We start from the raw sequence: 70,425 nt of genomic DNA, 5'->3' as shown, positions 1-70,425 counted from the left end.
CGAGGCGTAGGGGTCATTTCTCCCCGCAACCTGCTGCTAGTCACAGCTGATTGGACCAGGGCTGGCACCTGAGCTGAGGCAGCTAACAGCAGGGCTCTGTCTGGGCCAATCAGATCCCCTCTTCCAAATGTGAACGGGGTTGGGGGGTGGTGCCTGGCCTGGTGACATAGTGGTTGGGTTCATGCCCTCCGTTTTGGCGGTCTGGGGTTCATGGGTTTGGATTCTGGGTGCAGACCTAGCACTACTGGGCAAGTCACGCTGTGGTGGCATCCCACATAAGAAATAGAGGAGAATTGAAACACATGTTAGCTCAGGGCCAATCTTCCTCACCAAAAAAAAAGTGAACAGGGACATTTGGTGAGAATTGGCCAGCTAGTAGAAATGTAGAGTCAAAGAGAGTCCATATCAAGGTCAGCACTGGGTAAGCAGCCCAAACTGAGAGCTCCCCAGTGCCACCTTGGGTCTAGAATGCCCTCCGTTCTGATTTTGGTAAAGCCCGCCCCAATTACCGTTCAAGGATGACCCTTACCTGCCGCTTCCCTTATGACCTCTTGTGCATCCTTTCAGTGTGTCCTGTTTATTGAATCGGCTGACTCCTAATGACCACAAGGGGCAGAGGCCCACAGGGGGCCCCTTCCTGACAGTGGGCTCCAGGAGTCATGGACGAGGCTCCACGTTAACCCAGTAAGCTGGGCCGCTCAGCCTCGGAGCCCATCCAGCTTTAACGGTGGAGCCTGCGTAGCTAAAAATGCCATAACGATTTCCAGGGGGCTATCATTCCTTCCCTCCTTCCTTCATTCAACAGCCCGGTACTGAGGGTCGGCTCTGTGCCAGGCCCAGGGTCACAGGGAGAGGCAACTCACGGCCTCAGCAGCTTCTGCCCCTGCTTCTGGTCACTGGCTGGAGGGCAAGCCCAGCGGTGTGGGTGGGAGGGCGGAAGGAGATGGGGGTAGCAGTCGGCTGCCCCAGGCCGGGCCCGGCCCCTGGACACATCGCCGCTACCCCCGGAAACATCAGCACCAGTAGGTCCTGCTTTATGTCCACAGCGCTGGCAACGCGGTTTTCCAACGCTCTCCTGCCTGTGCCTCCTGGGACCCTCAGACCAACCTGAGGGGCCGCAGGGCGGGGCTGCTTTTTACTCCTCTGGGCTGTAAGGAAACGAAGACTTGGAGAGGTCACACCCCCGCCACCCAGGGCTGGTAATTGGCAGAGCTGGAACCCAAACCCGCATCCCCAGCTCTTCTCCTGTCTCCAGGCTCCCAAGTTGTTGGACACAGCCTGAGTGTTTAAAACCTCATCAGCTCATTCCTGATGCGAAAGTGTTTAATATGAAGCTGTCGCCCTTGGCAGGTGCCCCATTAACAGGCAGGCTCGTGGAGACCTGTGGCTTTGAAGTTGATGAAACTTTTAAGTTTTACCATTTAAGCTAATGGGAGGAAACTGCCGTCTGTTTGTACTTACACATCTCTACAACAGAGCTGGTGGTACCCAACCGTTGCCATGGCTACCTGGAGTCACCAGCTCTGTTTGGGGGCTATAATTATCCCTGTGACAGCCTTCAAATGGCCGGCACGGGGAAGCTGGGGATGCACGAAATAGGAAAACCAGGTTGCCTTTGCGTGCTGACCGTCTGCAGCCTTGCACTCTCGTGTCACATACATGCGCACACACGCACACCCATAGCTGTGGGCTAGTTTGACACCCAATGGGCAGAACTGCATCCCACCAAGTGGGACATGCCCCCTCCTCTTTTCCCTCTCACATCACAGAATCCTGTGAAGGCGAGAACCTGAGACTCGTAGAACCGTCCTCAAGTCCTAAGATTCTGGAGTCTTGAGATCCCAGAATTCCAACCCTCGGTGCCGGAGTCTCTGACTTTCAGCCCTCTGGGAACTTGGGTTCTGGGTTCCAGAATGATAGAAAGCTAGAGATAGAGAAGACTAGAATGATGGGGCCCCAGTGTCTCAAAGCTAGAGGAGGCCTTCAGGGGTACGATGCCCACGTTCCCACTCAAGGCAGAAATTCTCCCTACAGGTCATCATCTAGCATCTGCTTGAATGCTCCTAGGAGCAGTGAGCTCACTACCCAAAGCCTTAAAGAGTCTCCTCTAAACTGAACCCAAACAGCCCTTCTTGTCGTGCTCCCTCCTTTGTCCTGGCTCGGTGGCTCCTTCGGGACACAGAGGACCAGCTGAATCTTGGTCATGAGGGAAGCTGCAGGCTCACCTAAGACTTTTCTCATCCAGAGCAAACATCCCCAGGACTTTCACGGAGCACTCTCCCCATGCGAGGCAAGCCAGGAGCCTGTCCAGCGGGAAAAGACCAGTTCTGCCATCTTCAGTGTCCCGTGACTCACCCCTCGCGACACACGTACACAAAGAGAACTCTCTAGCAAGGGGCTTCCAGCACTCCCCACGCCCCACACTGGTTTAGTTCCGCAGCGGGCTGTGCACCCAGCCCCTCTCTTTCAAAGGCCACGAGTTCAGTCTCGGTGACCTGGGAATTTGCTGGCTCCTGGGCAGCCCACGACGCCCTCCAGTGAATCTGGGGCATTACGCTTTCAGGGGGCCAGAGACAGAAAGAGACACTCATTCTTTGGCTCCTCAAAGCCAGGAGTCCCCTCGACCTTGGTCCCCTCTCTTCCTCCTCTGCCCCTTCGGAGGCCAGCCCAGGCAGGGCCCCGCCTCGCCCCAGCTCAGCTCAGTCCTTCCTGGCAGAGTCTGCCCCTGGGCCGGCGCCAGGCCAGACTCAGAGCAGGGCTGGGGCCTGGAGCTTGCAGGACCTGCCGCAACCCGGCAGCGGGCCCCCAAGCTCACCCAGACCCCACTGGGCCCACCACCCTCTCCTCCCCAGCCCCCTAGCAGCACCGTACTGACCACGTCTCCCCTTCTCCCCAGCTGTCCTCCTGGAGCCTTCTGCCAAGCGCGGGGCTGGGGGTGGGGAGAGGTGTCCAGAGCAGCTGGGACCAGACACAGGGAACTAAAAATACTGCTCCCAGGGCACGGCTCCTCGTCACCCTGGAGGCCCAGAGGGGCTCAGTGCCTCCAACGAGGGCTGACAGGGACACGGGATCCCGATATCCAAGTCAACAGGTGTGGCCAGGGGACACCAGCCTTCCTCCCCTCCTCTCCCTCCCCAGCCTCGGAGTGGCTCCTGCAGCCCCACCTTCCACCTGTCACCTGTCACCTGGACGGAGCCCAGCCCCACCTCCACAGCCGTCCTCCCTCCCTTCCTGGCTCATCTCACAAACAGCTCCCCCTCCAGGAATCTCTCCCTCCCCAACTCTCCCGGCTTCCCAGCAGGTATGCCCTCTTCCTGGTCTGGGCTCCAACATGGGTGCGTCCTCCCATCTCTCTCCGCTTTGGAGTGCTGCCCTCCATTTCTACCTTGAGAGCTCCTCAGAGGCAGGAACAGAAAAGGCACAGACCTGGGCACTGTGCCCCAGGGGCACTGCCTCTCCCAGAGGTCCTTTTCGATAGACACTTTTATAAGCCCCACTTTACCTATGAGGTGACTGAGGCACAGAGAGGTTAAGTAACTTGCCCAAGGTCACACAACTAGGAAATGCCAAGCATAACACTTGAACCCAGGCAGTCTGGTTTCAGAGTCTATGCTTCACAGCTAGGAACCGGTCTAACTTTTGGATCCTTCCCTCTCCCCTTTCCGACAGCTCCTAGCAAAGGACCGGGTCAAGAAGCTCTCCCAAGGTTTATCTTATTGAACTGAGCGGTCCCGCCTCAGCTTGCAGGAGGTAAAGGCAGTGGGTAGCCTTCCGGGAAGGCTGACCATCGGGAGGCCCTGCTGCCATCTGGTGGCGGCAAGGAGAAGAGCCCTCAGCTCTGGCGGGGCCCCTTCATCCACGGTCCCTTGTGCCCCGGTCCACACTCGAGACAGCCAGGACGGGGTCGTCCTCATCCATAGGGACTGTTTTCCAAATTATCAAAAAACGTGAATGAGCCATGGTTCCTGCTCTCAAGGACTCGAAGTCGAGTGCAGGAAACACCCCCGGGCGATTTGGGATCAACAGAGATTTGAGCCCGGGGCCGGGAGGGTGAGAAGGCAGCTGAGGTCCACGAGGAGAAGACCTGCGGGGGAGGCGGCCGTGGGCTGGGTCTTGACGGATGAGGGAGCCGCTGCAGGCTCTCGTCTGCCGAGGTCACGAACTGCGTGTGCAAGCCCCAGGGATGCAGGGACACGGGGAGAGGGAGCCGTGGGAGGTGAGACCCTGGGAAAAGCCTCCTGTGCCAGGACCCGGACGAGGAACTCAGCACTAACAGCCAGTCCACAACGCTCCTGCTCGTCAGGCGGCGGAGGCCCTGGGAGACCAACCTGAACCCGCCTGGCCCCAGGGGAACAGGGAGGGAGGGCAGGGGAGACGGGAGGGAGGGCGTGTAAACCGGTGATGGCAGCACTTGGTGGTGAGGCTGAAAACAGAGGAGGGTCAGTTTGGGGTTAAAGGCTGTGGAATGAGACACCTGGATTCACACCTGGCCCCATCACGTGTTACTTTTGTGATCCAGGGAAAGTACCATCACTTTTCAGGGCTTTTTTTCATCTGTAAAATGGGTACTTTGAAGATAATTATCTATCTCAGATCTCATCATGAGGATTAAAAGAGGGAGTGCGTGCACAGGACTCAGCATGGTGCCTGGTACACAGTAAGTGCTCAATAACTGCTCACCAAGGACATTTTACTAACCTAGCTTTATCTCGTATCTATTCATGAATCCTATTTTTGTGGCATTTCACAGTAAACGGCAGACATCCATCCCCTTCCCCCTGAATAATTCAGCATGCATGTTATTAACTAGAGTTCAATATTTGTTTGCATTTTTTTTCTTTTTTCTTTTTTGAGGAAGATTAGTCCTGAGCTAACATCTACCAATCCTCCTGTTTTTGCTGAGGGAGACTGGCCCTGAGCTAACATCCGTGCCCATCTTCCTTTACTTTATATGTGGGACGCCTGCCACAGCATGGCTTGCCAAGCGGTGCCATGTCCGCACCCGGGATCCGAACCGGCGAACCCCGGGCCGCCAAAGCAGAACGTGTGAACTTAACCACTGCACCACCAGGCCGGCCCCGGGTTTTTTCTTTTGATATAAAATTTCTATCTGGTGAAATGCACGTGCGAAGCGTCCACTCGCTGAGTTTGGACGAATGCACACACCTGTGTAACCCGAGCTCCCATCAAAACACAGAACGTTAGCGCCTCAGAAAGTTCCCGAGTGCCCCTTCCTGCTCAGTCCCCACCCCGACCGCCTCCCAGAGGCAACCACTGCCCTAAGGTGTCGGTGTTTTTCAGCCACGACTGGTTTAGGGCAGGGAGACCCTGAAGAGCCAGGGTTGGGGTGGGGGTGGAGCTGAGGGAGGGGCAGGGCGGAGGGATGCAGAGGAGAGGGGACAGGCTCTGCCTGGGAGGCTGGGGAGAGTGAGTCAAGCCCAGCGCCTAGTGCCCGTGGCGGGAGTGGAGTTTCCGGCTGAGTGACTAGGCAGATGGTGGCGCCCTTTGCTCAGGGGGGCAGCATACTCGGGAGGGGCGTGGAGGCAGGAAGACAAGTCTCCCTGGGGACAGTAGCATCTGGAGCGTCTGTGGGACAGCCGTCTAGCAGGCGTAGGGGTATGCCTGCACCCCTGAGACCTGTGCTGTCTTCTGGCCAGGTGGCCTCGGAGAAGGGACGTGTCTCCAGCATCTGCATCCTCCCCCAGCCCAGCCCCAGCGTCGCCAGTCTCCCGCCACCAGGAAAGGCAGTGGGGCCTCTCCTGCACTTGCCCCTCAGGCGGCCCATCAGGTTTCCCCAAGGTGTGGAGATGGCAGGGGGTTGGCAGGACACAGAGAGGAGCCCTCGCTCGCTCATCTGGGGCAGTCCCCCCTCCCCCTTCCTCTCTGGATAGCGTCCTCCAGCTCTGTACCCTTCTCTCTCCTGACACACTGCCCACCCCTTTCCTAATTCCTCCTCCCTTCCCTTTAAAGACGATCAAACCCTGGTCCCCTCCAGGGACGAGGGCCGCAGTCTGCTGGGGGAGAGGGTGGGGGAAGCAGAGGGACAAAGCGGGACACGACCCGCCGGCCCAGGCCGCCCTTGGGTGTTCTCCAATCTGTCTCAAATCCAACACGACTCACCATGGCAGAGAGTATGTCCTGCTTAAAAACCCATGAGTCCACGGGAGACATTGCTCCTCTTCCTGTTAGCGTGACTTTGATTTATTCCTGGGGAACTTGGGCCCCAACCTGATTCTGCTAAGAGAGGAGTTGCCCCCTGCCCCTGCCCGGAGTTGCAGCACAGAACACCCTGAATTCATCTGGCCACTTGGAGAAGCCTCAGTTTACCCCATCAGACACAGGGCTGGAGCATGAGTGAGTTGTCACGTAGAGGAAGTGGCCGAGGTCACCCCAGGGAAAGGATGTGGAGGGTGGAAGAGAGGGACCCTGGGGAGCACTCTGACATTTAAGAATTGGGAGGAGAAAGGGTTGGCCCGGTGGCACAGTGGTTAAGTTCACATGTTCCACTTCAGCGGCCCAGGGTTCGCCAGTTTGGATCCCGGGTGCGGACATGGCACCGCTTGGCAAGCCATGCTGTGGTAGGCATCCCACATATAAAGTAGAGGAAGACGGGCACGGATGTTAGCTCAGGCCCAGTCTTCTTCAGCAAAAAGGAGGAGGAATGGCAGCAGATATTAGCTCAGGGCTAATCTTCCTCAAAAAAAAAAGAAAGAATTGGGAGGAGGAAGAGGAGATGGAGAAAGAAACTTCCAAGGAGAATGGGGAGCCTTGAAGCTTCTAAGGAGGAGAGGAAGCCATGCCGGAACAGAGGAGAAACACTGAGGCCTTCGTATGGACTCTGCTGGGTGAGGGCTGGAATACGCATAGGCAAGTCAGTGTATAAGTTAGAACATCGCTGCTGTAACAAACAACCCCCAAATCTCAGTGGCTTTAGTTCTTAGCAGTGGCTTCCTGGGTTTAGTTTGTCTACCCCACAATCCAGTGCAAGCTGGGGGGAGGGCTCCACCCCACACAGTGATTCAGGGACCCAGGCTCCGTCCCCAAGGACGTCCAAGACCTCTGGTCCCCCCGTATCCAGCAGGCAAACCATGAGAGAAACGAGAGCGAGAGGTTTCGGAGGCCACGCTGGAGAGCGAAGCTCGTCATTTCCCGCCCTATTCCATTGGCCGGTGGCAGCCACGTGGCAGCGCAAATTCCCGGGGAGGCTGGGAATGAAATTTCTGTGCACCCAGGAGGGAGCGACACGGGGCTGGGGGAGCACACGGCACGGCGTCTGCCGCACTCGTGGCCTGAGGTGATAAAACGTCTTCTAATCTACTAGGAAGACGAGAAAGAGGAGCTGGAAATAAACGCTCATGGAAGTGATGTCTTAATACCCCCAGAGCAGACGGAGGAGGCGGGGTGCTTGCGAAGGCTATTGGGACCCTCCTCCAGGTGAGCTCTGTCACCCCGACAGACCCCTTGGCGGGTGGCGAGAGGGCAGCGATGATGAGAAACGATCCTCAAAAGGGGACATTTGAATGGGGACTTGAAAGACGGTCAGAGGGAGTTAGGAATGCAGGAATGTACACGGAAGATTCAGGAACCCTGAGAAGACCAGTTTGGCTGGGTCAGAAGCTCTGGGAAGCCGATTGGTCGCGGTTGGGGTTGGAATGCGGGCGGGCTGGGGGCGACGAGGAATGACTTTGAACTTGGAGAAGGCTGGCGGCTCCTGAGCCGGCCCTGAGGCATGGCTGTGGTCCGAGCGTGTCTCCCAGGGATCAGCAGGTCAGTTAACATCAGTCACAGGGCCCAGCAGAGAGAAGCCCAAAGGTAGAGAGTCGTGCTGGCTCACGTGGCGACCAGGGGCTGCTTCCTGGGGAATCTGTGGCCTTCCTGCTCGGGACTGGGGGGAGCTCGGAGTTGGAGCCCGTGCTCCGGCCTGTCCCGGGAACCCTGCTTTGGGGCAGCACCCCCAGGTTTCTGACCTTGGAAGCAGAGGGTGGGCGGGGGGCCCTCTCTCGGACCACCTTGGCCTGGAATGGTCTCCCCCTTCACCGTGCCGATCCCTCCTTCTGGGGGGACTTCCTCACCAAGAAGACCAGACATCCATGTAGCGATATTCACAATGGTAAACTGGATAATGGCTGTCAAATTGTAAAATCAGTGTGATTCAGCAGGCCCTGTCCAGGGGCCCCCCTCCCCTCTCCTCCCCTATACCCCACGGACGAATCGGAGGAGGAGAAAGTGTGGTGGGGGTTAGGGCAGAGGGGAGGAAGCTGACATACTGAGCGCTTGCCAGGAAACACTGAGGTCCCGTTGATTGGCTCATCTAAGTTGCCCCCCCCAACCCCCATGGCAGTGAGGGGTGCTTATGAGCAAGAGGCAATGCAGTAAAGGGGTTGAGGGTGTGGATTCTGGAGCCAGACTTGTGGGTTTGAGTTTGATTTCACTGCTTGCTAGCTGTGTGACGTCAGGCAAGTGACTTAACCTCTCTGTGCCTGTTTCTTCATCTGCCAAATGGCAATCATGACAGCACCTGCCCCCGGGGGGTTGTGAAATTTAAACTAGGTAAAATACCTAAAACTCTGCCTGGCACGGAGTAAGCACCCAGTACACTTGTGGGGTATTGGTCTCAGTTATAGCTAAGAAAGAAACCACATTTTTAAAGAAACCACCTTTTTTTAAGCATCTGAATTGAAATGGTTAGGATTTTGACACTATTACATTAGATTAGAGAATGGGGTCCCTCTCTCCCTCTCCCTGGTGGACCGTGAGGCCCAAGAGAGCAGGTGCCATATCCGTCTTGTATTTCCATTTTCTGGTGCAAGGCCGGAGCTGAGGGTGACAGCTATACCACCCCGCACGGCTCCACACCGCAAGCTCTGAGTCTTTTCCGTGCAGACGCTCAGCTAGTCCTCACGACCACCTCAAGCGGGGTGCTTGGTAAACAGTGTTGAACAGGAAATGCCTACCCCCCAGGACCAGGTAGATGATGGATGGAAAAATGCTTTGTAAACTGCAAAGTGTGCAACTTGTGAGGACCTCTTCCCCGAGGGTCTGGGGTCCCATTCTATTTTTGGCTTAGCTGGGGTGCTTTGGGGTACATACCCTGTGCTCCAGAACTTTCCCTCCACCTACCCCTCTATCAAAATGTAGCTGTCTTGGCAAAAAATAACAAATGTTGGAGAGGATGTGGAGAAAAAGGAACCCTCATACACTGCTGGTGGGAACGCAAACTGGTGCAGCCACTATGGAAAACAGTATGGAGATTCCTCAAAAAATTAAAAATAGAAATACCACATGACCCATATATCCCACTACTGGGTATTTATCCAAACAACTTGAAATCAGCAATTCAAAGAGATTCATGCAGCCTTATGCTCATTGCTGTACTATTCACAACAGCCAGGATGTGGAAGCAACGCAAGTGCTCACTGACTGACGAATGGATAAAGAAGATGTGGTATATACACACAATGGAATAGTACTCAGCCATGAAAAGGACAAAATTGTCCCATTTGCAACCACATGGATGGACCGTGAGGGTATGATATTAAGTAAAATAAGCCAGACAGAGAAAGACAAACCCCACATGCTTTCATTCACATGTGGGAGATAAACTAACACACGGACAAAGGGAACAGTGAGTGGTTACCAGGGGGGAAGGGGGTGGGGGGTGGGCATAAGGGGTAAAGGGGCATGTATATATGGTGACGGATAAAAGTTAGACTATTGGGGATGAGTAAGATGTACCCTATACAGAAACTGATATATAATAATGTACCCCTGAAATTACGCCATGTTATAAACCTATATGACCTCAATAATTAAAAAAAAAAAGAATTAAGCAACAACAATTTTTAAAAAGTCAAAAAAAATGTAGTTGTCTTGGGTACCATTTTCCCTCACGACCTGTCTGAAAGGTCACTGGTGGAATTCGACCCCTAGCCCCCACCTGAGGGCTTGATTTCAACGAAGTCCAGTGCAAGCTTGATATCTGACCCCAAAAAAGGCTCTTTACTCCCTTCCTACCCTAGACTGGACTCCGTGACGTTCTCGTATCGTGTTCCGTGGACTCATCGGCCTCCACCCATCCCCGGCTGTGCTGAGCCCACCCTTCTCCAGTGGCACCTCCTTCAGGAAGCCCTCCCTGCAGAGCCCCATGCAGACACTCCCTCCAGGCCCGTCCCGTTCTTCCAAACAGAATACTAAGTCTGGCCCTTGTAGCTCCGTGGGAGGAAAGAGTTGATCCACTGATTGATTGGCTGATGGGTTAATTCGTTCGTTAATTCACTCAGCAGTGTTTGTTGAGTGCCTCTCCCGTACCAGTCACGGTAGCTTTCTCTTATCCTCCCCGCAGTGAGGTGGCCGGCACATTGTACGGGAAGAAACGATGCCTGAATTTCGGGTACAGAGGCCCAAACCTGGAGGAGACATTTGGGAGTCGGGTTACTTTCTGACTCTGCTGATGTGTCTGTTGCCCACGTGGAAGGTGCTGCTGCTGCTTTCTGGTCTATAAGGAAGGGAGGGAGGCAGGGAGAGATGAGAGAGTGTGCATGTGTGTGGACGTGCTTGTGTGAGCCTGTGCCTGGGGTTGTGCGTGTGTCTGTAAAGGGTGCGGCACGTCAGGAGTGTGCAGAGTTACCCTGGTCCCTGAGGAAGAGGGGAGAATTAACTACAGGGAGGAAGAGGGGCAAAGGCCCAGTGGTGTGAAAACTTGGGCTGGGTTTAGGGAGCAGGGAGAGGCTGGATCATAGGGTGCAGGGTGGTGGGGAACAGGAAGTGAGGCTGGACAGTGGGCAGGATCCAGTTGTAGAAAACTCTGACATCACAGCCAAGTCCTAACCATCCCCCAAGGCCACCTCCTCCAGGAAGCCCTCTGTTGTAGACCTTTGTTGTTTTGGTCTCCTGAGCACCCTCCCCTTTGTTTCCTATGGGAGCTCATTGCATTTGGCTGACCCTGCCTTCCGACTGCTTCAAAGATGGGCATGACATCCAAGCCAGATAAACCAGATTCTTCTCTGGGACTTTTCTGTCCAGCCTCTTGGAGGATCACTACCAAGTAAGCAGGATGTGAATTTAGGGCTTCTGGTGGCCCCTGGCCTGAAGAACAAAATCAGAGCCAAGACATGTAGTGAGGCAGAGCCCTGGTGTGTTTTTCAGAGCTACTGGATCCAGCTATGCCTGAAGCTGCTTATACCCTGGAGCTCCCAGTTACATGCACTCAATCACTTGTTCATTCAACAAATAGTTCTCAAATGCCTGCTGTGTTAGTCAGGGTTCTCCAGAGAGACAGAACCAATAAGAGACACGTATATATGAACAGATTTACTACAGGAATTGGCTCATGTGATCCTGGGCTCCATCGGTCACTTGGGGACTGTCAGCTCCCTTCATTTCATACACCCTGCTGAGGCACGGACGGCCATGTCCATTCTCAGGTGGAGAAAGCGAGGCTCTGACCACCCTCCCCAAACCCACTGCGGCCTGGTGGGTCTTTCCATGGCTCCTGGTTCCCACGATGCCCTAACTCCCTCCTCTGGGGTCTGCAGAGGCCTGTGTCCTGGGGGAGGCCCGGCCGCCAGCACCCCTTGCTCTGATGGTCAGACTGGCAGCCCCTGAACCGAGACCCCCACAGCCCAGAAGCCCCTCTGCAGAGCCACTGCAGCCCCTAGAAAACATGCTGGCCGGGAGGGCCTTCAGCCCGGCTCCCACCCCGACTGGAGCTGGGAGCTCCCTGGACGTGGCCCTGCCAGGGCTCCCACCCCCTCACCTGCCCTGCTCTGCGCCCTGCGGCTCCTGGGGCCCATCCTTCTCTGTGGTTCCAAGGGCCACCGTCCACTGCCCCTGGTGGGAGCTGCCGCCAGCCTGCGCAGCCTGGATTCTAAGCTGGAGTTTGAAATCGGTGATTTGGTGCAGATTTTGACTTCTCAGCTCAGCTGTGAGCTTGTCAGGGCAGGGACCCAGTTCCAGGTTCTTCTTCGCCTCTCTTAACCCCGGGAGACTTCGTGGCCCGATCAGTGCTCTCAGAGGGGGTGTATCGGTTCCCCGCGGCTGCCGTAACAAATTACCACACCTCGACGGCTTAGAATAATGGAAATGTATTCTCCCCGGTTCTGGAGGCCACCGTCCGGCATCAAGGCCGGGTTGGCTCCTCCCTGAGCTCTCTGCCAGCTTCCAGGGCCACCCGCTGTCCTTGGTTTATGGCTGTATCCCTCTGATCTTGGCCTCGTCTTCACATGGGCCCCCCCGCCGTGTGCCTCTGTGTCTCCTTTTCCGTCTCTTCTGAGGACGCTGTCATTGGATTTAGGGCCCAGCCAACATCCAGCCTGATCTCATCTCGAGACCCTTAATTTGGTTACATTGGCAAAGACCCTATTTCCAAGTAAGTTCCCGTTCACAGGTAGTGGGGGTTAGGATGGCAACGTGGCTTTCTGGGGTCACCCATCAGCCCAGTGCAGATGGGAAAACACAGGCCCAGAGGAGAAAGGACTTGCTGGGGACCCCACAGCGCCAAGGGCAGCCAGGGGCCTGCTGCTCTCCTGAAACGGGGTTGGGTCTCTCTCTCAGCGCACGCTGCCCATCTCCGGAGTCCCTGGGAAAGCCCTCGGTGGAAGCCATCTGGAGACTGTCTGGGCTCCGGGGAGCCTACCCTTTCCCGCACGGAAAGCCCAGAATGTGGTCATAGAAGGGAGTTTCCTTCTTGGGTTGGCTCCCTGCCTGGGGCCCTGGCTGCCGTGCAGGCCCCACTCTGGGGATGAGTCCAATTCACGCCTGCCCGGAGCCCCTGCTCCCGTCCCCTGCTCTGAGGAGGCCAAAGGTAGCTCTGGACACATGGGGACAGGAGAGGAGCGAGGTCCCCCTGACCTTGGGCTGCTTTCTTTCCAGGAACCACTCCTGCCTCTTTGGGGAGAGCGGGGAACGCAGCTTGGGACTTAGACTGATGGATCTGACTCTGTATCCTCAGCTCTCAGAGGCCCAAGGCCTAGTGCTTAGGATTCGGGCCTCAGAACCCAGACACGGGCTCAGGCCCCAGCTCTGCCATGTGCGGAGCGTGTGGCCTTGGCCCAGCAATTTTCCTCCCCTAGTCTCACGTTCTTATTGATAAAAGAGGGACAACAGCAGACCGATCTCCTGGAGCCATTAGAAGAATCAGCCCCAGCGCCTGAAGCCATCGTCACTTCCCTCGTGGGATCAGGAGAGACGGCTGTTGTCACCGTGTGAGATCCATGGGTGCCTCTGACCATGAGCTCAGGTCACGGATAAAGTCAGGTGTCTGCTGTGATCAAATTACTAGGACTTCCAGCCCCCAGCTCTTCCGTGCTGGAAGGTTCTCTCTTCTTCCCAGGCATCCTGCTAGTGCCAGTCAGCCCCCCGGGTTCGCTTTTCTGTGCACATCGCAGTTCAGGTCCACACCTGGGGGCTGGCCTCCGCCGTGTGGAGCCGGTGCTGGTTGGAGAACTTCCGAGAGAAAGAGGCAGAGGGTCAGCAGCGGTCTGACGCCACACGCCTTCCGTGCCGGTCAGGACTGTGAGACAGAAGAGGCCTTTTCTTAATAAAATAACCTAAGATCAGGCCCTAAGACCTGTCGCGAGGCCGAATCTTTCTTCCGATGTGCGATGCCGTCCCCACGGCGTTCAGAGCGCAGGTCAGCAGTCCAGATCCGAGGGCCAAGCTGCTGGCGAGGGCCACGGGGGTCTGGTCTCCTTAGCGATGTGCTCAGGGCGCAGATCATGGGCAGGAAGGAGCAAGGGCCCGCTCCCTCCCTCCCACAGGACTTCTTGTCTCTCCCTCTCCAGCGCCCCTTGTGCTCTGCGTGACCCAGCATGAGATGGGGGTTCTGTGTCAGGCCAAACACTTGTCTCCTTTCCCATGGACTTCTAGAACCTAAGGTTTGAGAGTATGAGACTCTGGAACCTTAAGCACTAAGTGGTGGGGACATCTCGGCAGCCGAGCTGTGGCCCGCTCCAGGCGCCGCCTTGGGTCTCCCTCTGCCAGCACCTCCTCACAGCCGTGTTAGAGAACCCAAACCCACAGACAGAAAGGGCTGGCGGCGTCATCCTTACTGACAAGGTCACAGGGACCCCGAGGAGATGATCTTGACTGCGCATTCGCCCGGTTTGCTCTGCCGCAGTCCCACGGCTGGCCAGTCCTCGCTCCCTGTGCCCTCCGACCTCTCCCCGGCTGCCCACCTCCTCCATCACTGGGTCCCGTGCTTGTCCCGAGGCCTGAGTCTACTGCGCCATCTGCCCGCTCTGCTCACGGAGGACAGGCCAGTCTATCGCCAGGCCTGCTCCATCCTCTCAGGAGTTCCGGTGTGTGACATTTTCTCCATCTCGCTAGATTGGAAGCACATGTACCTCGAGCCGTGGAATTTAGGTCACTTGGGTCCAGCAGCAGTTCACTGCACTAGGAGCTGATCACCAAGGAGAAAAGATGACACAGATGCAGGCCCGGCCCTGGCGTCACCGAGTGGTGAGTATAAAAATGGGACCATTCGCAGCCAGTGCAGGAGTCCCGTCTCCTCTGACGCCGAGCCCCATTAAAGTGAGTCTCCCCCTGGATGAGGTGGGGGCCTCACGGGAGAGCACGGGAGAGACCCACAGACATTTTCTGTGGATGGCCTTCTCGGGGGGAAGGGGCGGTCCGAACAAGCAATCGATGGGGTTGAGGAGAGGATAAGGCTTGGATCCAAAGCAAAACAAAATCACCCAGGGCACCAAATCCTCAAGGGTTTTCGGTTCCTAGTATCTCAGAATCACAGAATGTGAGATTCTAAGGACCAGGGAATCGTAGCTGAGAAAAGGAACCCCGCTCATCCAAAGGCTTCCCTCATTTCACAGGTGGGGGCGGGGGTCTGGCGGTTTCAGGGGTAGCCCCCCACATTCCGCATTCATTCCTGGATGCTGGGGCTTCTCCCTGTGGAAGACGCTCCCTGCAGTGATGGGTCACGGGGGCCCCCTGGCCAGCCAACTAGAACCCAATTGCCCATCCATGCAGGGGAAGCGGTGTGTCCACAGCCACGGCAGGAGGGAGCAGAACTGGTCCACTGGACCCAGCCAGGCTCAGTGGCCTCTGGACTTTCCCCCTTGGCCACAGCAGCACTTCCTGGAGCCACCCCCAGCAGTTTCTTGGACATATAAATAAAGACTCCGGCTGAGACAACATCAGCGGAGCAGGAGGCAAGTTCTGATGCTAGAGGGACTGACTCTCTGCAAGCAACGTGGGAGGATGCCCATTGAGCATCTTTTCCCAAAGCCCAAGTCCAGAGAGTCCAGCAGACATCCTGAAATCGATTCTTCTGTTGGTGAAGAGTAGGGGGCTCAGCCAGGGTTCTGCAGACCCAGAGGGGGCCCAGATCCCCCACCCCAGGGGATGGGCTGCTTAGGAAACCAGCCGCTTTGCAAAACACTATCCAGATGGCCCCTGGGCCAAATCAGCAGCAGCCTGCTCTTTGACACCTGACCTCCTCACAGAGGACAATCGCTGGTCAATTTGTCCAGAAAAGCACCCCCTTTACTCAGGCCTTGTTTCTCCCTCCCCTCCAACCTCACGGTTCAGGTGAGGACTTCCAGAAACAGTACACTGCTTTCGCCGTGGGAGAGGGACAGGGGGCTCAGAGACCCACACTCCCCTGCCCACAGGGACCAGTGGGACCTGGGACGCAGGTGAGCCCAGACAGATCTTCCCAAGGAATCTTCTTCCCGGATCTAGTGGGGAAAACACTGTTACAGCTACAATCCAGGAACCAGAAGGACATGAACTGGAACAGGCTTGAAGCTCTGTTCCCTCTGTTATGAAAAAAGCCCACCTATGCTGGGACTGAATGAGGCTGGTACCCCGAGAGGAACGCAGAGTTTGGGGGAAAGGAGAGAGAGAGAGAATGGGACCGATCACGTGTGATGGGGTCCTGAATCTCAGGACCTTAACTCCATGCGGGTGTATGTGTGTTACGATTATATATATATGATTTTCATGAAACAATGCTTGTACCCTCCTTATGTAGGATACATTCTGATGCTTTCCATTCTCTTTCATTTCATTTTCTTTTACTACTAATTGAGACTCACTAAATTAATTTTGTGACACTCCAAAGGATTATGACCTGCAGTATAAAAATGTCTGAGCTGGCTTAATAGCCGATAAATCCCCATTTTTCAATGCTAGTTCAAGTTAGGTTTGTCACAGGCAACCCTAGAAAATGCTAACGAAATTCACCCCCTGCAAGCCCTTTGTCTCAGGTTCCAGCCCTGCCCGCCCCCTCGCCTGGCCAGGCCGCCCCAGGAGCGCAGTTTGCAAACTCGCTTATTCATTCATCCACAGAAGCGTGCTGTGGGCTTGTGGGGTGTGCGTTAGTGGAAGGGGAACTGGGAGTCAGACCTCGGTTCTAACCCCAAACGTGGCCCTGAATAGTGGTGTGAGACAGTGAGCCCTTGAACCGCGAGTCCTGTGTATATAAAAATGATAACGATGACAAGGGTCCCTGGTGACCATCTTTACTGTTGTCGAGATAAACTCATTCGGTCCTTTCAAGAACCCTGGGAAGCAGGTGAAAGGGCGCTGGAGGATTATGTGGATAAGCAGAGGGGCCTGGACCCACTGGTCACTTCTCTGCCCTGTGAGGTCCCCTTTCCGGCTCCATGGTGGACTGAGCTCCTGGATCCCTGGCGGCCTCTGGGCAAAGCTCCTGGGGTGGGGATGGAACTTTTGTTGGCTGCGTTTGGCAAATCCGTGCTCCCTGAGCAGCATTTGCTCAAACTTCCCCTAAACGCTGTAGCCAGGGAGAAGGGAAGAGATTCCCAGAAGCCAAGAATTTCAGGGTCAGAGGACTCCAGGCCCCTTCCCCATCCCTCGTGACTGTCACTGCCTGAGCAGGTATCTTCAATGGAGCGTCACAGGATGCCTTTCTGGGCCCGTGAGCATCGGACCATGGTTTGGGGTTATCAGAACCACGGGCCAAAAGCGCTCTGGCCTGAGTGGCCCGGCTGGGGATTGAGGCGCGCTGCCTTCTACGCTGTGCCGGGCGGGCAGGCGGGCAGGGGAGCTGGCGGCAGCTCTGGGGGCAGGGGCTCCTGTGTGCACCTGGGCCCTCACCTACAGGAGATCTCGGAGAGCAAAGAGCAGCGTGCCATCTGGGAGATTCACATCAAATTGACCATCTTCACCATTTTTAAGTGTGCCGTTCAATGGCATTATTACATTCACGTTGTTGTGCGCCCAGCACCCCCATCCATCTCCAAAACTCTTCTCATCTTGCAAAACTGAAGCTCTGTCCCCACTCAACAATAACCCCCCAGCCCCCCTTCCCCTAGTCTCCTAGCAACCACCAATCTGCTTTCTGTCTTCGTGAACTTACCTGTGCTAGACATTTCACATAAATGAAATCATAGACTATGTGACCTTGGGTGTCTGGCTTTTTTCTCTTAGCATAATGTCTTCGGCTATTGTGAATAAGCTGCTATGAACGCAGCTAGACAAATCTCTGAGAGGCTGCTTTCAACTCTTTTGGGCAGATACCCAGAAGTGAAATTGTAGCATATATTGATACTCTATTCTTTTTTTTTTTTCTTTTTCTCCCCAAAGCCCCCCGGTACATAGTTGTATATTCTTCGTTGTGGGTCCTTCTAGTTGTGGCATGTGGGACGCTGCCTCAGCATGGTTTGATGAGCAGTGCCATGTCCGTGCCCAGGATTCGAACCAACGAAACACTGGGCTGCCTGCAGCAGAGCGTGCGAACTTAACCACTCGGCCACGGGGCCAGGCCCAATACTCTATTCTTTTAATGGCTGAATAATATTCCATCGTATGGATATGCATTTTATTTATCCAATCTTCCATCGATGGTGTGTTGACCTTTTTTTTTCTTTTTGCTAGGAAAGATTTGCTCTGAGCTAACATCTGTTGCCAACGTTCCTCTCTTTTATTTTTTTCCTCCTCAAGCCCCAGGACATAGTTGTATATTCTGGTTGTAGGTCCTTCTAGTTCTTCTATGTGAGGCACCACCACAGCCTGGCTCCTGACAGACAGGTGGTGTGGTTCCATGCTCGGGAGCTGAACGTGCGCCACCAAATCTGAGCACACCCAACTTTAACCACTAGGCCATCAGGCCTGGCTCAGGTATGTGTACTTTTTAAGGAACTGTTGACCAGAGCAGCTGCCCCATTTTACTTTGAGCTGGCTTTTAAAAATTTTTTTAAATGTACCATCTTAACCAGCTGTACAGTTCAGCAGCACAAAATACATTCACGTTGTTGGTGAGCTGCCCTTTCTGACCTCCCGAGCCATGAGGCAAATAGGGGAAAAAAGAGGATTATGTTGTTGGCACAAGTGGCCGCCTGTGTTCATCAAAGGGAAGCAGCCTTGCCAGTATGCACCAGGTGCGGGGCGGGGTGGATCCACGCATCATGCCCCATCATGGCTGGAGAAAGGCTGCTGGAAGGCTCCCACCACCTGATTCTGGACCATGTGAAGGGCAGGGTCTTCCCCGAAACAAGGACTCCCACCTGCTGAGGAGCTGGCTGAAGGCAAGGGGAGAAAGTGACAGGCAATGGAGGAGGGAACTCATGAAGACCCGCTATGCCCTTGAGCTAAAACTTGCAAAGCCTTTGGAACGGTCCCTGGCACATGGCATGCACTCAGTAAATTCTAGCTATAACGAGTGCTACTAATATTATTATGAATGTTTCCCCAAACTGGTAATAATAACATTAATGTTAATTTCAGAAAAAGATTATAACCAAAAGATTGTAACTCCTTGCTTGGTGTGTTGTGGGATAGCTTTTCAGAATTTTCCTTCCTTCTCTTCCTCATCCCCTTTCCTCTCTGAGTGCTGGTCAACTTTCCCCCTCAGGTCATAGATTCAAGAATGTCAGCAAAGTTGGTGATAGAAGAAGAGAAGGCCAGAGGTCAGGATTCAGAGCCCAGCACTCCCCTGGGTGGCTCCACGGCCTTTGGACACAGTCACTGGGCAGGACTGAGGACTCTGCCCTTGGAGAGGAGTGGAAACCTGTGGTGCTTTGTCAGGGATGTCGCATCGCATGAGGAAGGCATTTTTTAACCCTATTCCAAGAAGAAGGGTGGGCGTGTGTGTGCGCGTGTGTGTGATGGGTAAAGGATGGGATGCAGTGGACACATGTGGCTTCCGCCTGCCCAACACCCTCTCTGGGCCTTTTCTGGGAACAACGCCCCCTTCGTTGGGTAACTGCCTCTCCTCCACCCACGGGGTTCTGGTGAGTGTGTTAGCCAACAGCCCTCACCTTCACGCCCACCACCCTGTTACGGTCTGAATGTCTGTGTCCCCCCACAACTCACGGGTTGGGATCCTGCACGCAGTGTGGTGGGATTCTGAGGCGGGGTCTTGGGGAGGTGATCAGGTCATGAGGGGGGATCCTCCATGAATGGGACTAGTGTCCTTCTCAGAGACCCCACAGGGCTCCCTGGCCCCTTCACCGTGTGAGGACATGGTGAGAAGTGGACACTGCAACCCAGAGGAGCACTGTCACCAGAGCCCTCCCATCTGGCAGCCTGACCTTGACCTGCAGCCTCCAGAACCGTGAGAAATAAATGTTTGTTGTCTATGAGCCACCTAGTCTGGGACATTTTGTCACAGCAGCCAGAATGGACTAAGACACCCCCAAAACATCGGAGGGGGCACTTGACGTCAGCTAGGTCAACTGGATTCTCTCACAGGAACGTGTAACTGGAGGGGATGAGAAGGGACAGGTGGCTGAGCCCCTGATGGGGACAGCTCGAGAGTGGTCCCCAGAGCTCCCTCCCAGACCTGTGGTTCAACCCTACCTTGGAGGCGGGAGCTGCTCCAGGGGCCTCCCGAACAATGTTGACGTTCAAATCAGCCAGTCCATCTCTATCTCTTGTATTCAAAGAACTTAATAAAATCACAGCTCCAGGCCACCCGAGGAGGTGTCTGTGTGGGGGTGACAAGATGGTTCTCACCTCCAGCAATCAGACCGATTAAACAGGTACTCCTCCCACCCATCCTCGTTTGGGTTACAAGTGAAAACGCTGTTTGTTAACAGTAGGAATTCTCTAGGCCTTTGACAAGTGTAACAGGGATGTTTTTGAAACACCTTCCAACGCATGGCTTGCCCTACAGAATTTGTAAATGGTCCCACCTCCTCCAACCCCTTTCACCATTGGCGAAACCATGGTGGTCAAGCTCCCGAGGAAGAAGAACAAAGGAGAACAAGTCCTTAGGGGAGGGGAGGGGCTGGGACCTGTGGTAGTGCCCACAGAGAGGGTGTAGGGAGAAGCCTTCCGGGATGGGAGGGACAAGAACGAAGTCAGAGGGTGTCCTCCCAACCCCAGCCTGCTCAACTCTGGCAGAAGGGGTACAAAAACTCCCAGGTGGAGAGAAGGCAGCTAGGAGCTGCGAGGGTTGGGGCAGGAGCAGGAGACGGCCTCCTGGAGCAGAGAAGAGCCCGTGGCTGTTTAGGTGGAGAGGGGCGGAGACATCCACTAGGTCCCCTGCCCCTGTCCCTGGGCTGGGGCTGAGGGCACAGGACCTCAGAGAGAGATGGGAGCCTGTTCCCAGGGTGGGCGGGATGCAGGTGTGGCTGGAACCAGACACCTGCAGCTCACACAGCCAAGGTGGCACCACCAACCTAGGAGAGAGCGGCACCGGGCGGACTCCAGCAGCTGGAGGCAGTGGGCGTCCAGTCGGGGGAGGACTCCGGAGGATCCACACAGGCACCCACACCCAGAGGCCATCCTGGGGCACAGCAAACTTTCAAGAGGAGAGAAACAGCTCTGATAGAAAAGCTGAACCTGAATTTGCCTGAACAGTCACCCCTTAAATGACTGGCTTTACCCGAAAGAGTGCTTTCAACCGCAAGCGCCTCAGTCTCTGGCTGGCAGCTGGTCCCATCCAGCCAGTGGGGCCCTGAATGGCAGGCAAGGTTCAGGAGATGAAGCCTCTCCATCCTCGGGCTCATCTGAGTTCCAGGGCCCCCTTCTCCATCTCCCCACGTAGGCAGCCTTCCCTGCGTGTGACACACTGCTTTGGTCACCCAGCACCTCCTGGGGCTACTGTCTCACCAGCACAGCCATGGGAAACTCCAGCCCTGGGCCAGTGGCCGGCTGGTCTCCAGTGCTCCCAGGTCTGAGGAGATGCGCGACCTCTGGCTCTGTTGCTGGGAAAACAGCATGGGGCCCGGATGGCTCCGCAGCCTGGGTGGCCAGTTCCAGCTCAGGACGGCCCCTGTTCAGAGCAACCCCAAGCTCAGGAGGCCGGGACGCCAGGGCTGAAAGGCACCTGTGATCCCAGCTCAGGGGCTGACCAGCCTCTCCTTCCTGCTCGTGGGGCCCAGGGGACGTCAGTCGGCCGCCAACCCCTGCAGAGCCAAGACTGGCTGGGTGGGCCACACCTTCTACAAAGCAACAGCCCCCAGTGTGGCCTCAGGGAGGGCAGGGGAGAGGACCTGGGGAAGTCTGAGCATGTCAATATGGAAAACCCACATGGCCCCTGCTCCCAGCTGGCACGCACACGGAGAGCCACGGCCTCAGCCCACAACTGCACTGTCGGCTCCTTCCCACAGACGTGGAGTCTAGACCCGGCTCTGCCATTGCGTAGCTGTGTGACCCAGGGCAGGTCACGAACCCTCATGAGGTCTCAGTTTCCTCATCTGCAAAGTGGGAGAATCAAGACCACAATCCTGTCTCTCCCATCACTGGGGCCAGAGGCGTCTCAGAGTTTCCAATTCTTTGGATTTTTGGAAAGGTGCAGATATTATATATTAGGTAACATCCCCAGCAGCCCTCCTCAGTCACATGCTATTCATATTTCTGCAGTGAAACTGCGAATATTCAAATCCAGTGGGACACCCAAAACCTGCAAACCTGTACCAGTTCAGAACGGGTTCCACCACCAAAAGAATTATGGGAAAACGCTTCTGTTTCTGGAGCGCTTAGCATTTCCGAATCACAGGTAAGAGGTTTTAGACCTTTTACTATCGTCCACCTCATAGGCTGGGAGAGTGACTCGAGGACAATGTTGCAGCCACCGCTGATGCATTGGCTGGATGCGCGGGCCCCACCCCGGGCGCTGCGTCCCTCGCTCATAGACAGCTCTGTGCCCCAGGAGCTGATCTAACACCCATTTCACAGATGAGGACCCGAGGCCAAGGGCAGCCGAGGAACCGGCTCCCGGTGACACTGCTCCAAGGGGTCTGCTCAGCTTTGGAGTCCTCGCGTGAGGGAGGCACCCTCGCCCTGCCCGTGACACAGGCAGGAAAGGAGAAGTGGGCCTTTGGCCTCTCATTCAGCTCCCTCACCTCACTGAACGTTTCTTAGTAAAAGAAGCAAAAAGGAAAGTAAAAGTGAAAGCCATTCCTCAATAAGCTCCTGACTTCCCAGAAACGTGGTGATGGGCTCTGGCATTTTGTGTCTGCAGCAGCTGCCCAGACCCGGTTTTGTCTTCCCTGCTGGGAAGAAGCCAGAAGCTCCTCGGTCTCTTCCCCGGGAAGCAAACCCGGCTGCAGATCCACCCTGCGGGCTTGTCCTCCTGCAGCCCGACGCTCACAGCCCTGGACGGACCGGAGGCCCCCCGGTGAGGTGAGACCAGAAGGGGGAGTCCTCCTGTCCCTCGGGACCGAGGCCCCAGGGTGGCTTCCTTGAGATGGGGTGGAGGGCAGGGAGGGGAGGGAGGGCTGCCTCGGGGCCCCCGCAGGACAAGGTGCCCAAGGGGCTGGCTACGGGCACTTGGTTTAGGACAAAGAGCTGCTGTCAGAGCCATTGGGGTTCAAAGCCCCGTCCAGCCAGGTCGCAACTCTGAGCCAGGACAGGGCAGGGGCTCCACTTCTTTACGTGACGAGTCAGGGTGGGAACCTCTCCCTCACAGGCTGGGTGATGTGGAAATGAAGACATGGTGAAGAGTGTGACATGACCAACAAGTTGCATCTTCCCTTCCGTTGGCTGGGACCCCCAGGGCCCTAGGTGGAGACGGCCTGGCCCCCAGAGTGTGGGAGACCTTGTGGTGACAGGAGTTTCCCTAGAAGGTCTCTGTAGGAGTGCTTTAGGGGTGTCACGTTTCCGGAAAAAGGACGTTGGGGGAGCTGTGTTGAAACTGCCAGCCCATCGCACAGGGCTTCCTGGATGCCGGGCCGGGGAGGGGAGGGGAGTGAAGACCAGTGGGAACGGCTCAAAGCTGTGCTTTCAGAGGGAGCTCCCTTTTCTTGCTTCGACTGGAGGGTTGTGGGTGTTGGTTTGCAGGGGCCGTTGGGGCCACGATAGAACAAAGAAAGACGGCCATAAATAGAAGCTCTCAAATGAGATACAGTCTCTGATCCTCTCCCATCAATTCTGTCCTTTCCCAACACAAAGGTCCCGTCACACCCAGCGGGAGAAGGTCAGTAGGGAGTGGATGGGACCGGATCCAACCAAAGGGCTCCCTGCTGTCACCTTTGCGCTTCGTCTGATGGGACTAATAGGAAAAACGGAGGAGGCATCACTGGGTGCTGACAAAGATGGGGCCGCAGACCAGGGTTCTCAACGTCAGTACTGCTGACACTTGGCACGGGCTCATTCCTTGTTTGGGGCTGTCCTGGGCATGATGGGTGCTGAGCAGCATCGGCGGCCTGCACCTGCTAGACGCCAGCAGGAGGGATCCCCACCCACTAAAATGCCACAGACATTACCAATCTGCCCTGGGGAGCTCTAGCCCCATATCCAGATCTATTGCTCTGGACTCACATTGTAAGCCTAGCTGGAATCAGTCTGGGCTCTCCGGCTTACCAGTTGCACAAGACGGGCCTCCCTGCGCCTCAGTTTGCTCATCTGTAAAATGGGATCATATTAGCCTCTATCTCCCGGGGTCGTTGAGAGGATTAAAAGTGTATAAAACAAGTAGATGCATGTCTGGCACAAGTAAGAACAAAAAGGTTGCCTCGTATTACAGACCATGAGCACCCTGAGCCAAACCCCCAAAACCTAGCTTTATAGATCAGAGAGGAGAAAACATTTTTTTCTTCTTTTGGTTTTTGAGGAAGGCTAGCCCTGAGCTAACAACCACCAGCAATCATCCTCTTTTTGCTGAGGAAGATTGGCCCTGAGTGAACGTCTGTGCCCATCTTCCTCTACTGAGTATGTGGGATGCTGCCACGGCATGGCTGTATAAGGGGTGCAGACCTCAGCAACCGGGATCCAAACTGGTGAACCCCGGGCCCCCAAAGCAGAGCACAGGAACTTAACCACTGTGCCACTGGGGCAGCCCCGAGGAGAGAACGTTTCTTATCTTCGATATCTTAATTCTACCTCAAAGACCATCCCAAAGAAATAACCAAGCATGTGGACTGATGCGGGGTCGGTGAGCCGAGGAGTCGAAAGAAAGATTTCTTAGACTCTTAAGATCTGGCAGTAGTGCTCTTTTATTTAGAGAGTAGAATAGCATGGGGACAGGACCCATGGGCAGTCAGAGTTTCTGCTGCTGCTGCTGCCGCTGCTTCTGCTGCCCCCGCTGGCATGGGGACAGGGCCCATGGGTAGGCAGGGCCGCTGCTGCTGCCCCTGCTGGCATGGGGACAGGGCCCATGGGCAGGCAGAGCTGGTGCGTGGGGACAGGACCCATGGGCAGGCAGAGCTCCTGCTGCTGCCCTGAGTTGAGGGTTAGGGCTAAATTTAAGGCATAGGTATATGATTCATCTCTTTACAAGACAAAGGAAAGAACATGAAAAAAAAGTTAAAATGGTATCAGTGCAGGTGGGATCTGGTCATTGGGTGATCCCATGACTTTTAGACAAGAATCAAATCAGATTAAGTAAAGGTTAGAAAGGTTAGACGCCACCACCCTAAACCAGTTACATGAGATTGCCAGACAGCAACCAACTTAAGTTCTTGCCTTCCCCATTAAGAGTTTCTAGGGATAAGATCATCTCTCCTCTTCTTCCTGGTACAGAGAGGGAGGCACCTTTTACAGATAGAGATTTACCTTACAAATGTAAATGTGTCCCAACAAGGGCAAGTTCCATTCACCAGAGCCGCCTTCCCTGTCCCAGTTTATCAAAAGCAATCAGCCCAAAACAATCCTCATGCCAAAGAGACATATCCTGGGGTGGCCAATTTTGGGTCCCTACAAGGTCACCCCCGCCTTCCTTCACAAACGCAAATGTCTCTCAGAAGGGCAAGCAAAATTCCAGTCCTCAGAGCCTGCTTCTCATCTGTAGTTTTAAAAGTAACCAGCCTAAAATCCTCATCATGGAACAACATTTACAGAAGGATCAAAAATTATTTATAAAACCAAAATTATTTATTTAAACCAAACAAAACCAAAAATTGAAACTGAAAACAACTCAAAGATTCAACAGTTGGGGAGTTATTAAAATATGGAATCATACATCCATATACTGAAATGTTACACAGCCTTTAAACATCCTGTTTGAAACTACTGACCAAGATAGGGAACCTGTGATATTATGTTATGTGACAACAATTCACACCAAACTCTATGAGCAACATGAGTCTGAAAATTTTCTTATTTTTCGCTTGTAAATAAAATGTCCACAGTGGTTATTTTTGTGTGGTGATGATGAGGATTACTTTGGGCTGGTTACTTTTAAAAACGGCAGACAGGAGAGAAACTCTGAAAAGTAGAATTTACTTTCCCTTTGTTAAGAGACATTTACACTGTAAAGGAAATCTCCATCTGTAAAGATGTCTCCCTCTCTGCACCAGGAAGAAGGGGGATGATCTTATCTCTAGAAACTCTCATCAATGAGGAAGGCAAGGACTCAAATCTGCATAATAATCTTACTCTTGTTTACTATACTTGTCTGGTAACCTCATGTAACTGACTCCTGTCCGCGTGTATATGTACCATATCTTCTTTATCCAATCATCAGTTGATGGGCACTTAGGTTGCTTCCATGTCTTGGCTATTGTAAACAGTGCTGCAATGAACATAGAGGTGCGTGGGACTTTTGGAATTGCTGACTTCAAGCTCTCAGGATAGATACCCAGTAGTGGGATGGCTGGGTCGTATGGTAGTTCTATTTTTAATTTTTTGAGGAATCTCCATACTGTTTTCCATAGTGGCTGCACCAGTTTGCATTCCCACCAGCAGTGTATGAGGGTTCCTTTTTCTCCACAACCTCTCCAACATTTGTTACTATAGTTTTAGATATTTTTGTCATTCTAATGGGTGGAATGTGATATCTTAGTGTAGTTTTGATTTGCATTTCCCTGATGATCAGCGATGACGAGCATCTTTTCATGTGCCTATTGGTCATCCGTATATCTTCTTTGGAGAAATGTCTGTTCATGTCTCCAGCCCATTTTTTGATGGGGTTGTTTGATTTTTTTTGTTGTTGAGTTGTGTGAGTTCTTTATATATTATGGATATTAAGCCTTTGTCAGATATATGACTTGCAAATATTTTTTCCCAGTTAGTGGGTTGTTTTTTTGTTTCACTCCTGTTTTCATTTGCCTTGAAGAAGATCTTTAGTCTGATGAAGTCCCATTTGTTTATTCTTTCTCTTGTTTCCCTTCTCTGGGAAGACATGGTGTCCGAAAAGATCCGTTTAATACTGATGTCAAAGAGTGTACTGCCTATGTTTTCTTCTAGAAGCCTTATGCTTTCAGGTCTCAGCTTTAGGTCTTTGATCCATTTTGAGTTTATTTTGGTGAATGGTCAGAAAGAATGGTCAACTTTTATTCTTTTACATGTGGCTTTCCAGTTTTCCCAGCACCATTTGTTGAAAAGACTTTCTTTTCTCCATTGTATGCCTTCAGCTCCTTTGTTGAAGATAAGCTGTCCATAGATGTGTGGTTTTATTTCTGGGCTTTCAATTCTGTTCCATTGATCTGTGCACCTGTTTTTTCTTTTGTTTTCTTTTTTGTTTTAAGATTTTATTTTTTTCCTTTTTCTCCCCAAAGCCCCCCAGTACATAGCTGTATACTCTTCGTTGTGGATCCCTCTAGTTGTGGCATGTGGGATGCTGCCTCAGTGTGGTTTGATGAGCAGTGCCATGTCTGCGACCAGGATTCGAACCAATGAAACACTGGGCTGCCTGCAGCAGAGCGCGCCAACTTAACCACTCGGCCACGGGGCCAGCCCCTGTGCACCTGTTTTTGTACCAGTACCATGCTGTTTTGATTACTGTAGCTTTGTAGTATGTTTTGAAGTCAGGGATTGTGATGCCTCCCATTTTGTTCTTTTTTCTCAGGATTGCTTTAGCAATTCAGGGTCTTTTGTTGACCCATATGAATTTTAGGATTCTTTGTTCTAATTCTGTAAAGAATGTCATTGGGATTCTTATTGGGATAGCATTGAATCTGTAAATTGCTTTAGGTAGAACGGACATTTTAACTATGTTTATTCTTCCAATCCATGTACATGCAATGTCTTTCCATCTCCTTATGTCATCATCCAATTCTCTCAGAAAGGCCTTGTAATTTTCATTGTATAGGTCTTTCACTTAGTTAAATTCACCCCGAGGTATTTTATTCTTTTTGTTGCTATTGTGAATGGTATTGTGTTCTTGAGTTCTTTTTCTGTTAGTTCATTATTAGAACATAGAAATGCTACTGATTTATGCAAACTAATTTTATACCCTGCAACTTTGCTGTAGTTATTGATTACTTCTAAGAGTTTTCCAATGGATTCTTTGGCGTTTTCTATGTATAAGATCATGTCATCTGCAAACAGCGAGAGTTTCACTTCTTCCCTCCCTATTTGGATTCTTCTTATTCCTTTTTCTTGCCTGATTGCTCTGGCCAGGACCTCCAGTACCATGTTAAATAAGAGTGGTGATAGAGGGCATCTTTGTCTTGTTCCTGTTTTCAGGGGGATGGCGCTCAGTTTTTGCCCATTGAGTATGATGTTGGCTATGGGTTTGTCGTATATGGCCTTTATTATGTTGAGGTAGTTTCCTTCTATGCCCATTTTGTTCAGAGTTTTTATTATAAATGACTGTTGAATCTTGTCAAATGCTTTCTCTGCATCTATTGAGATGATCATGTGGTTTTTATTCCTCAGTTTGTTGATGTGGTGTATCATATTGATTGATTTGCAGATGTTGAACCATCCCTGTGTCCCTGGTATGAATGCCACTTGATCATGATGTATGATCCTTTTGATGAATTGCTGAGTTCTGGTTGCCAAAATTTTGTTTAGAATTTTTCTATCTATGTTCATCAGCGATATTGGCCTGTAGTTCTCTTTTTTCGTGGTGTCCTTGTCAGGCTTTGGTATCAGTGTGATGTTGGCCTCATAGAATGTGTTAGGAAGTGTTCCATCCTCCCTAAGTTTTTGGAATAGCTTGAAAAGGATAGGTATTAAATCCTCTCTGAAAGTTTGGTAGAATTCCCCAGGAAAGCCATCTGGTCCTGGGGTTTTATTCTTTGGGATGTTTTTGATTACTGTTTCAACCTTTTTCCTTGTGATTGGTCTGTTCAAATTGTTTGCTTCTTCTTGAGTGAGCTTTGGGAGATTGTAGGAGTCCAAGAATTTATCCATTTCCTCTAGGTTATCCATTTTGCTGGCATATAGTTTTTCATAGTATTCTCTTATAATCCCTTGTATTTCTGTGGAGTCTGTTGTTATTTCTCCTCTTTCATTTCTGATTTTGTTTATTTGAGCTTTCTCCCTTTGTTTCTTTGTAAGTCTGGCTAGGGGTTTGTCAATTTTATTTATCTTCTCAAAGAACCAGCTCTTTGTTTCATTGATTCTTCTACCGACTTTTTCGTTTCAATAGCATTTATTTCTGCTCTGATCTTTATTATTTCTCTCCTTCTGCTGACTTTGGGCTTTGTTTGTTCTTCCTTCTCTAATTTGGTTAGGTGTAGTTTAAGATTGCTTATTTGGGATTTTTCTTGTTTGTTAAGATGTGTCTGTATTGTGATGAATTTTCCTCTTAATACAGCTTTTGCTGTATCCCATATGAGTTGGTATGGCATGTTATCCTTTTCATTTGTCTCCAGGTATTTTTTTTATTTCTTCTTTAATTTCTTCAATGACCCATTGCTTGTTCAGTAGTGTGTTGTTTAGTCTCCACATCCTTGTGCCTTTCTCAGCTTTTTTCTTGTAATTAATTTCTAGCCTTATAGCATTATGATCGGAGAAGATGCTTGTTATTATTTCAATTTTTTTAAATTTGTAGAGGCCTGCCTTGTTTCCCAACATATGGTCTATCCTTGAGAATGTTCCACGTGCACTTGAGAAGAATGTGTATTCTGCTGTTTTTGGATGAAGCGTTCTATATATGTCTATTAAGTCCAATTATTTTAGTTTTTTGTTTAGCTCCACTATTTCCTTGTTGATTTTCTGTCTGGATGATCTGTCCATTGATGTGAGTGGGGTGTTGAGGTCCCCTACTATTATTGTGTTGTTTTTAACATCTTCCTTTAGGTCTGTTAATAGTTGCTTTATGAACTTTGGTGCTCCTGTGTTGGGTGCATAGATATTTATAAGCATTATTTCTTCTTGATGAAGTGTCCCTTTGATCCTTATATATTGTCCCTCTGTGTCTCTCTTTACCTGCCTTATTTTGAAATCCGTTTTTGTCTGATATAAGTACTGCAACACCTGCTTTCTTTTGCTTGCTATTAGCTTGAAGTATTGTCCTCCACCCCTTCACTCTGAGCTGTGTTTGTCTTTGGGACTGAGGTGTGTTTCCTGGAGGCAACAAATTGTTGGATCTTGTTCTTTAATCCATTTTGCCACTCTGTGTGTTTTTATTGGAGAGTTCAATCTGTTTACATTGAGGGTGATTATTGATACATGTGGGTTTAAAACTGTCATTCTGTTGCTCATTATCTGTTTTTCCTGTGTTACGTTTGTTTCTCGTCCTGTGTGTTTTAGCCTACCCATTGACTTCTGCAATTTCTTATGCTGGGTTTCTTAGATTTTTCCTTATTTATGTTTTGTGGCTCTGTTCTGTTTTTTAGTTTAGTGGCTACCCTGAAATTTGTATTTAGAGTCTCGTGTATAATATAGTCTATTCTCTGGTGGTCTCTTACTTACTTGGCCTAGACTGATTTAGTCCCTTTGCTCTTCCCCTCCTAAATTATTATTTTCATCTCTTATTCCAACTCATATTATGAGTTTGTAGTTAGAGTGATAAGATCGTCTTTGCTTTGGTGGTTTCCTTACCTTTATCCTAATGCTATGGTTGAATATTTGCCATCCTATTCTGGTTCTATCTATCTGTCTCCCTACTCTGTGGTTTGTGACCCCTTTCTCCCTTTTTCTCTTTTTTCAGGTATGAGAGCCTTCTTGAGGATTTCTTGTAGTGGAGGACTTTTGGTTACAAATTCCCTTAACTTTTGTTTGTCTGGAAAAGATTTAATTTCTCCCTCATATCTGAAGGATATTTTTGCTGGATAGAGTATTCTTGGCTGAAGGTTTTTATCTTTTAAAGTTTTGAATATGTCACTCCATTCTCTCCTAGCTGGTAAGGTTTCTGTAGAGAAATCTGCTGAAAGTCTGATAGGAGTTCCTTTGCAGGTTGTTTTCTTCTGTCTTGTTGCCCTGAGTATTCTTTCTTTGTCTTTCATTTTTGCCATTTTTACTACTACATGCCTTACAGTAGGTCTTTTTATATTGACAAATCTAGAAGAGCTGAAAGCTTCCTCCACACACATTTCTCCCTCAATCCCTAGATTTGGGAAGTTTTTTTCTATAATTTCATTAAGCACACTTTCTGCTCCATTTTCCTTTTCCATGTTCTCAGGAATTCCAATGATTCTTAAATTCATTCTCATCATTGAATCCACTATTTCTCTGATATTTTCCTCATTCTTTTTAATCCTTAGTTCTCTTTCTTCCTCTCTCTGGAGCCGTTCAGCCTGTCTATCTTCGATTCTGCTAGTTTGCTCCTCTATGGTGTCTACCTGGGCATTCAGGGAATCCATATTCTGTTTTACCTGGTCCATTGTATTTTTCATCTCTAGTATTTCTGTTTGATTCTTCTTTATAATTTCAATGTCTTTTGTGAAGTAACTCCAGAACTCGTTGACTTATTTCTCTATCTTTCCCTCTACCTCATTGAGTTTTTTTGATGACAGCTACTCTAAATTCATTTTCACTTAGTTTACCTATTTCCAAGTCCTCAGGACTTAATTCTGTGATTTTATTGTTCTCCTTCTGGTCTGGAGCTTTTATAAATTGCTGGATGGTAGAGGAGCGGTTTTTGCACATGATGGTAGTATTTGGTTGCAGTTACAGCCTGTCGCCACTAGATGGGGGTTGAGAGCCATGCGTTCTGAGCTCTCTGCCTTCGGACAAGATGGCGGCGCCCAGAGCCGGTTGGGGAGGAGGGGCACTTTCTCTCGCATGCAGATCTGGATTCCGATCTCAGCTCTCGATCTCTGGTCTCCCAGGGCCCTAGCTTGATGGGGTCCCCGTGCCCGGAAGCCTTCCCCCGTCAGCAGGTTTCCGCTGCACCTGCTGCGGGAGTCCTAGATGATCCCACGGTCATGCGGCCCCTCCCCTGCTGCTGCCTGCACCCGCGGCATCGATCCCAGACTCTAGGGGAGGGAGCAAAGTTCTCTCCTACCCCGTTCCAGCTCCTCTGAGGCCGGCTGCAACCTCTCCGTCCTCCGTGGTCTTGTTTCTGTAGTTTTCTGACAGTCTGGCATTAGGATTATTGGCTGAAATTCCGTTTTTCCAATCCTTTGTTGTAGTTTGGAGGGGAGAGAGTCCCGGGTCAGCTCACCCTGCCATTTTGCCGAGGCTTTCCCTTTGAATAGAGGATTTTTATCCTGTTTGCAACTTGGGAAAATACAGAAAATACTGTTCTTTAACATTTATTGCGGTGGACATTTTACTAACTATTTCACAGATAAGGAAAGGGAAACTTTGAGCCATGAGATAATTTTCTTGAAATCACAAAGTGGTGACAGAGGGGGCTTTGAATCCACTTTACCATATGGTGCTAGGCTAATTATGGGGTCTGTTTTCTCCTCCAAAAAGGTAATACAGCATCTCTTCCCAGCTGGCCACCTGTCACTCTTTAAATCTTGCAACAACAGAGACATCACAGATCTGCCAAGGTGAGCTTTCCTCCACCCCAGCCATTCTCATTGGAGGGTAAAGCAGGATCCAGTGAGGTCTTTGTAAGAGAAAGATGGAAGGCAGAATGACCCAGAACATTCCAGGATACCCAGAGATGTGGCAGTCCTACTCAAACATTTTGTTACCAGACCAAATGTGGGTCCCTTCTTGGGAGTTCAGTCAAACTGCACCAGAAGTCATTGTTTCACAAAGTAGAATTTTTATTTGCAGCATGCAGCAAACAAAATGCAGACCATAGGGAAAATTTTCACAAAGCTCTGGCACCCTGAGCACAGGGAGGTGGGTATCTTTATTTGGGGGGGGGGGCATGAATATTCAAAGGGGAGGTTTCATCATTACATGCAGAGGCGGGCATAAGCTTGCTCATGTGTGGTTAGAAATCATGCTTCTACATACATCGAACGACCTAAAACTGGCTGCTTCGCCCATCCCAGAGAAGGGGGACCTACGACGTGAACAACGTCACTTCAGGAGAACTCAGTGCCTGTCTGTGCAGGCGCCAGTCTTGTGGTTGTCATCTGGGCTGGTCTGGGCTGTTTTGGAGCAACTGGGTCCAGGGTGGCTGTTACTTGGAGCTTCTTCCTGGAACAGAACTGAAAACCGCAGGAGCTCAAGGCCCCAAGGTGTGAGATAAAGGAACAGCTGCACCTTTCCACAAGAGAATTAGTCAAACACAAAGGGGTAGCATTTAGGCAGGACCAGAGAAGCGGGTTAGGGTCCATGTCTGGGGACAGTTTCGCTTGATTCCACCACGTCATTCTCAGTTCTCCTGGTCCTTCTCCATCTCTTGCTGCCTTCACCTCTTCTTCCTGGGCTTAACTGTCAGACTGCTCCAGCGCTCTCTCTTGGACCGCCCTTGGCCTCTAGGATCACTCTCTCCCTAGGGCGATCCCGTTTTAATGGCTTTAGCTACTTTCTGCACTGATGGTTCCCAAATCTGATCTCCCAGCCAGAACAAGGCTCATGTGTCCCCTGCTTCCTCAATGTCACTTGAAAGTCTGACGGGGTCTCAAACTGAACCTGCCCCAAACTGAACTCTCTTAGCCACCCAGAAAACCCTCGACCCTTTCCATCTCAGGAAAGAGAAGCTTTGTGTTGTAACAGACAGTCAGGCCCCACACCGGCCTCATCCTGAGGTCATCCTTGACTCTGCCCTCTCACCTCCCACATCCGCTGATCCATCCTGCGGATTCCTGCACATCCGGTCCCTCTCATCACCCTGGCCAGCCAGGTCCAGGCGGCCATGGCCTCTTGCTCCAACCACGGCAACAACTTCCTGACTGGTCCCCCTGCTTCCTCTCATGCAAACCTGGAGTCTGTTTTCCAGCCTGAGCCATCATTTAACACATAAGTTAATCAGGGCCCCTGCTAGCCCCCATGCTGCCTTAGGGCTTACTAGGAAAAGCCCAGCCACCCCAACCGCCAAGGGGACATAGCCCTCTGGGCACATGGCTCTACGAATGGCTGGCAGCTGTGTGCAGCCGATCAATAAGGCGCCATTTCTCCAGATGGACACAGCACCTCCCCCTGCCCTCGCCGCAGGTCTCTCCACTCGGCGAGTGGATTCTGGGATGGATTCCAGACCCCACCTGTCTGCTCAGTCAGAGCCTTTGCAGTTCTCGTAATATTAATAGGTCCCCGGGAATATAATTTATACAAAGGGGCCTCATAAATTGTTGGCTTGTTCTGTGAAGGTGGTCTTTTAGTCACTATAATCAATTGGTTCCTGATAGCCGATGCATGGAAACAAACCAAACATTTCAATCAGCAGAAGAACAGACAAATAAATGGTAGTGTATTTCTATGGTCAAATAGTACACAGTTGTCACTTTTAAAACTGCTGATACCCACAACAACATGACTGAATCTCATAGACAGTACGTTGACTGAAAAAAGCCAAGCAAAGGACTTTATTTACATGAAGTTCAAGACCAGGCGAATTAACCAACGGTTACAGAAGTGAGAATAGTGGTCGCCTCTGGGGCGGGTGGGTCTCGCCCAGGCAGGGGTCGAGGAAACCTGCTCCATATCTCGATCTGGGCAGTGATCACTCGGGTGTGCATACAGGTGTCAAAATTTACTGAGCTGAGGACTTCATTTGTGTACTTATCTTCGAACGTAAGCGACAGCTCAGCATAAAATGTAAAAACAATAGTTTGCAAATATTTAGTACCTCAAAGTGTTTCGTTTTTCTTTTGATTCCGCATAATCTAAGGTCCCTCCACTTGGATCTCCTAAGGTTCGTGGCCCCTTCAGTGAGCTTGTTTTTCATGTTCCCAACCAGAAAATCATTTGACACCTCGGGACGCCTCTGATTCTCCCATGGACAAAAGGAGCGCGGATTTGGTGCCACAGAGGCTGCGGGACGAGCAGGCAGGGAAGGAATGCCAGGCTGGTGCTGGTTTGCAAGGGTAAGCCGGAGAGCTTTGTCCCCAGGGGGCAGACTACTTCTGGAGAAATGCTCTGTGCATCCTCGAGATACGAGGCTAGCGTGTTCCGATAGAATGAGTCATAAAGTGGGCCTGTCTGCCCGCTGGTTTTCAACATGCTTGTGAAGGTATGTTTTCCTAGGAAAAAAATATTCCACTGGTAACACAAATATTTTGAAGAGCAAGTCAAGATCCAGTGAGGTGCACGACATTGGCCAATAGGATTCTAAGGGCAGAAATTGCCCCACCCAGAGGCCTCACCTCTGTGAGGCCTGTGAAGCGGGAACTCAGTCTTTTTGCCTCACATGTCACCAAAAAGCCCTTTAGTGATGCTGCATTGATTAATTTAAACCCAATTATCTGTTAATCAGCAGATGTGGCATCACCAGCCTCCAGTACCATGTGGGCAATCAACAAACGCTCACCGCACGTCTGCTGGACCCCCAACCTTCCGCCCAGCACCTGGCCTCCTCTTTCTCCTCCTTTTCCCAGACCTCTCCCGCCGCCGCCTGTCACAAGTTCCTTATCTTGACTAGCATCTTCGCCTTTCCCCACGGCCTCTGCTCCGGGACCGCTCACAGTCTCTCTGAGCGAGGCTGCAAACGTCCCTCAGGACTAATCTGCCTTCTCCCTCTCTTTGGCCAAGGCTGCGTTTCTCCCCTTTGTCCCTCCAGACGCCCCTCTTCATGGACCCAGCAGCTCCCAACAAGGCTCTGGGCCTTTGCACGGTCGGGTCAGAGGTAACGGGGGTGTTAGGGAGATGCAGGGAGGGTTCAAAGTCAAGAGTGGCAAGAAGATCCAGAACCTCCCTGGGCCTGACTCAGGATTTGGCTCTCCCAGCTGGGAGCCTGAAGCAACATCTTTCTTTCACTCATCCACAGGGATGAGGACGACCTTCTTCTGAGTGAAGACATGGAGCAAAAAGATGCAGATCTCTCAGCTGACGAAAGGCGATTTTTGGAAGAGTTTCCCATCTTGAAAGAGAAGCTAGAGGAGGACATCAGAAAGTTCCGTGCCCGTGCGGACGACATCGAGAAAAAGCAGAAAATACTCACGGAGGCCAGCCTGGTGACCAACTCCGTCTCTGCTGTCTCAGGAGCCGTGAGCCTCCTGGGTTTAGCTCTCACTCCAGCAACGGGAGGAGGAAGCCTGGTGCTCCTGGGCTGTGTGGAGACTTTGGGGAGCATAGCTGGGGCCACCAACATCGTGACCAACTTGGCGAAAGAAGTCCAAAATGCCCAAGCTGAGGCCGGCAGCCCAGAGCCCACCGATGGCCAAAGGTCCCAGGAGACTGAGGGAAAAGGCAGACTCTATTATGTCATTACTGCCGGAAAGCTTGCCTATGCTGTCTATGCTAGTATAAACAACATCAAGGATGTTAAAGAGAAGATCCGTGCCTCTAAGACTGCCAGCGCCCACCCACTGCAGGCTGCTGGTGCCGAGGGTATCAAGACCACTAGCCAAGTCACGGTCGAAAGCGGCAGGAAGCTGCCAAAGGCCTTCGAGCGTATAAAGCTGCTGATGACCAGACATCCCCGCTTGCTAAATGGTACGATGACTGGCATCTCTCTCTACACCTGCGTGGCCGCCCTCCTGAAGGACTGGAAGGAGCTGAAGGAGGGAGCAAAATCCAAGTCTGCAGAAAAGCTGAAGGCCAAGGCTGGGGAGCTGGAAAAGGAGCTGCTGGACCTCTCCCAGCGCTATGAGAGGCTGCAGCAGAAGGTGAGGCTGCGCCGGCCATCTCGGGTGGGGCCCGAGGGAGTGGGGGCTTTAACCGGGGCCTACGGGCACCAAGGCTCACAGCAAGGGGGTAAGGAAGCCAGGGTGGGCAACGTTTGCTTGGATGTTCCTGAGGCCGTGGGGCATATGGTGGCCCTTGAGGTCCAAATGGGATCTAGTACGTCTTGGAGATACTGGCGCCTGACCTGGACAGACCTGGTCACGCCTTCCGTCTCTCCCTCGAGGTTTCTTGAGGTCCATGTGCTGGAAAGAGGCTCTTCTCCTTGTACAGGAGAGGACGCTGAGTCGGAGGGAGTATCACGGACTGAAACGTGCACCCCTAATGTGCATCTGTTGAAGCTCTAAGCCCCAGTGTGACTGTTGGGAGATGGGGTCTTTGGGAGGTAATTGGGGTGGAATGAGGTCGTAGGGGTGGGGCCCTTTCCTATGGGACTGGTGTCCTTGTAAGAGGAGGAGGAAGCACGAGAGGACTCTCTCTTTCTCTGCCTGCGCTGGCTCAGAGGAGAGACCTTGTGAGGACACAGCCAGAAGGTGACCCTCCACAAGCCGGGAGGAGAGTCTTCACCAGGAATCGGCCAGCCCCTTGATCTGGGACTGGCAGCCTCCAGACCTATGAGAAGAGACATTCCTGCCTTTGAAGCCGCCCAGCCTGTGGGATTCTCTGTAGCTGCCCTCTGATGGGGGTGTTTGTTTCTTTACAGAAACTCTTGCAAGAAAAAAGGCTTCTGAGCTCATCTTCAGAGGGAGCCGTGGGGACTCTGCCGCAGCCCTCAGGACGGGCGTCAGGAAGCTGGATCCAGAAGCGGGGAGAGGATGACGCGACTGAGCCCAGGGACCTTGGGGCAGAATAAAGGGGCAGGCAAGGGTGGCAGGGGAGATGCCTGGATACAGACCCACTGGGAGGTCCCTGTGGGTGCTGAGGGCACTGTCAGCTAGTGAGAGTTGGGGAGGTCAGTGTGTCCCCTCCCTTGCTCCTTCACTTGGATACGAACTCAGTCCCTCCACTTCTTCAGTCCCCCTTCACTCACTCGCACGCGCAGTCAGGCTGTGTCAAACACGTATGGATTCAGGCCGGGCTGGACCTGAAGTGCTGAGGAGACGACCCTGAGGAGGGTCGTGCTGTGCTCTCGCTTCTCCATCCACTCACCCTCAACTTCCTCTCTGCTCTCTTCTGCTCCCACCCAGGTTGGCACACAAAGGATGGCACTGGAACCTGCCCCACCAGATTCCATCCAGAAGGCGAGAGGCCCACAGCCCTCTGTTCTCCCCAGGACCCATGATCCTGGCGCGCCTCAGGACATCGGGCCTGCAGGAAGTCTCCTGACATTATAGAGACCGTTTCTTATGTTGCCAAATATTCTCTTGATTATATGTACAATCTTTTAATTAGACGTATATTAGTCATCGCTCTTTCTGTTTTAAGTGGCCAAAAGCAACTCTAACTGGCTGAGGCAAAGAAAGGAATTTATTGTCTCATGTGCTTAAGAAGCATAGAGGTGCAGTGGGCTTCAGGTGTGTCTGGATCCAGAGGATAAAAATGATGCCGTAGAGTGTCTGTGTTTCACGTCTCAGACAGGTTTCAGCCACATGCAGGCAAGATGGCCGGAGCATCCCCAGGAGTGCTCCCTCCCGCTGGGGGCTCCCAAGTGGAAAAGGGCCAAGGACCACTCTGATCGGTCAGGACTGGGTCACGTGTCTTTGCCTGCACCATTGCTGGGATGCGCTATGGGAATTATATGGTGTGTGACTGGAGACAGGAGCTTGAGGAAGAAAAAGCAACAAATGGTATGCTAGTTGCCCCTCCTCTTTCAGCAACATTTAGATGATTTCAAATTTCTTGTTACACATCGTGGGAAAATGAAGATCTGCGTGCCAAAAGCTTGTTGCATTATTGTTAGGATTGTTTTCTTACAATAGAGTCCCTGAACTGGGATACCTAAGATCAGAAAGGATGCTGTGAAGGGAAAGAAGGAGTTCCCCACCCGCCCCACATTACAATAGTGAAATATATCCTAGGAAATTTGGGGAAGATTTAAAAAGTAGAAGGGAGAGAGAACCTCTGTCAACATTTTGGACTATAGCCTGCCAGTCTTTATTTTATAAATCTTATGACCTAGGGGTTTTAAATAGTTGTAACCCCACGCCTAGGCCACTGTGTTTTCTGCATTTGTAGGACTCCTTTCCTTATTATAAGTTTTTCAGGAGCAAAAGGGAAGTAAATAGCTTTCTCCACATTCACTATTGTTCTTTTAGCGTATGAGTGTCCTTAAAGTTTGGAATAAACATTATCAATAAAAATACCTTGCATGAAATGGGTAGCCCCTAAGCTTGGAGCTTTGTTTGTTTTGTGGACTGTCTGGAAGATCAAAAAAGAAGGCGGCAGAAAATGGAGACGTGAAACTCATCCGCGACGCCTACTTGCCCATTTCTCAGTTTGGTGTTTTCAGCCATGAAATGAGCGTAACCTGAAGGAACTCCAGGACTCCGTCTGGGTGCGGATGGTCGTGCCCCACTCACAGAACGACATCTGGGAGAAAATGCCCTGGGCAGGAATTCTAAGCCTTGCCAAAGATCTTGAGCCAACATCAAAGGGGGCGGGAGAGGTTCATTCTTCCCTCTTTGCCCACTTCTCTCCTTCTAGACTCTTCCATGAAGGCAGAAGCGCCTGAATAGACTCTTCCTCTTGCCTCTCTCTCTGGCTTCCTGCCTCAGCCCGGGCAGCTCTCTGCTCCCTCCCTCCCTGCAACGCCTTCCGCCCCAGGCCACTCTCCCTGCCAGGGTCTGCTTCTCTGCAGTGGGATCTCCTCCACCTCCTGGAATGCTGCTGAGCAAATGCCGTCACCTCGTGATATCTCCCCGCTAGTCAGATCTTTGTGCTCCTCACCGCAAAGCCTGTTCACTATCTGTGCTGCTGGGGGCAGCCCAACCCCCACCCCGTCCTCCTTTCTCTTCCGGGTCGAGTGGGGTTCTTCACGGGTGCCCCTGAGGTGGTGCGGCCCCTCCACCACGATCAGTTGAGAGTTCTGAGAAACCTATCAGTTCTGAGATGTATACTCTGAGTCAGGTGCGGAAGATTCGCGCATTCACATGCCCCAATGAGAGTGGAGTCATCAGCCATCACCTTAAACGCCCCCTGAGACCACAACCAACACAAGTGCCAGGCTTTTCCAAAGTGTTGGGCCTTCCAAAGGGCCAGTGAATGTGTCCCACCCACGCTGAGGTTTGCGACAGCAGCAAACGGCTGGTCGACAGTCCTGCTCCTGACCGGCCCTCCCATAGTAGAAGAAAGGTGGGGACACAGTCAAAATCAAGCTGAACCCCAGGACAGCTGGGGAAAGGCGAGGGGTCCGATTAGGTTTGAGAAACTTCCCTTACCTGGGTCCATCAGCACCTGACTAGCTGTGGGTGGCCTCAGGACACCTTCGTGTATCATTCCAGCTTGTCCAGGTCCACCCTCACAGGCACGAGCTTCAGGCGGCCCTTGAGTTTGTGACGAAATGCAAGCTCTTGTCAGCCGTAAATCATACTCCCTTGGGTCTAAAATCTAAATTTCAACCAAAAGAAAACTAAAAGGCCATTGTGTTCTAGTCCATGCACAATGTTACATTTGAAGAAATAGCTGTCGAAGGGAAAGTATATTGGAAAGCAATTTGAACCGTTTCTTTCTCTCTCAAGAAGATGAAAGAGGTGAGGGTGGCGGGGGAGGGGGAGAAGGGAGAGACATTCCTAATTCGCAGTTTAATTCACCTGTGCGAAATCGCAGAGGAGAACGAGCCTTCCTGCCTCTGATGGACACCATCATGTCGACCAGCACAGTTCAGTACGGTAGCCGCTAGGCATGTGGCGCCTGAAACGTGGCAAGTCCAAACTGAGATGTGCTATCCACGTAAAATACACACTGGATTTTAAACACTTAGTTTGAAAAAAATACATAAAATATCTAATGAATAATTTTAATTGATCACATGTTGAAATGATAACATTTTGGACATATTGCATTAAATAAAATATATTATTAAAATCAATTTCACCTGTTTGTCTTAATGTTTTCAATGTAACTATAGAGAATGTATACTTACGTATGTGGCCGCATTATGGTCCTATTGGACAGCACTGATGTAGACAATAAAATTAAAAAGATGAAGATGCTTTGAATGATGAGTTGGGGTTTGTGGGGGCTAATAAATAGCACCTCTTTTCACCCACCCAAGTTCAGAAGCAGGGACGCAGCGGACCAGGAGTCAGGCAGGTGGAGATGCAAGCATCAGCTTGATTCAAGTTGTTGGAGGAGTGGCTTTGGGTTGGTTGATCAAATTGGCTTGGTAATACTTCACTCCTGAATTCGATGATCTTACCCCCTCTGCCACGTCCACTACTGGACAACCTCAGGCCAGCCCTGTAGAGCTTAGGAGCACAGCATACTGAGCCCTGTCAGAAGGCCAGCAGATCCCAAACCAATGCCGGTTCCTTTTGGCCAAGTTGCCTACCATGTAACTCGCTCATCCATCCTTAGAGTTGGTAAGCGAGAGGATGGAGAGAGGCCAGGAGTGTTAATTGGATGGACTCCCTCCACATGGAAACAGGGGTAGGGAATAGTGCTCCTTCCACTACTTCCTAACCTTCTTTTCATTAAGCATTGGATTTAACCATTAAGTCCACGGTCAGCAGGTGGCAATCAACCACCTAGCGGAACAGCCCCGCTCCCAGCTTCATCCAGCTGCTCCGGCAGCACCAATCACTTCCCACCCTCTGAATCGTCCCGAGTCTGCTGTCTGCTGCCAAGAGGTTTTGAAATGGGTCATACCAGAACATTGATTAACCCCAAGGTCTTGCTATAGCCAGCATTGAAAGTTTACTCTCTTCTCCCATAATTCATCTCAAATGATATCAAGCCGTGTCCAATATAGCTCTTCAGAGAGTTTGCAATGAGATCCAGATTTAGCATATAGGCCAATAGTCAAAGGCGAAAAATAAGAAGGCCCATATCACATATAAACCCTCTTCCATTGCAAATTTCCCAGGAAGAAATACTAAAATTTGATTCCCTTGTAAATTAAAATTTAAAGGAATTAGTCTGAAATCAAATAGTGTGCCCTCATGAGTAAAAGGTTCAAAGAAACCAAAATCTTTTAAAGTCCCAAATCAAATTCTCTTCTAGAGTCCAGTGCAATTGTTAAAGTCAAAAAATCATCCTCCCTAACATCAGTTTTTGGCCATTTTCGGCCAAAGGGGTTCTTTGATTTAAGTTTTTAAACTTAAGAATAATTCCGAACATACGGAAGAGTTCAAGAATAGTACAAAGAACTCCTGTATAAAAAGAACTATGAACGTTTCGTCCCTGTGTCAGCTATCAATTTACTGCGTCTCCGCTCCAACTCCACCGCTGTGTGCACTGCTTGTGGTCCAGGAGCTGGACCCTCTTGCCTTTCCCCTTTGCCAGCCGGCTCCACGTTAAGCTTTGTCAGTAGACTGTGGGCTTCTCCTCCTGCCTCTGGTGCGAGCGCCTTTCCTCCTTCCTGTGGAGCTCAGCCGTCAGGTAGGACACCAGTGGGGCTCACCCCCAGTCAGTTCTATATCACCCCGGAGGCAGCTTCCCGGTGATTTCCGTGGGTGCTCCAGCCATCTTCCCGGGGGACGCTTGCCCTGAAGGTGAACTTCTGCCCTGATGGATTCCCAGTGACGTCAACAGCGCCCCCTCCACCTTTTGAGTTTTGTGCGCATGACGGTAGGCTGATTCCCGCGCCACCTCAGCAAACTTCTCTGCCTCCGTTCCTTTTAAAAAGTAATGATTTATAAAGTCTACCATCCTTCTCTGGGTGAAGTCGCCAGTTTGGGTATCTGAATTCTAAAACCACGAGCAAGCTTCTGTGATGAACACATCTAGCCAGCGAAGCATGCCTTGGAACCCCCAGACAAGCCTGAGGAGGTCAGTGTCGGTCCCTCCGTGGTCTCTTGGTCCTGAAGGTGCATCAAAATAATGTTTGAAGAAAAGAGGAACAGAATTTGGGGCAGCTGAATGAACACAGCCTACTCATGCGTGGCACCAACAATTTTTTTTAACTGGGTAAATGCAATTCTCTTTCTCTTTTTTTAAGTTGAAGTAAAATGCACATAACATAAAATTTACCATTGAGACCATTTCTAAGTGTACAGCTCAGTGGCTTTAAAGCACATTCACATTGTTGTGCAACCATCACCACCATCCAGCTCCAGAACTTTCCGTCATCCCAAACTGAACTCTGTCCCCTTAAAACACTCACTCACCATGTCCTCTCCCCCAGCCCCTGGTGACACTGTTCTACTTTCTCTCTCTACTTATTTGACTGCTCTAGGGACCTTATTTAAGTGGAATCATGCAATATTTGTCCTTTCGCGACCGGTTTATTTCACTTAGCCTAATGTCTTTGAGGTCCATCCGTGTCGTAGCATGCAGCAGGATTTCCTTCCTTTTTAATGCAGAATAACATTTCCTCAGGTGTAGACACCGTGTTGTGTTTACTCATTCATCATCACTGGGCATTTGGGTTGTTTCCACCTTTGGCTGCTGTGGAAAAACGCTGCTATGAAGACTGGTGTGCGAATATCGATGGGAGTCCCGGCTTTCGATTCTCCCAAGTATATTCCCAGAAGTGGCGTTGCTGGATCAAACAGTAATTCTATCTTTAATTTTTTGAGAAACCATCACACTGTCTTCCACAGCGCCTGTACCATCTTACAATCTCACGCACAGTGCACAAGGGTTCCAATTTCTCTACAACCTTGCCAACACTTGCTCTTTTCTGGTGGGTTTTTAAAAAAATTTTTTATAGTAGCCCTCCTAATGGATGTGAGGTGGTATCTCACTGTGGTTTTGATTTGCATTTCCCTGATGACTAGAGATGTTCAGCATCTCTTCCTGTGCTAATTGGCCATGTGTGTATCTTCTTTGGAGAAATGTCTATTCAAATTCATTGCCCAACTTTTACTCGGTCTTAGTTATTTTGTTGTTGAGTTTTAGGAATTCTGTATATATTCTGGATATCAAACCCTTATCAGATAGACGGTTGGCAAATATTTTCTCCTATTCGGTAGGTTGCCTTTTAACTCTGTTGACAGCGTTCTGTGATGGACAAAACTTTTTAATTTTTACAAAGTTCAATTTGTCTATTTTTCTCTTTTGTTGACCATGCCTGTGCTTGGATATGATTTCATATCTAAGAAATCACTGCCAAATCCAATATTGTAAAGCATTGACTTGTGTTTTCTTCTAACAGTTCTATAGTTTTAGCGGCTGTGTTTGGTCCTTGATCCATTTTGGAGTTATTTTTGTATATAGTGTTAGGTAAAGGTCTAACTTTATTCTTTTGCATGTGGATATCCAGTTTTCCCAGTACCACTTGTTTCAAAGTCTAGCCTTTCCCGTACTGAAAGGTCTTGGCATCCTTGTTGAAAATCGTCTGACCCCATATGGGTTTGTTTCTGCCATCTTTATTCTATTCCACCGGTTGGTGTGTCTGTCTTTATGCCGGTACCACACTGTTTTGATTTATAGTAAATTGTGAAATCAGGAAATGTGAATCCTTCAACTTTGTTCTTCTTTTTCAAGATTGTTTTGGCTATTCACAGTCTCTTGAGATTCCATATGGATTTTAGGATGTATTTTCCTATTTCTGCCAAAGATGTCATTGGGATTTTGATTGGGATTGCAATGAACCTGTAGATTTCTTTGGGGAGTATTAGCATTGTAACAATATTGAATCTTCCAATCTGTGAACACAAGATATCTTTCCATTTATTTATGTCTTTAATTTCTTTCCTCAATCATTTGTAGTTTTCATGGTACGAGTCTTTTGCCTCCGTGGTTAAGTGGCACTAACAATTTAAAGGCTGTCCGTATACCCACTAGTGCCCTACGGCAAATGGGGAGGACATTTAACACTTACTTTAAATGTGTGGGATACATTTAACGTTCTGCACACATAAGACGTTACAGGTGCGGTGTGCAGCCCTGCCTCCCGCTCCCATCTAGCCATATCTCAAGATCTGTAGACAGAGTTTCTCTTTCCTGTAACTGATTCATTTTCTCAGCTGCATGGCTCACTAAGGCCAAAGGGGCTGGCATCAACCAAGACCTAGTCCTGTAAAAAGACAAACAAAAAGCAGCCACTCACGAGGACAAGGCCACCTGGCTCTGTGAGCTGCCAACTTTGTAACCCCTCAAGACCAAAGGCCTGCATTTAGGCTCAGGCAACACAATCCCCATGGATTATTTTGCCCCTGAAGTTACGTTCTTTGTATACTTTTCAAAGTTCTTGGCCCACTGCAGCAACCCAGAGATAGATGCAAGAAGGAGGCAGCTAGAGATCCAAATATTACTCACTTACTGAGGAAGCTGTTGGAGAATGAGGTCCCCTTCTCTGCAAGCCACGTGGGCATGTGAGTATTTCACCCCACAGTCGGGCAGCTTTCCTTGCGAGGTGCAGGCATGCTGGACAGCTGCCAGCCTCCGCTGTGGGCTCGCCTCCCTACCTTCTCTGGCTTGGAGCAGCGGAACAAAACACCTGGTCTCCTACAAGCGGGCAGATCCCAAGGAGAGTCTGGAGGAAAGGGCTGAGCTATGCATGTCCCCACTTTTCCAAAAGTTAACAGATAAATTTCTCCTTCTCCCTGAGAAGATGAAAAGAGCCTGGGGTGTTACTCTAAGGGAATTCCCGCCATAGAAATAGGAAAAGGGGAAATAAACATTTCCTCCTGCATAACGCAAATTTAAAACTTGATATGCACCCATAAATTTGTTGCTAACAAGCAGAGAATGGATTTTGTCAAATGCTTAGGGAACAGTTGTAAAAATACATCCAGCACTGTCTACAAAGAAAGTCAAGATAAATTAGGAAAAAAGGAAATTATACAGGCTACATTCTATGACCATGTTGCAATACCACTATAACTTAACAGCTACGAGCGATGACTTGTTTACCCATTTTCTATTTTTAATTGGGTTTTAAAATATTAAGCGTAAGCTTAATTAATTTTCACATATGCTGTACAGAGTTCATTGACCTCTCTACCTTCCGGGGACACTGGGACCTGGGCCCTACGTGAAAGAATGTGTCTGGGCTCTGGGCCAAAGATGGTCACTTCGACCCTGACTCCAAGGCACAGGTTAATGAGAACACATCCTGTGTCATGTTCCTTGTCTGGGCTGGCCGCTCCGACGGGCACCTGACCGAACTATAGAAACGTCCCATCCGTGGGAACAAAAAGAAATAACTCAAAGTATCTAAATGTCTGAAACCCTGAGTCAGAACCCAGATAACCTTAGGATAAAAGGGAGCCACAGGCACAGAACAATGGGGACTCTCACTGAGGAGAGGATGCTGTGCCCCAAACCCGGACAATCGGTACTCCCGCCTGCCGTACAATCTACTGGGACTCCCCCGGTTGATTGCGGTGCGGACGTTGTAAGTTCTGATTTGTTGTTTGCTTCCCCGCTCCTTGTTCTGTTCCCTTTTTCGCTCCTTATTCTGTTCTCCTTTATCAATAAACTCTGATTGCTTAAACAACCAAGTAGCCTTGGTGGTACCTGTCATTCCTTGCCCTTTGTGGCTGCAGACGACATATGCATATGCCATGTAACGTCCACCTGAGCAAGTTACGGAATTTTCTGGCATCTCAAAAGTCCCCCTTATTCTCCCTCCCGGTCAATACTCGCTGGGTCAGTTTTCTGTGGCTGCCACAGTAAGTTACCACAGACTCTGTAGCTGAAAACAACACCCACCTCTTACCCCACAGTTCTGCAGGTGAGCAGTCCAGGCAGCTTGAATGGGTTCTCGGCTTAGGGTGTCACCAGGCCAAAGTGAAGGAGCCGGCCGGCCTGGGATCGTTTCTGATGGGTCCAGGGGACAATCTGCTCCCGAGCTCGTTCGTGTTGTTGGCAGGATTCATCTCCTTCTCCTGCCTTCCACAGCTGAGGCTCAATCGTTCTCACACGCTGAATCTCTCTGACATCTCCTTCTGCCTCCAGCCAGGGGAATTCTCTGCTTCTAAGGGCTCATGAGATTAGAGTAGTTCCACCCTGATCCTCTCTCAAGGTCAACTGATTAGTAACCTTAATCACATCTGCAAGGTCCCTTCTGCCATGTAACAGGTAACTATTCACAGTTTCTGGGAATTAGGGTGGAACGTTTCAGGGGGCTGTTATTCTGCAAGCCACATCCTCTCTTCTGATTTCCATCGCCGTTGATTAGTTTCACCCACTCTTGATATTCAAACAAATGAAGCCATGCAGTGTGTATTCTCTTGTCCTCTGAGGTGTATCTATGAGATTCATCTGTGTAGTTGCATGTAGCTATAGGTCATTTTTTCTTACCCCAGTGATTACTCCATTCTGTGAATATCATAATTTTTTTCTCCTCCTTTTTTTTTTTTTTTGAGGAAGAAATTGCCACCAATCCTCCTCTTTTTGCTGAGGAAGACTGGCCCTGAGAGAACATCCATGCTCATCTTCCTCTATTTTATACGTGGGATGCCTACCACAGCATGGCTGGATAAGCGGTGCCATGTCCACACCCGGGATCCGAACCGGTGAACCCCAGGCCACCGAAGCAGAACGTGCGCATTTAACCACTGCGCCACCGGGCCGGCCCCTATCACAATGTTTTTATCCATCCTGATGGTGATGGACATGTTTGGGGCTATCGTAAATAAAGCTGTGATGTCCACCCTTATTAATCTGTATTTCGTTGGCCTATACACTCATTTCTCCTAGTTTTCTGCTCACTGGTGGAACGGCTGATGGTAGGGCATGCAGACGCTCAGCTTCAATGCCTACATCTGAACAGTCTTCCAAAGTGGTTGCGTCCATTTCCACTGCCAGCAGGAAGGTATTAGGGCTCCAGGGGCTCCACATCTTCGTCCCCTCTTGGTATGGTCACTGTTTAAAATGGTGGCCATTTTGTGAAGCATGTAGTGATGTCTTTGTGATTGCGACTTTCCAGTACGTTAATTTGAATACAAATGATGTTGAGTATATAGTCGTGTGTTTATTGGCCACCAGAATATCCTTTTTTGTGAAGTGCCTGTCCAAGTCTTTTGCCTATTTTTATTGTGTTCTTTTCTTATTGATTTGTAGGAGTTCTTTACATTTTATACATGTAAATCTTTTGTTAGATATATTTATCACGAATGTCTTCTCTCAGGTTGGGGCTTGACTTTCACTCTCTTATTGGTATATATATATATATATATTTTAAATTCAGTTCTTCAATTGTAAAAGATACGTAACGTGAAATTTATCATCTTAACCATTTTTAAGTATACGTTAAGTACATTCATAATGCTATGTAACCATCACCACAATCTAGCTCCAGAACATTTTATCTTTCAAAAGTGAAACTCTGTGCTGATGAAACACTGACACCGCATTCCCATCTCCCCAGCCCCTGGCAACCTCCATTCCACTTTCTGTCTATGAATTTGACTACTTTAGGTACCCCACATGACTAGAATCATAAAGCATTTGTCCTTTCGTGATTGGCTTATTTCACTTAGCATAGTGTCTTCACGGTTCATCCATGTTGTAGCACGTGTCAGAATTATATAATATTGTGTGTCTAGGCTACCTTTTGTTTATCCATTCATCCATTGATGGACACTTGGATTGCTTCCACTTTTTGGCTATCCTGAATAATGCTGCTATGCATGTTGGATGTCCTCTTACGGGTATATTTTAACGTTCAGAATTCCTGTCAGCCGAGTTCAAGCTATCATTTTTCTTTTATTATATGCGGTTTTTATGCCCCATACAATATTTTCATATCCCAAGGTCGCAAACAACCTCCTGTGATTTTTTTCTACAAGTTTTATTGTTTTTCTTTTAACATTGATGTCTGCAATTCTCCAAGTCTGATGTGAGGAACAGATCAAGATTCACTTTTCTTTCCATGTGGATATTCAAAAGCTCATCGCTGTTTGTTGAAAAGACCCCCCTTCCCCCACCGCATTTCAATGTGCCCTTGTTGTAAACGAGTGATGGGACCAACGCAGGGTTAGACAGACAGACCAACGGAACTTACACAATCTGTTTCTGGCTTCTCTGGTTTGTTCCATTGGTCTATTTGTCTAGCCTCGTGCAGCACCACTGTTTTAATTACTGTAGATTTATAACAAATCTTGATATCCGGTAGGATAAATCTTCCAACTCCTTCTTCAGGATTATCTTTAGTATTCTAAGTCCTTTGTATTTCCATGTAAATTTTGGAACCAGCTTGTCAATGTCAACAAAAACATCTACCAGGATTTTTATTAGGATGATATTGACTCTATAGATCAGGTTAGAAAGAATTGACTTCTTAACAATACTGAATTTTTCAATCCATGGCCTCTCTCCTCTTATTTAGGTCTTTCATTTATTTCAGCAACGCTTTATAGTTTCAGTGTAGATGTCTTGACATTTTTGCTGGATATCGTCTTTGGAATTTGATACATTCTAGTGTTATTATAAATTGTTTGTTTCATTTATTATCGTTTGTTTCTTAGTATAAAGAAATATAATTGATTTCTGTATATTGACCTTATATCCAATAAACTTACTAAATTCATTATTATCTCTAATGGTTTACCTGTAGATTCTTTTGGATTTTCTACATATAGATCAATATCATATTGTGATATGATGATATGCTGTCAATTTCATGTCATCTCATCTGCAAATAATGAAAATTGTTTGCTACAACTGGAAATTCACCCTTGGGCTATTTACTGCCTCAGCCTAAAGTGACCCACGCATTTTCAGCTGACATTTCATTGGCCAGAACTAGCCACATGGCCTCATCCAATAGCAAGGGGCTGGGAAATGTAGGGAGCAAATGAACTATTTGTTGAGCATTTCTATTACTAGAATGATGACTTCAACATACTTAGAGGAACCGTCAACCTAGGATTTGATACCCTGTGAAAATATCTTTTGAAAGTGAGGACTTGGGGCCAGGCTGGTGGTGTAGTGGTTAAGTTCTCGTGCTCCACTTTGGTGGCCCAGGGTTCACCGGTTCAGATCCTGGGCACAGACCTACACGCCGCTCATCAAGCCATGCTGTGGTGGCATCCCACATCCAAGAACTAGAAGGACTTACAACTATAATATACAACTATGTTCTGGGCCTTTGGGGAGAAAACAAAAAAAAAAGATTGGCATCACATGCTAGCTTAGAGCTAATCTTCTGCACCAAAAAAAAAAAAAAGAAAAAAGAAAATGAAGCCTTAAAGACATATTCTGAACAAAAACTGACTCTTCCCAAAGCCCATGTGAGTCATCACCACCAAGCCCACTCTTTGGTGTTGCTGGGGAATCTCCCACAGAGCAGGCCCTAAATCAGAGAGGGGCCATCGTCTGTCCCTCCCATTCCAGTGAAACACAGTGAAGCCACATGGGGGAAGGAAGCCCAGGGGACCTGGGAATTCCAGTTTCTTGATTCCTAGGGCTGGGAAAGGGGAATGAATGACTTGCTGGCAGTCAGACCAGCAGGAGATTGGTTTTGTTTGTTGAGATATTTGTACCTTGCCTTCTTGTCTTGAGCAGGACACAGTTCTCTGATGTCTCTAAGAGAGCAGTGGTGATCACACTGGGGAGGGAAAGAGAGAGAGAGAGGAGGAGAGAAGAGAAACTGAGACTGACTCCAGTGGGCATTTGTAAACAGCTTGGCCACTCCACGCTTGAAGGACAGACCCCTTTTTGGTCCCCTCCCCTGGATTCCTTCCTGGTGTCCTGGTCCTGCCTTGGGACTGAGAGGGCACCTCTCACGGCTGGGAGAGCTGAGGGCTCTGCAGAGCTTCCAGGAGGAGGCAAGGCTGTGCGTGAGGTCAGGCACCCGGCCCGAGGGGCTGGGGTGTGCCTGGTGGATGAAGGGTGGGTCTTCACTCCGGGGCACAGCGACCGTGTGACTCCCACTGTGTGGGAAAGACCTGTCTATCGAGGTGTCTTTAATTTGCATTTGCCTAATTACTGAGGAGGTGGAGCACCTTTTCACGTATTACCCGGCCACTGAATGTCCTCTTTTGTGAGCTGCCCATGGACCCAGGACCCGGTGAGCGTTTTCCCCGCCAGAACGAGGCTGCCCTGGGCTACGAATGCGGGAAACGCACTTCCGGACAAGGCTGTTGGAGGGAATATGGAGAAAACGGATGGAAAGTCCTTTCTTAAGTAATAGCTGGTCAATTGTGATTGTACGGTGAGCATTGTGGGCGGTGGAATCAAGAGGGGTTTGTGTCCCCTTTCATCTGAAGTGTCTATTTCTCCTAATGAATGTGTCAAAAGTATGTAGGTTTTGAATAAAATGCTAAAAAGATACAATCTTTATCAGTTTCTAGATAAGTTCTAAAAAGTAAGTCTCAGATACTGAGAATCAAAATGTCTTCTCTCCTATGCTCCTAAGAACCAAGAGCATGCCAAGAAAATATCTGGGGCCTTAAAAATGACACAGTTGTCGACCACACTCACGGGTCCCCTGAGGGTGTCCATCTTCAGCTCTGGTGGCACCACCCCGTTGTCCCCCAGCCAAGGGTGGTTCTGGGAAGTCTGAAGCCACCACCTGGGTGCGCTCCCCTCCCCATACTTTGTTCCCTGTGGAATCTGGGAACTTTGCCGGACTGTGGCCTGGGGCTACCACAGTGTGACCGCTTTTCTTAGGACATGGTGTGTAATCTTTGATTTCTAGAAAGACTCCCCGAATTTTATCTTTAAATATTCGTTCTGTTCACATTTTTCTTCTTAGGGGATTCCAATCAGCATATGCTGGAGTTTGGCCTTTATTCTTTTATTTTTCCCTGAACCCTTTCAGCACCTTGTTTTCATTTCATTTTGCTCGATTTGCTCACGTTTGTCTTTGGTTTCCCTTACTTATTTATTTATTTTTAGTGTCCTCTTTCCTTTGTGTGAATTCCAATAAGCATTTCTTTTTGTGATGGCTTTCCTTTTCTCTTCTCTTTTTCCCTAAGCTCCAGTTTCTACTGTAGGGGAGGAAGACGTTTCCTCTACCCACTCTGGGTCCTTCTGGCCAGACAACGAATTAAATTCACATGAGACCGAATAACGGGAGAAAATCAAACAAAGCTTTATAACGTGTATACATGGGAGAGACCCAGAAAAACTGAGCAACTCACCAAAATGGCGGAAGCTCTCCCCTTAAATACCATCCTCAGCTAAAGACAGAGGAGGATGTTGGAGGTGGGGGGAGTCAGTTACGGGAAGTTACCAGAAAAGCACAGTAAACAAATGCAGATTTGAGTCCTTGCCTTCCGCATTGATGAGAGTTTCTAGAGAGAAGGTCATCCCCCACTTCTTCCTGGTTCAGAGAGGGAGACACCTTTACAGGTGGAGATTTCCTCTACAAATGCAAATGTCTCTTAACAAAGGGAAGGTATATTCTACTTTTCAGAGTTTCTCTCCTGTCTGCAGTTTTTAAAAGTAACCAGCCCAAAATAATCCTCATGCCAAAGAGACATAGCTTGGGGTGGCCAATTCCAGTCCCCTACACTGCTTAATTTCCTCATGGGGTCCTGCCATGTCTTCCCTTAGCCTTCAGATCTCTGGTTTTTGCTTTTGCTTTATAAGGGAAATTGCTTCCCTAACTTCTAAAAAATTAATTGCAAAATAATTGCTTGTGATTTTCATTGGCTTTTTGGCAACACTTTTCTGGTGAGTGTTCTTTTTTTTTTTTTTTTTTTTCTTCTGGTGAGTGTTCTTTATCTGCCATTTGTTTTTGTTGTTTTTACTGTCTTCCTTTTTGTCCTATAATGTATATTTTTCTATTGTGATAAAACATATATAACACAAAATTGACCATTTTAACCACTTTTAGGTGTACCATTCAGCAGCATTAAGTACACTCACATTGTTGTACATCCATCACCACCATCCATCTCCAGAACTTTCTGTTTCATTTTCCCAAACTGAAACTCTGACCGTGTTAAACAATCACTCCTCTCCTGCCCCATCCTTCAGCCCCTGGTAACCATCCTTCGACTCTGTCTCTATGAACTCGACTACTCCAGCACCTCACATAAGCGGAATCGTACAATATCTGTCTTTTGTGACTGGCATATTTCACTTAGCAAAATGTCTTCACGGTTCATCCTTGTTGTGCCATGTGTCAGAATTTCATTCCTTTTTAAGGCTCAATAATATTTACTGTTATTTTTTGAAATAATGAAACTGAATAATTGTTTCATTGTTTCATAATAATATTTCATTGTGTGTATATATATATACACACACATTATATATATATACACACACACATATACACTATGCTTTTTTTATCCATTCATCCATCAGTGGACATTTCAGTCATTTCTACCTTTTAGCTCTTGTGAACACTGCCACTATGAACACGGATGTACAAATATTTATTGGAGGTCTTGCTTTCAGTTCCTTTGGGTACATACCCAGAAGTGGAATTGCTGGACCCTATGGGAATTCTACTTTTAATTATTTGAGTAACCGATGTGGTGTTGGCAGTGGCCGCACCATTTTGCATTCCCACCAGCAATGTTTAAGTGTTCCAATTTCTCCACAATCTCACCAACGCTTGTTATTGTCTGTGTCTTTCGGTTTTTTCTAACAGTCATCCTAGCAGGTGTGAGGTAGCATCTCACTGTGGTTTTGATTGGCATTGCCTTTAATGATTGGTGATGTTGAGTATCTTCTCATGGACATATTGGCCATTTGTGTATCTTCTTTGGAGAAACGTCTATTCATTCTTCTGCCCATTTTTCTCTTGGGTTGGTGGTGGTTGTTGTTGAGTTAATATTTTTTGTGGAGATCTTCTGTTGGTGGCTTTTTTTATGGCCAGATCTTTATGGCAGATTCCAGTAGAGGAGAAGCCAGGGCTGTGTCCCACACTAGTGAAACTCTTCTCTCTGATCTAGGGCCTTCTACATGAGATTTCAGTCCTCCTGTGTCCCCGGGCGACGGGACTGGGCAGTCTTCAGACTATTCACAAGGTAGCCTCTTTTCTCCTCTCTGTCTCGAGGACAAACTGCGTCCTCCCAATGGCTCGTCTCACTTGTGCCCTCAGTTAGTCCCATCTCCATTGCTTCTCGGAACCAATTCAGATTTAGTGGAACCTGAACACCTCATCCTCACTATTTCAACAAGGGGTTTTATTTTTGCACTTTGAGAATGCCCTCACCTTGAAGAGGGGCATTTCCCCTGAAAGCTGCCTTCATCGTCTACTTTTTCTGAAACCTGCAATTATCGGCCTCCCCTCTTCTTTTCCTTGCACAGCCCTGCTCATTCCCATTGCTGTTGGCATCCTTTTCATCTATTTTACCTATTTCTTCTAGTTTCTTTCCTTTTTTTTGAAGAAGAAGAAGATTAGCCCTGAGCTAACATCTGCCACCAATCCTCCTGTTTTTGCTGAGGAAGACTGGCCCTGAGCTAACGTCCATGCCCATCTTCCTCTACTTTATATGTGGGACGCCTATCACAGCATAGCATGCCAAGCGGTGCCATGTCCGCACCTGGGATCCGAACTGGCGAACCCTGGGCCGCTGAGAAGCGGAACGTGCGAACTTAACTGCTGCACCACTGGGCCAGCCCCTCTCCCAGTTTCTAATGATGGTGTTTGTATCAATTTCCATGTTGCTTTTGGATAATAGACAAGAGGAGAGAAACTGATAAGCTGATCCATTGTCTTCACACGGGAAGTCCCTGCAAAAAGCTCTGTTTGTCACCTTATTGTGACCAAGCGAGGACAGAGACTTGACACGAGAGAAACGGAACTGTGGTTTCCTCTCTCTACGTCTGCCTCCTGGGCAACTTCCCCTGAGAGCCTGTAAAGGACTCCTTTCACTCCTCAAACGCCCTGTATAATGCTGGCATTTCCCGGGGTTCCATCTCAGCTCTCCACTCCCCTTCTGAGCTCACCATCTTCCCTGGATTTCATGTTTACGAATTCCCAGGTCCGAGTCACTGGGCCTTGGCTGCAGATGAAGCCGCTGCCTCTCTGAGTGACTGTGGGGTCTCTTTTCTTCTTTACAAGTTGAAGCTACATCTTTTCTGGCCCGGGATCCACTGTCCCCGGGAAAGAGAGAAAAACGCCAAGGAGCCGTCAGGGGCACCATGAGTTCAGCACCGACCGGAATCCACCCAGGTCACCCTCCCTCCTCCTTGGGAAGTTGTTTTGACCACAGTGTACTGTCTTGACCTCCAGTGGGTGACACTGGAGATGGGGCCCTGAACGTGGGTGATGCCAGTCCCTAAGAAGAAGGTGAGGATGTGAAGTCCCACTCCAGCCCCAAATCCCGCGAGACCCTGCTCACACTCCCCCTACAATTAGAGGCGTCTCCTCCTGGGCCCCTCGGTTATCAGGATCCCGCATCTGTGTTCGCCTCCCCGCCCCCAACCGCGCCTCGGCGGCAGGCTTTTGTGCTCAGGTTGGAGGGCATCATCTGGCTGTGCTGGCAGGAACCCCGGAGGTGCCTGACCTCGGCCTTAGTCCAGCCACACCTCCTCCCCGCGGGGTCCTGGAGGGAGCGCCAGAGACAAGGGGAAGCAGAACAGCACCTCCATTCTCCTGGCTTGGGCTGAATCTCCAGGGTTCTCTGGCAAAAGGGGTTTAATCCAAGACAGCCCCTCCCTCCCTTTAAACCCAGATCCAAAGCTCCAGAGCTGTCTGGATTCCAGCTGCTGAGCTAAGAGGGCCCAACGGAGGAGAGACGAGGGAGCAAGAGAGGACAGCTCGCCGGCTCAGCCCGTCTCGGGAGTGCAGAGAGGAGGCAGCGGGGGAGGGAGCTCGGTGCCTCTGTGCGCGGTCCCTCATCAGGCGGGGACCACAGCCTGCGCCAGACGTGGTCCCTCAGCATCAGGGAACCTGAACCAGAGGAGGAGTGCGACGCCCTCTGGGGGAGAAATGAGGCAAAGCGAGGCGCGAAGCGCTGTGACCGCTTCTTCCCAGAATGCGCGATGCGCTGAGCTTTCCCAGCAAAAGATCCGTTTTTAACAACAGAGATGTGATCAATGTGAAACACGAGGATTCGTGAAACTAAGCTATGAAAGTGATGACACACAAGGCAGGGTCTTATGTGACCTCTAATTCTGTGTCTAAATCACAAATGTCTCGCAGAATATTTACTAAAACCGGAAGGAAACGGGCCACCTCGGGGAGACCCAGCGCTCCGCGTCCAGCGGGCCTCCCACCCCGGTTGCTCTCTCTGCTTCTGCGGCGCCTTAGCCCAGCGCACCTCCTTCTCGTCCCCTCCCCCAAATGAGACAGAGTTCCCGCCCCAGGAGCTGTTCCAGGCCAGGACTGGGAGACAGTCGGCCACAATTTTAAACATAAAATCTTAGTATCATGAACTCTAAGCCCTTATCCTGATGTGTCCCCAGTGTCTGTCCTTTATCGGGTAGAGTGCAGACAAGAAAGCAAAGACTTTTTTACGTTGGAGGGCTGTCCTCGCGGCCACTCTAAGCCACTCGCCACATCAGCTCAAACCTAGTCACCACACCTATCGGTGTGGGATGTGAAAAGAGAGCAAAGAAATAAAAAGCAGAATGCCTAAAATAATGCAACTCGAATCCAAGCGGAACAATTATGACAATAAATAATAATGAATACTAATAGCATTCATAAGTCAAGAGTATCACATTGGGCAAAAACCAGTTTTGAATAATTTTCTGCATACGAGAGATATTCTGAAATAAAAATGACGCAAAAGGACAAAATAACAGGTTAGAGAAACTTGTCACGTGTAAATTTCTAAAAAGATGACAATATTAATATTTAACAACGTTAATTTATTTGACTTTTGCTTGTCTTACTATGTGCTCAGCAGCATTAATGACCTGCCCTCAGTGTCTTACTGTACAGGTTGGAGATTTAATAACGATAAAGGGATGAGTAACAAAGATGTCTCGTTATTGTTTTATTTTACTGTTTTTATTATGAAAGTAGCATGTGACTCTTGTAACAAATTTCAATAGGACAGACGAGGGCAGGGTGCAGGTGTGGGTCTTCCGTCCCCCAACCTCAATGTCTCCCACCCCGAGCCTAAGCCTGCTCACCCCTTGGTGTATCTCCTTCTAGAATTTTTCCCTAGTCCTGTACCATATATATAATACTTTAAAAAATCGAGATCGTATTCTTTTCTTTTGGAGGAAGATTAGCCCTGAGCTAACATCTGCTGCCATTCTTCCTCTTTTTGCTGAGGAAGACTGGCCCTGAGCTGACATCCATGCCCATCTTCCTCTACTTTATACTGTGGGATGCTGCCACAGCATGGCTTGACAAGCGGTGCATAGGTCTGCACCCAGGATCTGAACTGGGGAACCCCAGGCCACTGAAGTGGAACATGCAAACTTAACCACTGCACCACCGGGCCAGCTCTCAAGACCATATTCTTGAACTTTTTTTCTTGTGCTTAATATATCCGGGGTCTCCTTCCGGGTCAGTCCACATGGACTTGCCTGGTTCTTTTTCACAGCCCTAAGTCTTTATTTGATATTGGCGTATTTTAATGTCGACAGTCCCCCTACATGGATATTTAAAATTGTTTCCATTTCTTTTTACTGCTTCGAGCAACTGGGGAACACCCTGACACACTTCTCTGTGTTCCCGCCATTGCCTTTGTGTGGGATGAGTTTCTGCAGGGGCACCTGAGATTCCGAAGTGTGTCCTGTTTATGTTGTGAGATGCTGCCGGTCATCCTTTCAAAGTCCTGTCATTTTATGCTCTGACCCTGAGCCTGAGCACACAGCCCCTCCTCCTTTCTCAGCAACATGAGATGCTGTCATTCTTTTTCCTTTTGCCAAAGTGATCAACGAAATAGCATTCTGCTATCGTCTAAATTTACATTCTTTGGCTACTAATGATGTTAAGCACCTTTTCATACATTTATTGGCCATTGTATTTCTCCTTCTGTGAAACACCTGTTCAAAGGACACGAGAAATACCTGTTGGCTGAAAATGAGAACCAAGTTCAGCTGGAAATATCAAGGATTTTGTGATTACTTCTTAAGACTTCGGAAAAGAACAGGCGTAGGGGAGCGGTGGGAGAGCCGAGTCGGGGTGGGGAAGAGAAAGGGAATCATACTCATCCATCACATTAAAAACCTTAAAAAATCAGATGCATCTCATGAAGGTGTGGCAAACATATGGAAATCTGCAAGTTCTTCGAACCCTTCAGAAAACAAGCAATTCTCATGTCATATAAATTGTCCCAGAAATAGAAAACACAGTATGAGTGTATTCTACGAAGCAGATAGAACACTAATAATAAAACTTGATTACAAGGGAAGAAAACTATAGCTCAATATCATTTATGACTCCAAGATGAGCATATTGAATACAATACTAGAGAATATAAATTTTTAACACACTGATGCAAAAATCGCCAATGACTGAGTTGGGGTTTTCACAGAATAGAAGGATAATTCGATATATGGAAATGTATGCACATAATATACTATATTCATGGGATAAATAAAAAAAATTTATGACCGTCTCATTAGAGTCTGAAAATTCAGCACCTAGTCCTAATAAAAATATTTAAATACAGGAATGGAACACACCGCCTGATCAGGACGAAGAGTGGTTTTTGTAAACCCACAGAGAAAGACTAGAGTCAATTTCATAAAATTAAATAATTTAAGAATTCAAGCTGACTCAATAAGGCGCGGAACCAAAATAAGAAAAATAAGTATTGAAAAAATAGGAAAGAAAATCAGCAGTATGTGTTCATGAATTATTCATTCAGTAACTATTACAATTAGTAAAAATTCAGTGTAGCACAGAGGAGTATTAAAAATGAATGATATTTCGATAGACTAACAAAACAAGTCAGAAAACACAACATTGAAAGGTACTATTCGTAATAGCATCAGAACAATTTAAAATACCACGGAAATGAGGTTAGCGTGAAACGTAAAGAAGCAGCAAATCTTACTTGAAAAAATAATGAAAACTGGAACTCCTGGGAGGCCAAACCGTGTCTCTGGGTAGGGATATAGCAGATCCCTGGGTTTAATTGTGGACACATCCTGTGACCTCCTCAGTGGCCCATACTTGCCAATACTGCTACAGCAAGTAACTTCCTTTGTCAAGTTTAACTGGAAATAGAAGCCGCTCCCCAGCCCTGCGTGGGAGTCCTGCACAAGAGCTCCGAGAAGCCGGACAGCAGAGGGGGACGCGGGAGCCAGTGACGGTCCAGTCCCTGGTCAGAGTGGAGGCAGAAGCCGGGACAGCCAGGACGGGGCTGGGGCCATTATATGGAGTACCACAGATGACAAAAACATGAAGACCCCAATGTGCCACAAAAGGGAGTGTGTCTAGAGACAGGAAGGTATGTCCCCTCTTGACGAAATAGCATAGAATCATCAAAAATAATCGTAATGACAACTGTGAAGCGATACGGAAAATACTTGTCGTACAATATTACATTTTAAAAACAAAGCCAATATGTTATGAAAGCCATGTGGAAAAGAATATGCATTTGAAAAATAGCTGGGAATAAATGAATAAAATCGATAGTTACGTTGTGGTAGTATGGGGGTGATTTTTGTCAAATTATATTGAAAATACATTTCAAGTGATTTTTGAGCAACGAAAGAATCTGTAAGCTGAGTCTGTAAACAAGAGTAACTGTGAAACGGTGCCTGGGTAGGGAAGGAAAAGTAATTTTCCCTCTACTCTCCTGAGTTCTTGGCCGAGACCCTGTAATAAAAGACAGATGAACGAGAGAAAAACACGTCAAAGCTATTAACACGTAGACCTCACCTGCGCACGGGAGAGCCCCAGGGGAAAATGAGCAGCTCACACAGGTGGCTTAGAATTCCGTCTGAAATACCATCTTAATAGGGACAGGGGAGTGGGGAGGTGGACCCTGAGGAGGAAGTCCGTGATTTTCAGGAAAGATGAACGGACTCTTAGAAGAAAAGGTGGGAGGCACGACAGTTTGACAACGTTTGTCTGGGTGTGTCGACTCCTAGCCTTCTCCTCTGTGATGACAGTCAGCGTCCCTGGTTGAGGAAACTCCCGGGAGGGGAATCCATAGCTCTTGAGTCCCTTTTGGAGGGTGTCTTTAGGCAGATAAGGGGCGTTCAGAGCTAGTCTCTCCCTGCATGTGTTCTTCAAGCGCCTACAGCTCAACATAATCAGCATATCAAAGCGGCATATTCTGGGGTGGCACATTCTGCTACTCCTCACCTCCCTGGTTAAAACAAACAGCTACCCAGCCGGTGAGCTGCTCAGCTCCAGGGGGCTTCAGCAGAGCCTGGACAACCCCGCCAGGACTGGAGATCACGGAGGGCTCTCTTGCTTTCGAGTTTGCAGCCTCATACGCGACATGGCCCTGAGCATCTTTGTGCCCATCGTCGGGTTATTGGATGATTATCAGAAGACTGCTGGGACTTAATATGTAATATCAAGATTTCCAAAGTCCTTCACCAATCTCCTTTGCCACCGGAAAACTGAGGGATCACCAGTTTGACTACCTCCCGGTTAGCATTGGCTGTTATGTAGTTGAATTGTTTGGTTAAAATCATTAGGCAAAAATGATGGGAAGTTTTTGAGACATTAAGATTTTTGATGTATTCTAACCTTGTTTTTTTTATTCCCAAATCTTATAATTAGCTAGTCCACTTTACCGGAGCATCGTTAACCCTTTGTGGGCCCAGATGACTAGAGAAGAAATATGCTGGCTACTGGTTCATCCAGAGGCTTGGGAGGAGATGGTGGTTAGAACTGGTTTGGAAAGGTAATTCTAGAAAAACGATGTCTAGGGAAGAAATGACCAGAACGTGAGTTCTGTGAGGGCAGAGACTGGGGTGATGTGCTCACTGCCATAACCCCAGCATTGAGACCTGCGTGTGGCGCAGACTTGGCACTCGGTATTTGAAGGAAGGAACGAAGGAAGGGAATCTGAGTGTTAATATCCGAATTTTGCTGCTGTGCGGTCACCATCTTCATAGTTTGAAACACACAAATGTGTTCCAACAAAGTTGGCGGAGGTGTTGAGCACACAGTCTCATTTACCTTCATTTGCCATTAGAGACGTGCACAAAGGGGAAAAAAAGGATTTACACATCCTCAGAACAAAAGTTCTTAGGAAAGTAAATTTAAAACCTTTGGTAAGCACATGACTAGGGGCCCGGACACGTGGCTTGTTGGATGATAGAATCCTAGAAGCAGAATTTGCTCCATTTCCCCCGACCCAGGAACTCCTTCCCAGCCTTTCTCCGCCCTTGCCCAAGCCACGAAAATGCCTAGGTCTTGCCTTGCGACCCAGACTCCTGGGACTTACCTTTCCACACCTCTGCCTGGGCACCCAGACTCTGCGACAGAGCTGGGCTGAAGCGTTATAGTCCTAACACAGTCATAGCGCCTGACACAGGCTGTACTCTCTTGTCCAGTGTCCATAAGCTTCTGTAAAATGAGATGCAGTGCTATCTCAAGCTCTTACATTATAAAATCTTCATAAGTCACACAAACTAGAGTTTCCTGCCCTATCAGGACAGGAACAATTCTTCTTTTTTTTTGATGAGGAAGATTGGTCCTGAGCTAATATCTCTTGCCAATCTTCCTCTTTTTTTTTTTTCCTCTCCAAAGCCCCCCAGTACATAGTTGTGTATTCTAGTTGTAAATCCTGCTGGCTCTGCTACGTGGGACGCCGCCTCAGCATGGCTTGATGAGCAGTGCTAGGTCCACACCCAGGATCTGAACCAGTGAACCCCGGGCCGCCAAAGTGGAGCACGCGAACTTAACCATGCGGCCACAGGGCCGGCCCCACAAACAACTCATTCTATGTATGGGTGTCCTTGGGGCAGCGCGGCAAGTTGTCTAGACACTCCCGCCAACAACGGCAGGGGAGTCCATGCCTCGGCCATCCACGCACCAGACGGCGGGGGTGGGCCTTCCGCTTCTAACATCCTAGAGCTCTAAGATCTAGGTTGGGGGTGTTGAAGTCCTCGGTGTACAGAGACATCGCAGAGACATCTGACAAGTCTTTGTTAAGAGTGAATTGATGCTGGGGAAGGCTGTCAGAAGGCCCCTCCTACTTCCCTGCGGAGGGGTCAGCTGGCTGATCTGAGGCTGCTGATGGCCCTGCCCACGGGGCAGAGGGCTCTAAAGCCACTGTCAACAGTTCCTTTGAGGCCTGGGGGCTGCTTGGTTCCGGGACAGTGATCCCATGAGTCCTGCCTTCTTTCCTGTCGATCCACCCTCCAGTATGGCTCAAGCCCATGCCCAGTGCGTTGTAGTTGCTCAATTAGGAGACAGACAGGAACAAACTTAAGGCTTAGACAAGTCAGACTCTGCTACGCGCTGCAGGAAGTTGATGGCAGCGTCCTGCACCGTCCACTGGTGTCCACCTTGGAAGCCCCAGATCCTACACGACAGATTTACTCAGAGCAGTGATGCTCCCACAGGGCCCTGCGGACTCTGGTGCTCCAGGAGCTGGAGCAAACTGATTCCGCAAAATACGGAATAATGGTGGTCTTTTCCCCAAAATACAGGGAACATTTGAGTTCGTGGAGAGACTTTTCTCAGTCGTACATCTTCTTCTTCTTCATCACTTTTCTTACGACTCCGTGCTTCTCCTCCTTGCCCGTTAACAAGTGACCAGGGCAGAACCCGCTGCCTCCACGTGTGTCCACCCTTTCATTAGAAATCAAGTTTCGGTTTCCAAAATACACAGCGCCGTCACACGGAGTAAATCCTCTGTGGAAGAGATGATATTTGGGTGTCTGGCTGGAGGTGCCCGCACCTTTTTCTTTGGAAGTGTAGGTTATTTTATTAATTTTTTTGCGATAACTCTAATATATGCACACGATACAAAACTTAAAAGGAACAAATGGGCAAACAGTGAGAAGTCAGCCTCCCTCAAAGCTTTTTCCCCAGCTCCCCTCCCAGAAGCAACCACCATTTCCAGGTAGGTCCCCTTTTAACATAAAAGAAAACCAGCCGTCTCCTCTTCGGGATCTCAGTACTCGTGTTCCCTGAACAGAATTCTCACAACCTGGTGGATATGTGTAAATTATATTCTATAGGCATACATATATTTATTAAGAAAAGATTTGGTGACAAAAGTCTGTAATGCTTTTAAGTTTTGTTTCATTCATCACATCAGTGTCCACATGCAGTTAGAAGAGAGTTGTCCGCGGGTGAGCAGGCTAGTAAGCCGGTCCTGATGAGCCCAGGGATTGCTGGAACTGTGCTTCTGCCATAAACACACAGCCACCTGGGGTCCAGGCCACAAGGAGGGACCCTCTGTCACGCTGCTCCCCAATTGTACCTTGATTCCCAAGGTCCTGCTCCCTAAATGTGTTCGAGAACGCAGACTGTAGAAGGTTCTAGCCTCGCTGGGGAACCTGTCCCAGAATCGGAAAAATAATCACGTGATATGGACTGTCCCCAGGGATGAGGCCGATGTGCTGTACAGGCTCCTGTCTGAAGAGCTGATGCGACGTGAACAAGTGTCCGTGCCAGATGGAAATCCATCAGAGGAGGAAAAAATGTTTCTCTTATGTTTTCCCTTATGGAAGTACAAGCTGGAAAAGACTATCAAAGAACTGAACAGCATTGCAGACCAGGTTGATGCAGCCCACAAGATGCTCACCAAGACCCCCCTGGTGGCTAGCTCCTCAGGTGCTGTCTCTGCGGCCGTGAGCCTCCTGGGTTTGGCCCTGGCACCTGTGACAGTAGGAGGGAGTCTGATGCTCTCAGCACTTGGGCACGGCCTTGGGGCAGCAGCTGTCATGACCAACATTTTGACAAGTGTCTTAGAAAATAGAAGCAATTCGGCAGCTCGAGACAGAGCCAGGAGACTGGTGTCTCTTCCAGCGACAGGGGAGAATGAAGCTTTGGGAGGAATAAACCTGTCCGAAGTCAGAGCTGCGGACTTGCCTATTAAGCAATCTGCTGGAGTTATCAACATCAGGGAACTTCAGGCCTACCGGACGGCCAAAGCCAAAGCCAACTCTGGTTTCATGGCTACGGTCAAGAATTTCGCAGCCACAGGCTGTGTCCCCTTCTGGAGGGCCAGAGGGGTGAAGAGAGCCGTTGAGGGCCCAGCTCTGGCCATGACCAGGGGCGCCCGGCTGATGGCTGTTGCTGGGGCTGGCTTCTTTCTTATGCAAGAGGTGAACAGCCTCCTGCAGAACTGGAGGCACCTGGAGGCGGGGGCGAGGGCGGAGATGGCGGAGCAGCTGAGACCGTGGGCCAAGGAGCTGGAGCAGTGGCTGGGCCAGCTCACCCGGCGCTACGAGCTGATCATCCTGAGGCGGGGCTCCGAGGAGCCGTCACTGAACCAGAAGGTAGGAAGGGGGTGGGCGTAAGACAGTGTGGTCATGGTCCTCCTAGAGCTTCCCATGGCGGGGCGGGGGATGCTATAGAGTGGACATATAAATAGATAATCACGATGTCCTTTCTTCAGAGAGGACTTTCCCCAGCCCCCACCTGAATTAGGTCCCTCCTGTTCTTTCCAGCCTCTCGTTCTTTTCTCTCAAAGTGTTGACCACGCATTCGTCTGTATGCAGATGCTCCCTGTCCTTCTTCCTGTAGAGTACCCTCTGGGAGGGCGGGGACGTGTCCTCAGCCCCAGCAGGGCGTGGCACGTGGTAGGTGCGCCATAAATAGGTGTTGAATGGCATAAGTGTGGCATTTCATGATGAAGGTGATGTTTCTGATGAGTTGAAAAAGGATATTTATCTGAAAATACTTTCTATTTCTTGACTCTCTTGAGACATTAAATATCTAGATGAAAAAACTGAAACAAAAACTCCCATCAGGAAAATAAAGAATTTCAAAACTCCTCTTTAATTTTACAGAGAGAAGATAATGGGATGGGGTAGCAAGGCCACTGCCTGACACCCTAGAAAGGGACACAAAAGCCTTTGCTGAAGGTGTGAAGGTTCATCATTCATTCATTCATTCGACTGATTTTAATTGAGGCCTGTGACAGGGCCAAGGATTCAAGGACGTGTTCCCAAATTTGTCTGCATGTTGGCATCACCTAGGAAGCTTCAAAAAGGACCGATGAGTGGGTGGGTCCTACCCCAGGGATGTGATTGACCTGGGGTATGACCTGGACTCCAGAAGTTGTAAAGGATCTCCAAGTAATTCTGCTGAGCAGCGGAGGCTGGGGACCACTGCTCTACGGCCTGAGGTGCTTTGTCTTACTCTCCAGCATCAGTACTGTTCCCCTCTGGGTATAGTCTAGCTTCTTAATGACCAGGGGCAGATTTGGGGGGTGCACTCTGAGACACTAGGATGCCTATTCTACAGGGTCTTGCCCACCTCCTCCCTTGCCTGTCATGGAGCACAAGCTTAGGCCAGGTCCCGGCAGGGCACTGAGGACATTGTGTGAAAAGAGTCTCTGCTTTAATGGTACTTGGGGCCTATCAGGGGGACAGACCCCAGATAATCCATTAACAAGGAGGAGAGGTAAACGGAAGGACATTAGCGAGGACAGGGTGCTGCGGGAGCCCCTGGCAGTGCACTTACTCCTGGTGGGGTGGGCTGTGGGGAGAGCGGAGGGAGCGCCTGGTGGTGAGGGGCTGGGGCCACGATTCTGCTCCGTGCTGCAAGCCACGTGCATTCCCAGGCTGTGCCTCTGCCTCGCCCCCGGAGCCCCCTCTGCACACCACCTTTGTGCACTCCAGCCAGAGGGGCCATTTGTTAAGTCATTCAACGCACCAATACTAATTGAGCACCTCCGTGCGGGGCATCAGGCCAGGCCCAGGTGCAAATGAGACGGACAAGGACTGGGTGTGTCAAGGGAGAGAATTGCCTCGCCCAGCCCTGTGGCATCTGAGCACTCAGGAGACCCTTCTGTGAGATCGCACTTATGCGACAGAAATGAGTAAACGACTGCCTTTTCCTTTTTGCCCTAGAAGGTCAAGCTGTCCCCACGGAACCTTGGTTTACCAGACGCAAAACACAAGTCTTCAGCTAAGAAAACTCGGGGTAGGAAAATCTCCACTCGCCACGAGGCACCCAGCAATGATGACAGAAGGGAGACCTGCAGTGATTGGTGACAATCCTTGGGGACTCCAGAAATACCTGGGAATTTGTAAGAGACCAGATTTTCTGTGTGTACTGATGGGGCTGGAGACCAAGACGACTTACATATCTACGTTAATTTAAACTGAGATCAGCACACATTTAGAACACGTGCATTTTCCAAACTGTAGATAACCACACAGTCCATTTATAATTAAAATGAAAAAAAATCTTTATTTAAAAGAAATCGTGCCCTGTGACTCCTCCACTCCTTGCGCTGCCCCCCACCCATCTCTCATTACAGTCACCGTGCACAGAATCTTTGTCATGGGGTCTATCGCTCAAGCTTAGATCTGATCTGCATTCCCAGTGCCCTGCAAGGAGAAAGGCAGTGATTTGAGAAAAGCTGTTACTGAGAGAAAGTTATTCCTTTATTGCAGAATCTATAATTGTGAAAAATTGGACACCATTAAAATGTTCCAACACGAGGAGGCTGGTTAAATAGCAACTATTCATCTACTTGAGAGAACATTATGTCACTATCAAAATGATGTTCACGAGAGTCAACAACTTGGTTAGCAGGGAAAATGTTTATTTTACCAAATGAGGAGGAAAAAAAGCAGGATGAAAATTGTATATGCACTTTCTCGCCTTTTGCCTGCCGGGGGCATCACATCTTTGTCACCTGTGTGCAAAGGCCTACAAGGGAATACAGCAGGGTCACACCGCAGCTCTTTATCTACAGGTCATTTTGGTTCCTTTCCTCTTCTTCCTTTTACCATTCTGTATTTTTCAAGTTTTTTATTATGTGACTTATTGTTTTATGAAATGGAAAGAATAGCTAATAAATATTTACATCAAAATTAAAGAATTTTTTTAAAAGAGGACCAACTCCTGGCCTGCTAGTCTTAATTTGGCTTCTTAAATCACTGGGATGAATAGTCTCCTCACTACCGAATGAAGCCATGGCGGGGTGTTAGCAATGGCTGAAAATCAAGGCAGCCTAGTCTTTGTGGCTCCTGGACCCAATTCTAATGTGTGCGTGTGCGCATGCGCTTCCCCATGCCAACAAGCAACGCTCAGACACCAGCGGGGTGTCGAAAATTCACCTCAGCTCTGAAACTACCTACCCAGAGACAGCAGCAGATGCCACAGGTTAAGGGTTTAGTCCCAAAAGGCTGCCCTCAGACATCAACACCAAGCCCAGGTTGTCACCTGTGCCTCTGACCAACTGGCTGTGAAGCAGAGGTTCCCATGACCCCCTCCTCGGATTCAGTTTTCACCAGAACAGCTCACAGAACTCAGGAAACTCGTTTACTCCCTAGATTGCCGAATTGTTACAGAGGCCATTAAAGGATACAAATCAAGAGCCAGATGAGGAGGTACAGAGGGCGAGGCCGCGGACAAAGGAGCTCCTGGCCTCGTGGGTCCGGGGCCTGCACAGCGGCACGTGGCAGCGTTCTGGTCCCGACCCGGGAGCTCTCCGAACCCCTCCCTTTGGGCTTTTAAGGAGGCCTCATTCCACAGGCGCAACCGATCGAATCATCGGCCATTGGTGACGGAGCCCACCTCTAACCCCTCTCCCCTCCCCAGCAATCAGGGTGTGGGACTGAAACTTCCACCCCTCTCTTCAGGGCTGGTTCCCCTGGCAACCAGCCCCCATCCTGGGGTGATCTCCAAAAGTCACCTCATTAACATAAACCCAGTCGTGGTGGAAAGGGGCTGCTTGTGAATAACGAGACACCCATCCCACCTCTATCGCTCTGAAGCGTTTCCAGGAACTGAGGCCAAGACACCAAATGTTATAACAAAGGATGCTCCGTTGTTCTTATTGCTCAGGAAATTTCAAGGGTTTTGGGAGCTGAGTCAGGAACTGTAAGTGAAGACCATATATAGATAAGAAATATATTTTGGTCACCTGAATGACCAAACACATGTATTTGTTATAAATCACTATATCGCACCTAGGTAGCCTTCAACCTGTCCGTCTATCTGTCCAGCCATCCAGCTCGCAGATTTCTGCAGGAGCTTCTACAAGAGAAGCACTAGAAACACTCAAGTTCAGAAGTCCAAGGGCACAGACTTGGGAGCCAGACCGCCTCTGGATCCTGTTCTGCCACGTCTATGTCTGTGACTCTGGCAAGTTACTCCATCTCTCCACGCTTCAGCCTCCTCATCTCTAATACGGAGTAACACCACCGTTGGGTCCGGACTTTGAGTTCTCCCTCCTTAGAAGCTAAGTTAGCCTGTTCTGTTTCATGGATTCTGGCAGAAGACACAAGGCTGAGCCAGAGACAAAGGACGTTATTCCTCATGGCACAGCAGGCAGCATAAGCACTGGCATATGGAACGGTTCTCCTGGTGCCCAAGCCCATGGGGTGGGGGGAGGTGACATGGGCCCAGACGGATGCTGTACACGCAGTAGGTCTGCAGTGCAGCTGAGGAACACTGAGGAGCCACCTCTTTCTCAGCAGGCAATGAGCCAGCCTGTTCTTTATCCTGGAGAGACACACCACTGCCTTCCTCAGGGTTACCAGCTGCACCGCCACCCCAGGAATGGCCTCGGGAGAGAGCAGTCAGGACTTTGCTCACATGGCCACCCAGCGAGCAGCATAGGAGCCAGAAAGGCCTGGGTAGGGGTGCCGCCCAAGCACCTGCCTGAGGGCCGCAGGGAAGACTGAATGGCTGTGTGTGAAGGGCTCTGACAGCGCTCTGGAAGCATCCACTATTATTTCTAGGGGTGGTAAGACGGAGGAAGGCAGGGTGGAAACTGTGTCACTTTACATAAGAAAGTAAAGTATTCAACAAATATTTATTGAACGCTTACTATGTGCCAGGCATTGCAGATACAGCAGTGAACAGGACACAGCTGCTGACCTCCAGGTGCTTAGAGCCTAGTACAGGAGACAGACCACGAACAACCTGGGAGGGGAGCACATTACCCAGGGCTTTACAGACGGGGACAAGGACTTGAAACTGACCAGGGGATGTTTTGGGCAGAAACACATCACGATCCAATTCACATTCTAACAGGCGGCTGCAGAGAACAGACTTGGTGGCAGGGTGTTGCTGGGGAAAAGATGGAGGCAGAGAGACCACTTATGGAGACGAGGCCAGCCATTTGCTTCTATTAGGGGGCAGTAGTGGAGGAACTCAGGCCCCTGGCCTGTCACAGCCTGACATGCAAGTGGAAGGGTCTTGGGAATACTTGGCAATGCTACACTATAGAGGCCAAGTGCACCGGGACAGGTCCATTTGCTGTCATCACGAGAGGGCTGCTTCAGGGTCCTGGAGGGAGGAGCGAAGACAGCAGTGTGAGGAGCAGGTAATTGGAGTCAGCGGGCAGGAACCTACTCCAGAAGTTTGTCATGAAGGAGAGGACTTGGCATCTTGAAAAATTTTTTTTTTAATGTGTTAAAAGATTGGAGCACGTTTAAATCCCACAGGGACTAGCAGAGAGGAAAAGGTTAACCATGCAGGAGGGGACGACGAAGCCAGGTCCCTGAGAAAGCAGGAAAGGGACTAGATGCAGAGCACAGCCAGGGGTCAGCTTGTATATGAGAAACGCCTCTTCCGGGAGGACAGGAGAGAAAGGGAAGGGACGGTGGGAAGTCAATGAGCTGCCCAGCTCTGGTAGCAAGAGCTCATGCAGGGAGATCCCGTGTGGTGGCCTTCATCTTCGCCAAGAAACAGGAAGCTAGGTGACCTGAGAGCCAAGTTAAGGGACTTGGAGATTCATGAGGAATTTCAGAGATTTGGGAATTACTGGCAGAGAAACCAACATAGGAGGGAGGGTTGAGAAGCACAGGCAAGAAAGCAAAGGACCACGCAGCAGCCTTTGAAGAACATTCCCCACTTGGAAGGAAAAAGCGCAGGAGCCCGGGGAAAGCAGGGGTGGACGCAGCGAGACGGAAGGGCCGACGCTTCAGGAAGGTCGAGTGGGTGGCCTGGGCCGGTGGGGGTGAGGGGCAGCTTCCGAGGCACGGGGAGAGTAGCAGTAAGTGGGAAGTGGAGAGGACAAAAGGTGAAGTGAAGCTGAGAGGAGGTTTCAGATCAGAAGCACAAAAGACACCTTCTGCACAGCGCGGAGCTCCCGAGCCGGAGGAAGCGCAGAGCGGCTCACCCGGTCCCGGCCCGGCCTCACCACCTCCCGGCTGCCCACGGGACGGAGGGCCTTCTGTTCAGGAAGCATTGCGGTCTGCCTGCCTTCTTCCCATCTTAAGAAGTCAAATCCAAGTTTTGCGTGTCAGGAAGGGGCAACAGGGATGGAGGATCAACACACACAGGCCAGAGAATGGTGTTTCTCTCTTTTATTTAAAAACAGTGCTTCATTACCATTCGCAAAGGCAGAGGCAGAGCTCCTCCTTCGCTTAGAGTTTATAAAAGCCAGCAACATGATCAATAATTTATACACATGGATAGTAATACAAAAAATAAGGAATAAAAGCTAAAGATCTAACTACTCCGACCTTCACAATTCCAGCTACTTGATAATAAGAGGAGTAACCCAATGAATACTGTATGGTCTGAAAGCTACTATACAATATGATTCTTAACGAGGAGGGGAGGGCAGGAGAGACTGTCACAAAGCCCTGGGTGCTTCTCTGGAGTCTGCAGGGAAACAGGACCCTGGGCAAGCAGCTCGGGGGTCCTAGGAAGCGATTCTGGGGAGGAGGGGAGGGGGTAGGAAAGGCGAGGTGGTCAATTATACAAGCATCCCATGTGAGGCCCCCACGCCCCAAAGGTACCTGTTTGCCACGGCAATGGGAGGGGCCGGAGAGACCGCACGTTGCATGTAGGGATGGTTTAGTCCCTGCCACGGGGAGTGGGGAGCAGAGGAGGTTCTGTGGCGTTTTTAGCCTTGCAAAGATTTGGACTGAAAAGCTCAGAGATTCAGGTAGGTCGGCCTGTTAGGGACAAGTAAACCCCACTGGTTCTCTTAGCCCTTTGCAGCCCTAGCTTACGTGTGCCAGCCCCAGGTTTGCTCCAGCTAGTCACAAGCAGAATTATAACACAAGAAAAAAACAATTCATATCCCGTAGGGAGAAAAAGAGGATCAATTCATCACTCGATATATAATACAGCCAAAATGAGCTGCCAAAACGAGCACACACACACCAAAATACTGTGAACAGAAAAATAGAGGAGAATGACTAAGCTGGGAGTCTTGATGGGGTGCAGACATTGTTTAAAGCACTTATCAGTCCCCAGAAAAGCCAAACCAAAAAACATTTTTCAAAAATTCAAAAACTCACGTACCCCCTGGGAATCTGGTGTTGGTA

General features: G+C 49.6%; 2 protein-coding genes and 1 long non-coding RNA gene across 4 annotated transcripts; all 3 read left to right on the top strand.

Moving 5' to 3' along the window:
• Positions 1 to 9,777: 9,777 nt before the first annotated feature.
• LOC124230209 (uncharacterized) lies at positions 9,778 to 19,571 on the top strand. Its single transcript, XR_006886108.1, has 3 exons — positions 9,778 to 14,457; positions 17,955 to 18,099; positions 18,833 to 19,571. It is a non-coding gene; the product is annotated as an uncharacterized LOC124230209 (long non-coding RNA).
• Positions 19,572 to 22,364: 2,793 nt separating this feature from the next.
• On the top strand, positions 22,365 to 38,469 carry APOL6 (apolipoprotein L6). 2 transcript variants are annotated; one of them, XM_046646461.1, is made up of 6 exons: positions 22,365 to 22,551; positions 31,903 to 31,982; positions 34,289 to 34,415; positions 35,315 to 36,155; positions 36,875 to 37,032; positions 37,359 to 38,469. In XM_046646461.1, the coding sequence occupies exons 3-5, from the start codon at positions 34,327 to 34,329 to the stop codon at positions 37,022 to 37,024; spliced, it is 1,080 nt and encodes a 359-aa protein (XP_046502417.1). In that variant the 5' UTR covers positions 22,365 to 22,551; positions 31,903 to 31,982; positions 34,289 to 34,326; the 3' UTR covers positions 37,025 to 37,032; positions 37,359 to 38,469. The 2 variants fall into 2 exon arrangements, with proteins under 2 accessions (XP_046502417.1, XP_046502418.1); XM_046646462.1 differs by lacking the exon at positions 31,903 to 31,982.
• A 21,020-nt stretch (positions 38,470 to 59,489) lies between these two features.
• Positions 59,490 to 63,571, top strand: APOL5 (apolipoprotein L5). The gene is made up of 2 exons (XM_046646704.1): positions 59,490 to 59,516; positions 62,488 to 63,571. Exons 1-2 carry the CDS (start codon positions 59,490 to 59,492, stop codon positions 63,475 to 63,477), a joined length of 1,017 nt encoding a protein of 338 aa, XP_046502660.1. The 3' UTR covers positions 63,478 to 63,571.
• The last annotated feature ends 6,854 nt before the right edge of the window (positions 63,572 to 70,425 follow it).

This window comes from Equus quagga, chromosome 19, assembly GCF_021613505.1.
Source record: "Equus quagga isolate Etosha38 chromosome 19, UCLA_HA_Equagga_1.0, whole genome shotgun sequence".
Classification (NCBI taxonomy): domain Eukaryota; kingdom Metazoa; phylum Chordata; class Mammalia; order Perissodactyla; family Equidae; genus Equus; species Equus quagga.
Note: the sequence above shows the minus strand (reverse complement) of the source record. Positions and strands in the feature narration are given on the sequence as shown.

Bases quoted from the DNA above. Each gene is read 5' to 3' on its own strand.
- APOL5 (XM_046646704.1), top strand. From the start codon at position 59,490: ATGGCCCTGAGCATCTTTGTGCCCATC. The intron at 59,517-62,487 runs GTCGGGTTATTG...CGCAGACTGTAG, and splicing joins TGAGCATCTTTGTGCCCATC to AAGGTTCTAGCCTCGCTGGG.
- APOL6 (XM_046646462.1), top strand. From the start codon at position 34,327: ATGGACAAAAGGAGCGCGGATTTGGTGCCACAGAGGCTGCGGGACGAG. The intron at 34,416-35,314 runs GTAAGCCGGAGA...ACTCATCCACAG, and splicing joins GCTGGTGCTGGTTTGCAAGG to GGATGAGGACGACCTTCTTC. The intron at 36,156-36,874 runs GTGAGGCTGCGC...GTTTCTTTACAG, and splicing joins ATGAGAGGCTGCAGCAGAAG to AAACTCTTGCAAGAAAAAAG.